This window comes from Bidens hawaiensis, unplaced genomic scaffold, assembly GCF_021521415.1.
Source record: "Bidens hawaiensis isolate Kalapana, Puna unplaced genomic scaffold, B.hawaiensis_p1.1 tig00031202_1, whole genome shotgun sequence".
NCBI lineage: Eukaryota > Viridiplantae > Streptophyta > Magnoliopsida > Asterales > Asteraceae > Bidens > Bidens hawaiensis.
This window is the reverse complement of record NW_027495257.1, coordinates 171368-243456: the sequence shown is the minus strand read 5'-3', so window position 1 is coordinate 243456 and position 72089 is coordinate 171368. Positions and strand designations below refer to the sequence as shown.

The 72089-nt window shown below is 36.4% G+C and overlaps 1 protein-coding gene and 2 pseudogenes across 1 annotated transcript; 1 reads left to right on the top strand and 2 right to left on the bottom strand.

The window, feature by feature from the left end:
* Positions 1-23764: 23764 nt before the first annotated feature.
* LOC143581831 (VAMP-like protein YKT61) lies at positions 23765-27639 on the top strand. Its single transcript, XM_077064516.1, has 6 exons — positions 23765-24058; positions 25648-25745; positions 25904-26008; positions 26176-26241; positions 26785-26871; positions 27472-27639. Exons 1-6 carry the CDS (start codon positions 23860-23862, stop codon positions 27520-27522), a joined length of 606 nt encoding a protein of 201 aa, XP_076920631.1. The 5' UTR covers positions 23765-23859; the 3' UTR covers positions 27523-27639.
* Positions 27640-29959: 2320 nt separating this feature from the next.
* On the bottom strand, positions 29960-31311 carry LOC143581830 (akuammiline synthase 1-like; annotated as a pseudogene).
* Positions 31312-35101: 3790 nt separating this feature from the next.
* LOC143581829 (costunolide synthase-like) lies at positions 35102-37522 on the bottom strand (annotated as a pseudogene).
* Positions 37523-72089: the final 34567 nt, after the last annotated feature.

Below are 72089 nucleotides of genomic sequence, written 5' to 3'. Positions count from 1 at the left end.
TGACAAACAAAATAAGCGATTATGGAAGTTTATTGTACGTTTTTGGAAGTTTCTAGTTATGTACTAAACTAATAACTCAAACACAAAACACAAAGTATACAATGAAAGTAAAAAAATTAGGGTAAACAACTACATAACTATGTTATTGAATAAGTGTTACCTTAAATTTAATCTTCAGATTCCAAAGAGTTTAGAAGATCATCAAAATTTGACTCATAGTTCTCACACTCTAACAACCATTTTACCTTCTCACTAACTTCATTTTCCAAATCCAAATGTGTCCTTTCTTTTCTAACATTAGCAAGATTCAAGTGATTCAAATCTCTTAAAAGAAACATATCATTAGATTCTAATATTGATTTAGAATAGTACCCGTGTTACACGCGGTGGAGGATATTTAAAACATAATATATATGTAACATCATATAAATTTAATGAAATGCAAATGTTGTACTTATAAATAAATGATACTTTTACATTAATTATAAGACATCATAACTTATTTGAATCAAGTACAAAAACATACAAAGACTAACAAAGATAAATGAAAAGTTAAAATATTTTATAACTTATACCATACGTACAATAATAAGCAAACAAAGGAAATTAGTCTCCTAATCAATAAAACAATTCCACAATGTTGATTCAACAAAACTTCTATCTCAATGTTGATTCAAAAGATAAACTCTATCTAAGACATTTATTAGACATCAATAATCGTAATGTTTATTACTCTAAGATAATACTCGTGTTTATTTACACATCAATTTTAAACATTTATTACACATCAATGTTAAAAGATAAACAATATATAAGACATTTCTTTTTATAAGTATATTATAAAATTATGTCACAAAACAAACTGTTATGACAATCAAAAACCTAAATTTAGTCTTTCATAATACTATAATTAATTGATCATTAAAATAAAGTCTTAATCTATATTCAATAACATGTTAATGCTCATTCAAGTGTGTTTGACATATAGTTCATTCCTATGATGTATCATTCAGGAATTAGCCAAAGCTTTCTCATCCATTTTTTATAACTTTTTTTGTGGATAAATTATGTTAAATAATTATTGAATACATATATATAATAACATATTCGAGAAAACAAATATTAACATTAGGTTGGCCTAACCAAAATATTAAAGAGTAAGATTGTCTACATAAAAACTTAATAGTTACACAAACTTGTCTATATTAGCAAAGTCATGAAAATGTTTTAATCGTATTATCCCAGCATGAACTTCAAAATTTTCCGTCAAAAAACAAAAGCATTTTGCTTTAAAACCTGAAAAACAAAGCAAACCATGCAACCTGAGTAAGTATGAAACGAAAATGTTAATGTATGTCATAATGAGTTTATGTTAACATTAATATCTAGAGGATTATGTAAAACTAAAAACATAATGTGTGAATGTAACAATTACCATATAAATATACACAATCATAAAATTTCATAAGAAAATATTTTAGAAAATCATAAAATTTAATATAACTTTATAACCACAATCTTAAAAATTATGATGCTTTTTTAAAAAAAAAAAATGCAACAAACTGATCATCAAAATCATAATATTTCTTTACTGTCATATTAAACATAAGTTAGGATAGTACCCGTGTTACACACGGTAGAACATATTTAAAAACATAATATATATGTAACATCATATAAATTTAATGAAATGCAAATGTTGTACTTATAAATAAATGATAATTTTACATGAATTATAAGATATCATAATTTTTCAATATTCATTCCTTAAATAAAAATATTATATTTTTAATAAGCATTACTTAATATTTAAAGTTATTATGATTTTAATGTCACCTTCAACTAAATCTATTAATATATTTATTTTTAAATGTCAAAGATAATATATATATATATATATATATATATATATATATATATATATATAACTAAATATCAAATTCTGATTCTCACCATTTATATGGAATTTACAAAAATATGTTATACAGTTTGACTTTCAGCATTTGTTCAAAAACCGAATTTGAATAAATATACTATTTAATTCTACTAATATGTTACGTTAAAAAAGTTACAAAAATAAAAAATCAAATCGGTTAATTTGAAAACTTAAAAAAAATTATGGAAAGATTTTGAAATTGGTTTAAAATTATGAAAAGTATTAAAACCTTTAAAACTTTGTTGAAAGATTGGTCAAATTCTGAATTTAAAATGGGTTTAAATATGTTATATTTATTAAGCATAATTTAAGGATATTATTTAAAAACGGAAATATATAAATGTACAGTTTCTTATTAATTTTTTTCTAATTAAACATTGAAGTTACATATATTAAATTGAAGGTTATAACTCAAAATTATGAATAATAAAAAAAAATATCAAAACAATAAATTTGTGTTCTATTATTTTTACTAAATAATATAGAGATAATTACAAAGATTAATGACATATCACAAAAATTAAAATCAAATCGATTCTAATTTTACTAATTAATACAACTAATTTGACTAACTAATTTAAAAATAGTTACGAAAATTAAAATCAAATTGGTTAATTTGAAAAAAATTAAAATAGAGATAATTTCTTTTACTAAATAATATAGAGATAATTACAAAAGTTAATGCCAATACTCATTACATTTAATGATATTTTGTCCTTAAATGCCACATTTTGAGAAGTTGTGAATTTCTGACCGAATTATTTAAAAAACTCTTTTTCCTTACGAGAATAATATAAATAAATTAAGAAAACATTTCATGTTCACTATTAGTTATATTACGAAAAAAATTGTATAAAACCAATAACATAAGAACTTGTAAAATATATACTTAATTTTTCCTATGAGAATAAATAATCGTTATTATTGATATCTAGATTCGAGCCGTGTTACACGTGGTTGAAAATATAAAAACAATAGCATAAGAACTTGTAAAATATATACTTATTTTTTTCAAACACGGGTCATAGTTCAATATTGTTCCAAATGATAGTATTTGAACTAACAATATATTTCAAACCCGGGTAATATTTAAAACGAAAGTACGAAATAATTCGTAGTAGTTGTAGAGATTATAATATTGGATTTATAATTGAAATAGATTGGAAGATAATTTTGAATTTCGATTTGTTAATTTTGAAGTCTATAACTTATTTTTGTAAAGTTCATATAAAGGTTGAAAATTATAATCAAATCATTATTCATTATCATTATTATAAAATAAAGTCTAAATCATATACCAAAGATGTATAAAATTACCGGAAAGTTAATTGAATTTGTAATTTATATATATAAATTATTGTATGATGTATACAATTACCAAAGATATTATATATATATATATATATATATATATATAGTGTATGTTGTATATATTGTATATGGTCATTAAGTTATTAACATAAATAAACACAATCAGATTAAGTTGTTTTAATGTAACAGTATAGTCAAAATTTAAATGTATATAAAATAATATATTTTAGTCAAATCATTATTAATAATATGGACCATTAATTAAAAATTAATGGTTAATCATATACCAAAAATGTTTAGAATTACCATATTCAAAACATTGACCTCCATTGACCTTAAATATGTAAGGTGAAATTTGAGTGCGTGATCAATTTTATAACTATATATTACATATACTTATTTATGTAAGATATAATATAAATAGAAACGATAATAAAATTTCAAAATTAGAATATAAATAGTAATCAGATACTTTTTTAAATTATCAAAATTTTATCAAAATAAGGTAATATAACTTATCTTTGAAAATTTTAGTCAACTTATTATTTAAATTATTGATCATTAATTCTAAAATTAAGTTGTTTAAATGTAACAATATAGTCAAAATTTAAATGTATATAAAAAATCTATTTTAGTCAAATCATTATTATTATTATGGACCATTAATTATAAATTAATGGTTAATCATATACCAAAATTGTTTAGAATTACCATATTGAAAGCATTGACCAACATTGACCTTAATATGTAAGGTCAAATTTGAGTGCGTGATCAATTTTATAACTATCCATTTGTAACATCCTACTTTTGGTTTCAATAATAAAATAAATTTCGTCTATTTTATAGTGGGTCGTTACCGGTTTAGATAAATAGATTACGAGTTGAGCTAGTGTTGGGTAAATGGATATGGGTTATGGACTTGGGTTAGGAAAGAAAGAGGGAAAGACCATGGGCTTAAGCCCATGATCCATAAATATATAAACCCCTAATCATCATTTAATTCCATTTCACACATATTCCATACACCACCCAAAACACACACTTAAGATCTCTTTCTAGTTCTCTCCTTGTCTAGCCGAACCAAGAAAGAGGAATCGATCCCGACCCGAGGTAATAATAGCATGATATTGTATGAGCTTAAAACCGTTAGATATAATCGCGAAACGACGAGCCGACACCGTTAAACCGTTTAAGTCACGAGATTCGGGTGGATTCAGATATAAACCGAACCTAATATGAGCTTAGGGGTCACCCTAGCTCAATCTGGATCGAACGGGATGAAAAACGGTGAAAAATGGTGGAGAAACGAAGAAATCTTGTTTTTCCGGCGAGATTTCCGGTTTACCAGCGAAAACGGCGCAGGAAAGGCGGCGCCGGAAAAGTGGTACGAGGTTAAGGAATGTCAGAGAATGTTCTGACATTCCCTGACCTAACCCTAGTTCGCTAAGGAGTAACTAACGAATTAGAAGTAATTCGCTAGCTGATTCGTCCATGGGAAAGTAACGAACTAGCTTCAGTTCGTTAAGGGAAAAGATAGCGAATTACCCTTGATTCGCTATAGTTAAAAGATAACGAATTGGAAGGTCCAATTCGTTACATAGACTGGTTCGCTATGGACTGATTCGTTAAGGGTCCAGTTCGTTAGAGGGTTCAATTCGTTAAAAGAATCAGTTCGTCATGACAAGTCAATTCGTTAAGGATAAGTAACGAACTAGAAGTTTACCAGAATTGTTGAATGGTCCCTGGACTTAAAGAAGAATGATTTAATTACAAAGAAACCCTTGAACTTTTAGGTAGCAAGTTAATTAACGATTCAAAATGTTAACTGAAAATGTGATACGATAGTTAATAGAAATAAAATTTTTCCAGGTCAGCTCTACCCCAGTCAGGGGCTCTGCCCCTTGGCCCCTGCTAGGGGCTGCCGCCCCAAGACCCCGCTGCCAGGGGCGCTGCCCCCGGACCCCCGTTCGTTGTGGGTTATGAATAAACTAGAAACGCGTTATAGATAGTGATAGTTAATTGATATGTGTAATTGTTATACAGTTAGTCGTGCACAGCTCAAGAAAGGAATAACCATTAACAGTGAACGTAACCGACTTCAGGTGAGTTTCTAGCCCCATTCCTTGTTACGTTTTCGGGGTTGTATGCATATTCGATGTGATTAGTTAATACACTTATCTAAAGTGATAAGTGTATGCCATATATGTATTATGTGAAATGTATGAATGGTTTCTTGCCGGTACATGAACGATCTTCGGAATTGCATGTACTGCCAGGAAATGGTTGATGTTATATGTATGTTGTAATTTGAAGAATGAATGATGTATGTATGTGCCAAACTTATGATTATGTATATAGAAAGTATGTTAAGGAGGTATGGAAGAAAGGGTATAGGACCCTAATAATATCCGAGGATGGAGGGTACCGGACCCTAATAATATCCGAGGATGGAGGGTACCGGACCCTAATAATATCCGAGGATGAAGGGTACCGGACCCTAATAGTATCCGAGGATGGAGAGTACCAGACCCTAATAATATCCGAGGTATGTAGGGCGAAAGCTCTTTATAACGTAAGGTTAGTTATGATTGCGTTATGATGATTGATGGACAGGTTAAGTATGTAATGCGTACCCTCGGGCACGTATATGTGTATGTAAAGTAAGTGATGTGATTAACTAGAACTCACTCAGCGTAGCTGACTTTTAGTATGCACGCAGGTTAACAGATTGAGACAGCTAGTTTGAGATGGACACATGGCAGGATTGAAGAGGCTGGCATCCGAAAATTGTCATGATGTTTTGAATGTTATGATTTATGTTATGTTTTGAAAGACAAATTATGGATATATGTAACGAATGATTGATGTTTTATATTATTCCGCGAAAGTTTTAATTAACTCTGATTTGTAGAACTGTGTTTATGAGTAGATCCAACACGAAAGTAGGGCTACCGGTAACGGGGCCTTACACCATTACATATACTTATATATGCTGATCAATTTTATAACGATAATAAACTTTTTAAATTAGAATTTAAATAGAAATCAAATAGTTTTGTAAATTATAAAAATACGGTAATATAAGTTATGTTTTAAAATATAGTCAAAATTTAAATCTATATAAAATAATATATTGTAGTCAAATTATTATTATTATTATTATTATGGACCATTGTTTATAAGGAAAGTCAATATTCAATATTGATGTTAATTAAAGTGTGATAATGGGATAATTAAAGTATTTAAATTACAATATTAATCTTAATTCGGTTATTAAACAAATAAGGAAAGTCAAACTAAATAAATTATATTAATGGGATAATTAAATATGTACATGAATATACATGATTATTCAAAAAATAAATATACATCAATATAAAAAATACATCTTATAAAGTCATCATCAATCCGTGGAATTAGATAATATGAGTGGGACAATAACCTGAAATAATAAAATCAAATATTAATATTCATATTATGGATTATTTTAATTATAATTAATAATCGGAAAATTTTAAAGGTGTTACCGGAAAAACGAAATTGTGAAAATGACCATGGTATCTCGGATTTTTTCGTAGAATTTAAATTGAAATTAGGTTGTATGACTCGTGACATTCACCTGAAATTATAAAATAGATATTAATGTTGATGTTATGGAACATTGGATATTTAATTTATAACTGAAAATTTAAATGTCTTACCAAAAAATAACAAATAATGATAATAACCATGGTATATAAGAAACTAAAATCAAATTTTCCGTAAATCAATCGGGTAAATTACATGAAATAATAAAGTTTTATTATAACATTGATATTATGGAATATTAGAGTTATAATTTATAACCGGATAATTTAAATGTGTTTTACCGGAAAAATGAAATAATGATACTGATGTAAGGCCCTGTTACCGGTGCCCTACATTGGACGTTGGATTTACTCGTAAACACAGTTCTACTAATAAGAGTTAATTAAAACTTTCGCGTAATATAGAAACTTTGCTAAACATTACATAATAATTCATAACTTGTCTTAAGCAAATATCTTGTCTTTCAAAATCAAAACATTAAACATCAAACATCTTGAGTCTTCAGATGTCAGCCTCGTATTCTTCTGTCATGTGTCCCCGCTCAAACCAACTGTCTCATCCTACTCATCTGCGTGCATACTAAAATTCAGCTACGCTGAGTGAGTTTTAGTTAATCACCCATCATACAATATATATACTTACCTTCAATTATGCATCCGAAGATACATAATAATTACTTACTAATTTACTTTCATTACATAATTTCAAACATACGTTCATACTTTATTACTTTCATACTATATATTTACTGTCCTTTCTATCTCAAATATTATTAGGGTCTGATCCCTCCCTTTTCTATCTCAGATATTATTAGGGTCTGATCCCTTTCTTGTCTATCTCAGATATTATTAGGGTCTGATCCCTTTTACTTCTTTATCTCAGATATTATTAGGGTCTGATCCCTTTCTTCTTTATCTCAGATATTATTAGGGTCTGATCCCTTTTACTTCATCTTCGTGCATACCATCTTTACATACCCATAACATGCATATGCTTTGTTTAATCATTCATACATATTCATACGTTGTACATATATCTATCATACACATTCAACTATCATATACATACCTCCCTTGTTAATAAATATCCGAAGATCGTTCATGTACCGACAAGCTTTCATTGACATTCAAGATATACATATATAACATACTAGCCACTTGCCCACACGATGCAGCGGTGTATGCGCAAACGCAACCGGTGTTAGTCCGTTTGTAACCTCGTCAAGGTATGTGTGTAACCCGAAGGTGATATGCATTTCACACGGCTTAGGACGTTTAACCAGTCCCAGTAAGCGCACCACATAATGCCTATACGCGAGAAACCCGATATATATAAAAATATCATCCACGTAACTGATGCTTGAACGCGCGATAACTGGTGGCAACAAGCAAGAAGCAAAGATGAAATGTACAGTAATTTCAAACTCACCGTTTTGACGGACATGTTTCGACTCGAAAATGTTTTAACCCGAAGCCCTTTTTGACATGAACCCTTTCGATATAAACTCATCCCGATATGAACTAAACTAACCCTTTTTGTATTAACATGTTCCAATACCATTAGCCGAACATGTCCGACCCATTGTCAGTAATAAATGATCAAGTAGCTTGTTAGTTTTTTAATAATTAATAAACTATAGCAATACTATACTCAAATAAAAGAGAACAAAATGCTCGTTTTATTGGTGTAATTTTCTAGAAAAAATATTAACGTGTGAAAAAGTTACAGCCGTTAAAAGGTCGTGGGGTAGGTGGTTTATAATTAGGGGGAAATGTGTAACTATTTAATATATTAACAAAACTTGATTGAAGTTGAAGGACCATTATTGTATATTATTTTGGAATAAGCAAAGACTATTTTACCCCTAATTTCTTAAAATTATATGCATTGCAACTTGTACTATATGCAACAAGAATGGTACCTCTTAAAATTTAAGAGGTCTCTCACTCCCATTTAAGGTAAGTGTATTAACTATCACATCGAGTTAGCACACGACCCCGAAAACATAACAAGGAAATGGGGCTAAAAACTCACCTAAATCCTGTTTCGTTCTCTGTTTATTGTTATTCCTTTCCTTAACTGAGCTCGGCTAACTGTACATTAATTATACGCATCAATATATATATATCCTATCCATATCGTTTTTCTGGTTTAGTTATAACCCTCAACGATCGGGGGTCCGGGGGCAGCTCCCCTGGCAGCGGGGTTCTAGGGGCGGCAGCCCCTTGCAGGGTCCAAGGGGCAGAGCCTGATGGTCGGTTAATTTGTATATGTTTTAGTTCGTTTATTATTTAGTTTTAATTGTTTATTCTAGAACTTTTGATACTTCATACGTGTATTATTGATTTCATGTCACAGGCGTTAAAGTACTCAATATGGAACTGTTGTGACACGGAATGAAGACCCGGGATGTCCAGCACGCGAAACGAGACACATTCTGGATTTTTGCTGATGACAAGTCCCATCGCGTACCGCGATGGGTTATTATTATTATGTTGACTTTTTAGTCCATCGCGATACGCGATGGACCAGTTAAGACCCCATCGCGTATCGCGATGGGGTGCTCAGACGGGAAATTTAGGGTTAAATAATAATTTTCATTCAAAACAACCCTAACTCCATTTTGACGAAGCAAAGGCGATTCCAGCAGCTCCAAGAGGCGATTTCCACCACCATAGCTTGTGCCAAGACTTTCCGCATGATCCATATCATCCGTATCGAAGATTTGATGATGTCACGGCTCGGCTAATCTCCTAGAATCGCACCCGGGATGTATAGTTTGTAATCTTTACAGTTTTTCTCATGTGATTAAGAACCATTGTGTATAATTATTGATGATTGATATGTGAATATTGATGTTTGGTATTTCTGTGTGTTCGGTCGGTTTAGGTTTACGTTGGTCTGAACGATCTGCTACCAGTTGCTAGATAATTAATCATATAACTGTTTGGTTAGATTGAATACGATAAAACATACAACTGACCTTAACTGAGTCACACTGGCAAGGACTGTTTGATAACTAGTGTCGTGTTTAAAGTAATTGTTGATGTATAAGGTTTTGTCTGATTGATCAGTTTTCAGTTAATCGTTAATAATTAATCTGTTAGGTTGCATGAGATAACTGTTGGTTGCTTACTTGAATTCCCGGGTGTGATTTGCTTTGTTAACTGCTTATAACTCGTTTACTTGTTCGTTTCTTAGTTCTCTAAATTCAATTTAAATTGCTTATGTGATCAGGAGTAAACACTAGTTACTTCATAATATTAAATTTGTACACTAATTGCATTGACCACATACTCCTTGTGATATGATACCCTACTTGCTCTAACTATTTAAAATAATTAGGTTTTTGATTGACTCAAACGATGGTTATCAAAATGGCGTCGTTTCCGGGGAGTTAGTGCGCTTAGTTTCTTTCTTGTTAATTAATTTTTGTGTTTATTTTATTTTAATTTTTAATTTTATTTATCTGTATTTTACGCGGGTTGTGTTAGTTGTGCAGATTACATGTTTATGCGCACCCGCCATTCGGGCCCACAGTCTCTGTTAATTTACGAGCCCGAAATTGAGAGGTTAGCTCGGCAGAACCGAGCACAAAACAGAAACTCAGAAATGGAAGACCAGAATCAGAACCAGAACCAGAACCCAAACGAAAACCGGAACCAGAGCAATAACCAAAACCAAGACCCACTTCCACAAAATAACGCCTTTCACCCCGAAAACATACCTGGCCCACCAAACTTAAATAACCAAAATCACTGAGCTCGTGCCTCCAGAACCCGAAATCAAAACCAAAACCGAAACCTAAACCGAAACTTAAACCGCAACTTTGACCAAGCCGGACTATCCGCTCCAAATAATAACCCCAACCGCCGAGTTCGGATAAATATCGATGATTTTCAACAGAGTATTCCGACAGAAGATGAATACGAGGGGGGAAATAATAATGGAAACGAAGGTTTGGAGATCGGTAATGAGGTAGACAGATGGGTTAGAGGTAATCGGGCAGTTAAGCTCGAGAACGAGGGTTTTGAGCCGGAAGATGTGGGTGATGATAATGAGGATGAAGAGGTAGAAGAGCCGGTCATTCGGAGACGGGCTGAACCAATTAACGAAAAGGAAGGGGTCGAGAAAGGGTGAATCGGGCGGAACGACTCGTAAGAGTTCGTGGTATTCCTGGGCGGTTTGGCGAACCCCGAGTGGGCAAGGAGGAATTATATTGCCCGGTTCATGGTGTTAACAGTCGGTTCAGACCGGCTATCTCAGACGGAGCATCCCCGTTGGTCCCACGGGAACGAGTGCCGAGACAGCAAACTTTCAAGTCCCGGCCATCTTACATCAACATCGTTCCTCATTTCCACGGGATGGCTTCGGAAGACCCATATTCGCACTTGACCGATTTTTCGGCTATTTGCGGGTCTATTGGTGACGGTACGTTCGATCAGGATGAAGTCCGGTTGCGATTAATCCAGTTTTCCCTAAAAGACAAAGAAAAACTCTGGTTTAATTCGCTACCGATGCACAGTATCAGAAATTGGGCCGAGATGCAGCAAGTTTTTCTGAACGAGTTTTATTCACAATCGAAGACTAGCGAGGCCCGTTCGGAAATTCGCAATTTTTCACTGTTGTCGGGCGAATTGTTTCATGAAGCCTTCACCAGATTTAAATACATGATTAGAAAATACCCACATCACCAGATCGAACTGTGGGAACTGGTAAAGTGTTTCGTTGAAGGTTTGATATACGAGGACCGAAAGCATCTTAAGGCCTCGTGTAATGGTCAGTTGTTGAATTAGCCTGAGGAAGATGACTGGGAATTTTTAAAGTTTATGTGTGAAGATTCCAAGGCAGAAGCAGCAGCTGAGAGACGAAGATGGGGTACTTTATCCAGATCGAACTATGGGAACTGGTAAAGTGTTTTGTTGATGGTTTGATATACGAGGACCGAAAGCATCTTAAGGCCTCGTGTAATGGTCAGTTGTTGAATCAGCCTGAGGAAGATGACTGGGAATTTTTAGAGTTTATGTGTGAAGATTTCAAGGCAGAAGCAGCAGCTGAGAGACGAAGATGAGGTACTTCATCCAGGTCAGTTAAGTCAATCAAGAATGAATCTGAGAGAATTGTTGAATTAGAGCGTGAGCTAGCTGGGTTAAGAAAGGGTAAAAAGAAAGAAGTCGAGAAAGTCGGTGTTAAATTCCCGGTTTGTGATGATTGTGGTGAACTCGGGCATAAGGCAGAAAATTGCCCCGAGTTTTACGATGATGAGGAGGATGATACCGAGGAAGTCAATTATGCTTACGGGGATTCCAAAGGCCAAGGGTTCAATTCAAACACATATCACCCGGGCCTGAGGAACCACCCGAATTTTCATTATGGGAACGCGTCTTCTCAGTTGAACCCGGACTTTCAGGGATCGAGCCAGAACAGATCGCATGGTAACTACCGCCAGAGCGGTTATCAGCAGGGTTTGTATAATCAGAATAGGGGGTACAACAGAGACGGTAACCGGGGTGGAAATTCTTCGGGTAATCAGGAACAACAGAAAGTGTCCTCGGGTAATTCGGATGAGTCGGTACATTCGAAATTGGATGCATTGTTGAAAGTCGTGACTGACCATAAAACCGAAACGAAAAAACAGTTCGAGTTACGGGATAAGTCGTCAGAGGAAATGATGAAACAGATTGGTTAGCTCGCTGCGGATATGGCGAAGTTACAGAAGAACGCGGGCCAACTCCCGAGCGACACCATAGTCAACCCGAACCACTACAGCTCGAGTTCGAAAAAGCACGTCAATCAGGTAAGTATTTTACGTAGTGGTAAGAAATATGATAACAAGGTTGGGGGTCCACCACCATTGGTTGATGGGGTGGTGGAAGAAATTGATGAGACTCTCGTCAGTGATGACGAGCCGGAACCGATTGAATTAAATAAACCAAACAAAAGTGAAATAACAAATCGGTTCCGAAGGATGACAACAACAATTCTAAGGATAAGGAAAAGGTGAAAACTGTTCCATATCCCGATGCTTTGTTGGCGCCATCGAAGGCGAAGATGGCATCAAAACGAGGCCCGCAACAAGAAGAAATGTGGGAAAGGTTTAAACAAGTAAAAATTAATATTCCTCTTTTAGATGCCATAAAACAAATTCACGCCTGTGCTAAGTACTTGAAGGAATTGTGCACACAGAAAAGGAGTCATAAGATTCCTAAACATATTGATTTTACCGATAATGTGAGTGCAATTCTTTCGGGTGCTCTTCCACCCAGGCTACAAGATCCGGGAACGCCCATTATACCATTCAAGTGGGTGATTTTAAAATGACTCGGGCACTTCTAGATCTTGGAGCTAGCTTCAGTATTCTCCCGGGCAGTTTATACGACCAGGTACGATTTTGGCCCGCTTCGTGCGGCTTCCACCACGGTTGTCTTGGCTGACCAGACACCGAAACTGCCCCGAGCAATATTGACTGACGTTATCGTTAAGGTGGAAGAGTTCTACTTTCCAGTTGACTTTTTGGTCCTCGATTATGTTTCGGGTGAAAGGACCAAACAGCCTACAGTTATCCTCGGTAGACCATTTTTGGCTACCGCAAATGCCAACATTAATTGTAGAAATGGTACTGTTGACATGCCATTCGGTAACCTTAAGCTAAGAATTAATGTTTTTACACGTGGAAATAATTCTCCGGTCGATGACGAGTGCTTCATGGCTGATGTCATTGACTAGTGCATCCCGCTATACGACTCTGTCGTCAGCTCGGATGGCACAGCGGAGACGTGTTTTTTTGTTTGACAGGTTACAGGTGGAGACAGACAAGTTGCAGGAAGAGGAGGAAAAACAGATGGAGATCGCAGCTGTGCGTGGAGACCGTCCACCATGGTCAGTTCAGGTGGAACCCCTTCCCGAGAAGATTGATACCGGGTTAAAACCGTCAATGCTGGAAACACCGAAAGTCGAGCTGAAAGAGCTCCCAAAGCATTTAAAATATGATTTTCTTGGTTAGAATAATACATTGCCTGTTATTATAGCTTCTAACTTATCTTTTGAACAGGAAAATGCTTTGATGGCGGTGTTGGTTGTGAATAAAGAAGCAATCGGGTGGACGATAGCGTATTTGAAGGGAATCAGTCCCTCAATTGTGATGCACAAAATCTTAACAGATCCGGTTGTCAAACCCGCGCACGATGCTTAGCGAAGGTTGAACCCGAATATGAGGGAAGTGGTGAAGAAGGAAGTGCTGAAATGGTTAGATGCTGGCATTATCTTTGCCATATCAGACAGCACGTGGGTGAGCCCAACACAAACGATACCGAAAAAGGCGGGCATCCAAGTCGTCAAGGACGACTCAGGTAACGAGGTCGCCACCCGGCCAGTAATCGGGTGGCGTATTTGTATTGATTATCGTAAACTGAACGCGGCAACATCTAAATATCACTTTCCGCTTCCATTTATCGATCAAATTGTTGAAAAGCTATTTAGTCAAAAAATTTATGGCTTTTTAGACGGTATTCCGTATATAACCAGATAGCTATTCATCCTGAAGATCAGGAAAAGACCACGTTTACGTGCCCGTATGGCACATTCGCGTTTAGGCGAATGCCATTTGGGTTATGTAACGCCCCCGCCACCTTTCATAGGTGCATGATGAGTATCTTTTCAGATATGGTGGGGCAGTCTTTGGAAAATTTCATGGATGATTTTTCGAGTTTTGGCACATCTTTCGAGTCATGCTTAAACCAACTAGAAAGATTTTTGAAAAGATGTGTTGAAACGAACTTGGTTCTTAGTTGGGAAAAGAGCCATTTCATGGTCCAAGAGGGAATTGTATTGGGCCATGTTGTTTCGAGTCGTGGGATCGAGGTGGACCGAGCTAAGTTCCAAGTCATTTCTACTCTACCTCATACCACCAATGTCAAAGGCATTAGATCATTTCTGGGGCATGCCGGGTTTTATAGACGGTTTATTAAGGGTTTTAGTGATATTACCAAACCCTTATGTAATTTATTGCTTAAGGATGTCCCGTTTGACTTTAATGATGAATGTGTTAAGGCTTTTGACATTTGGAAATTGAAATTAGTTGAAGCCCCGATCTTGCAATCACCCGATTGGAGTTTACCTTTTGAAATAATGTGTGATGCAAGTGATTATGCAGTCGGGGCTGTTTTGGGTCAACGGGTTGACAAGAAACCCGTTGCTATATATTATGCAAGTAAAACCCTCTCGGATACTCAATTGAATTATACCACAACCGAGAAGGAGTTAATAGCAGTAGTATATGCTCTAGATAAATTCCGTTCTTATATTGGGGTAGTAAATTTATTATATATTCTGACCACTCTGCTGTCAGGTACCTCATGGACAAAAAGGATGCAAAACCGAGGCTTATCAGATGGGTTTTGCTGTTGCAGGAATTTGATCTAGAGATTCGGGACAAGAAAGGAAGTGAAAACGTTGTTGCAGATCACTTGTCCCGAATTAAGGTGGAAAATGGGGACACATGTGGGCCCATTAACGAGTCTTTCCCGGATGAGCATATTCTAGAAGTTTCACAAAATCCCTGGTTTGCTCATATTGTTAATTTTAAAGTTGCAGGTGATTTACCATGGCATTGGCCAAGGATAAAGAAGAAACAGTTGATGTCCCAAGCTAAACGGTACTTTTGGGACGATCCAGATTTGTTTAAAATTGGTGCAGATCAGATGATCAGACGATGGATACCCGAGGAGGATGTCAGATCAGTGTTGGAAAACGCACATTCGTCTGCGTGTGGTGGTCATTTTAGTGGCCAGAAAACCGCTCGAAAATTTTTGACGAGTGGTTTCTTTTGGCCTTCAGTGTTTAAGGATGCTCATGAGTTTGCGACACACTGTTTAAAGTGTCAACAACTCGGGATTATTTCTAAGCGGGACAAGATGCCCTTGAACCCGATCCTAGTTGTTGACATTTTTGATGTCTGGGGGATCGATTTCATGGGCCCGTTTCCAAATTCACACGGTAATTTGTGTATCCTAGTGGTTGTCGATTACGTTTCTAAATGGGTTGAAGCGATGGCCACTAGGGCAAATGATCACATAGTCATTTGCAATTTTGTTCAAAGTAATATTTTTTCGAGATTTGGAGTCCCCCGAACCATCATAAATGATGGGGGATCTCATTTTAAGAATTTTAAATTCGGGAAATTGCTTAAACGATATGGTGTTGATCATAGGATTGCAACTCCTTACCATCCACAAACAAGTGGACAATAGACAAATTAAACAAATTTTACAGAAAACCGTTCTGGCGGACCGAAAGGATTGGTCAACTAAGTTGACCAATGCCCTATGGGCCTACCGAATCGCTTATAAAACGCCAATTGGAACCACTCCTTACAGACTTGTGTATGGAAAGGATTGCCATTTACCGGTTGAAATTGCACAAAGAGCGTTTTGGGCTACTAAACAGGTTAATATGGATTATGATGATGCAGGTAAAGCGAGAAAATTGCCTTTGTGCGAGATCGAGGAGTTGAGAGACGAGGCATACGATTGCGCATCCGCTTACAAGGCAAAGATGAAAAAAGTTCATGATGCTAATATCCGGTTGAAGAATTTTGAAGTTGGTCAACGAGTGTGGTTGTACAACACAAGGATGAAGCTCTTCTCGGGTAAGTTGAAAAGCAAGTGGATGGGCCCGTATTTGATTGTAGGAGTCGGGAATCATGGTCAATACGAGTTTGAAGACTTTGATGATCATTTGTGGCAAGTGGTAAATGGCATACACGAGCTGAATGAGGAATCAGTGAATTTTATTGTGACTTCACCGGTTTATGAATATAACTGAGTTCGAGGCATTGTCGAGCTGTAGACTTTAAATTCAGCGCTTACGGGAGGCAACCCGGGGTTTGTAAGTGTCTGTCCAGTTTGTTTTTATTTTATTGAGTCTTGAATTTATTGTCGTCTCGAGTGTTGTGTAGTAAACGTAAAGTGTGGGGAAGATTGTTGAAGAATGGGAAATTAGAGAAGTTCGGTAAGCATTGGTTTGAGTACACGTTTTTCCAGGTATGTAAAGGTGTTTTAAATATTAGAACGTGTTCAGGGGTGTTGTCGGGATGCCAAAAAGCTGCAGTTTTATAAAAATTTTGATTCTGTAACAGAGCCCATCGCGCTATGCGATGGGCTTGTTATTACCTCCATTGCGTATCGCGATGGAGGAACGGCATACGTCATCTGTGACGTCATCGCGATACGCGATGACGTCACAAATTACCCCATCGCGTATCGCGATGGTGTGCAAACCCTAATTGAACCACAATTGGGTGGCGATATGTGCTGCCACCATATTGACCCATCGCGTATCGCGATGGGTCATGGTTGACTCGAACCCGTTTTCTTTAAATATCTTCTCTTTCTTCTTCATCTTTCTTCTTCTTCTTTCTTCTTTTCCCGTCTTCCCTTCTATTTAATCGGGATGTCGGTTTTTGTTGAATGTGATTTTATGGCGAAAACGGGTTTTAAAGTTCAAAACTTTCAAATCATTATTTTATTATCAAATAAATGATAGTAACGGATTGATATAAAACATTTATTTTTTAACTTCATTTATTAATATTCTATTCATAAAACCCGATTTGTCATATCTTCTTTGTCACCGACATGTTGAGTGTTGTTTCAGCACGTTTCTCTAGACAGTTTATCAGTTTGTGTGTTGGCTAGTTCGAGTCAATAGTTTGTTTTGTGTTTTGTCTTGTTTATTATAGTCCGTTTGTTTATAGCGTCTGTTTGTCAAGTGTCGAGTTGCGTTTGTTTATGAGTTTGTTAATCGATTTTTGGGCATACCTTCCTTGTTTGAAATTAACGAGTTTGAATTGTTATTGATTACCCGCCCGTACTCAATCTCCACTCGGGCGGGTTAATCTGGTTTTTAGAAATATGCATAGGGTGTCCCCGAATTTTTCGTCTTTATTTATTTTTATTTAAATATTTTATTAATGTTTTAATATTATTTTATTATGTGGGACGACCGCGACCGAAATGCTATACGGTCATCGCCACATAGACCGTTGACATATCTAACTTACTTGCTTGATTTCGCAGATATGTTTGACGCGCCTGAGTCTTCACGGCGCAAGAGACAGAGGACTGGACCCTACACCATTCGTTACGATGCTGACGAGGTGCCGATTATTGCGGGAGTAGAGCCGGCGGATATCATGGGCGATGGACGCCAGGTATATGCGTATTCAAGGTATGCAGCTTTTGGATTTACGGACGTTTGATTGGCCTTTATTGTGTACCCTGGACGCGGAGACCGCGCTCCAAGGATTGATGTCAGTTCGGTGGCATCATCTATTTGGGACCCCGTCCACCGATACTTACACAGCATCGTTGCTTACACTATCGATGACCGTCATTCGGGCCGCGATAAGTGTAGCAACTTCGATTTGTTGTGCCTCCTGTCTATCATCACTGGCAGGGAGGCCAACATTGCGATGCTGCTCCTCATATCATTTGGCAGAGGCCGGAGTCTGCAGGGCGCGTCGGCCCAGTTAGCTTTGGGCCCATATATTACTATATATTACGCAGATTGCGAGGAGTCTAGGAGTTTTTGACAGATATCCAGTGGATTACTTCACCCCTGGACCGCCCACGGTGACGTTTGATCTGTTGGATGCTCGGAGAGCCACGATCTGTGAGATGGATGATCCACCTCGGCTCATCCCAGTTCGACAGGGCCCACAGGTACCACCACCAGAGGGTTCCGCTGCAGCTGTGGCCTTGCAGTAGGGGATCCTGACTCATCGTCAGCGCATTCGGATCCCGCACATTGAGCGCCCTCAGCAGCAGCACCCACTACGACAGGCATCATCATCTTCATCAGGACAGCCGCAGCAGCCCGTCACATTGGCTATGATATATCAACGGCAGTTGGAGATACAGCAGGAGCAGAGGGCACAGCGGGCCCGGTATGATGAGTACTTTCGTTTATTATTTGTTGCTTCACATGTACCACTCCCACAGTCATTGATCATTATAGTGGAGCAGCCAGTGGATCCGCAGGACGAGGCAGCTGACGATCCACCAGCACAGTAGTTTTTGGTTACCCTTTTTACTTTATTTTGTTTTTATTATTCTCATGGTCTGTATTATAATATATTATATTATATTATATTATGGGGAATACTGTATGGGTAACTGGTTGGGTGCTTATGTATATATTATCTTTTGATTGCTGTTGTGTTTGATTGATTTGTATATTTTGTTGTAACTGAACTTTGTGGGTGTAGTTCACTATAAACCCTCACGAGACCCCACTCATCCTCCCGGGCTACCGGGGGGTTTACAGGGCTTGTTGCATACGCTAAATGCAATCGTGATTCCTACGAAAGTGAGTTAGGTCTTTTAATGTTTTTAACCAATTTAACAAAATTTATTATGAAACGACTTAACTTGGCTCAGTAAGTGTTTTACTAAAATAAACTAATATTCATTTTCATAACTCTTAAAAGACCTATGTCTTACACTTGTGAGAAGCTTGCTTCTACACATCTTGAGATTTTGCAGGTTCGATTATCAGTTTGGTAATTGGATGACACGAGAGTATACGAGTGTTTATGAGAGTTCACGAGCCGACTGGTCCTTCTCTAGTCCCGTTGATATCAGGTGATTTCAGTTTCATAATTTATTTTGTTTTTATTGCTTTAAACGTTAAAAGTGTAATTGTATAATTGTTAGTTGAACCGCCACATTTGAGCCCCGAATTTTAAAATTTCTTAATAGTTAAAAAGTCAATTTCAACCTCGTCCCTCAAATGTTCATTAATAGTTTTATCTATTTTAACTGTGAGGACAATGTTAAGTATTCTTACATTGAGGACAATGTAAACCTCAAGTCTGGGGATGGGGGAAATTTGAAAAATTTTAGCCCGATAGTACCTCGAAGAGTGTTCAGAAACCAAAGTTGTTAACTATTAATTATTGCCATTAATGCCAAGTCATAGGTTTCTGGTCATGTTTGGTTTGCCAGCTTCTCATTAGTCTTACTCACAAATTTTTTTATAACAAGAAGTTGAAAATGGGGTCGTTTAGGCGGGGATAACGAGTCATGAAGACAGGTACACATGTTTATATCGTCAACCCTATTCCTCCGGTACGTGTGTGAGTTGACCCAAATATATATAATACACATATAATATATAGTACACACATGTCATTTGAGTGCTTTCATTGATGTTCATGGATTACGGGATCGTAGTTGGCAAAATGCAAAAATGATAGAGGCAATTAGGTTAAGCCTCGTCTGGATGAGCGTGATGTGGGTACTGGGGGATTGGGGCCTCATACATTATACATATGAGGATGGTTAATGTGAGGGGCGGGGGGTTGGGTCCCTTAGAAAACAATTCTTTGACTTATTTTCATATGTTTAACCCTGACATTATGTTACGAGACGATCTGGCTTACTAGGTTATTTGTAATTGTATTTGTTTTTGTTTTTGTATTTGTTCCATTATTAAGCATCACATTATTATGCTTAAAAAATGAGAAAAAAAAAGCTAAAAAGATGTCTGTTTATATTCAGTATGTATTCAGTAGTTCGTTAAGTTCGTTTATGTTTAAAAAAATATGAAATCAGCTTGTATGTTAGTTTTCTTATTTAGAAGTGTTATAATAAGTCAGTCAGTTGTATAGTAGTTTTCGTTTATTTAGATGCTTTGTAATAAGTCGGGTCAGATCGTTTGAGCTACTTAAATATTTTCCTTCCATACCCTTACACCTGGCCCCGTTACAACCCTTTTAAGACCTCTTGATTTGCATTTGTGTCAAAGCAGCTTGATGGATGAATATGTGCTTATGAGTGATACTGAGAACAAAGTGATACTGGCACATTTTTTGCTAGTCCATATATTAAACCGAGAGGAGAGATGTTATATTACGAGGGGTATGAGCATGTGTGCCTTAACCGGAAACAAAGTACATTTGTCTGGGCGGCTCTATTGTTTTATTATAGCACTTTACCGTATTTGTGAGATGTCAATCTAAAAACAGTGTCAGTCTGGGAAACTGGGTATGACCTTAAACCTTACTAGTATTAATGGCGATAATCTACATACCTATGATGGAGGTTGATGTTTTCTTTAGAGTTTTGTTGAGGGCAAGCAAAAAAGATAAGTGTGGGGATGTGATGGTCGGTTAATTTGTATATGTTTTAGTTCGTTTATTATTTAGTTTTAATTGTTTATTCTAGAACTTTCGATACTTCATATGTGTATTATTGAATTTCAGGTCACAGGCGTTAAAGTACTCAATATGGACCTGTTGTGACATAGAATGAAGACCCGGGATGTCCAGCACGCGAAACGAGACACATTCTGGATTTTTGCTGATGACAAGTCCCATCGCGATACGAGATGGGCTTGGATGAAGGCCCATCGCGTACCGCGATGGGTTATTATTATTATGTTGACTTTCTGGTCCATCGCGATACGCAATGGACCAGTTAAGACCCCATCGTGTATCGCGATGGGGTGCTCAGACGGGAAAATTAGGGTTAAATAATATTTTTCATTCTAAACAACCCTAACTCCGTTTTGACGAAGCAAAGACGATTCCAGCAGCTCCAAGAGGCGATTTCCACCACCATAGCTTGTGCCAAGACCTTCCGCATGATCCATATCATCCGTATCGAAGATTTGATGATGTCATGGCTCAGCTAATCTCCTAGAATCGCACCCGGGATGTATAGTTTGGAATCTTTACAATTTTTCTCATGTAATTAAGAACACTTATGTATAATTATTGATGATTAATATGTGATTATTGATGTTTGGTATTTCTGTGTGTTCGGTCGGTTTAGGTTTACGTTGGTCTGAACGATCTGCTACCAGTTGCTAGATAATTAATCATATAACTGTTTGGTTAGATTGAATACGATAAAACATAAAATTTCCCTTAACTGAGTCACACTGGCAAGGACTGTTTGATATCCAGTGTCGTGTGTAAAGTAATTGTTGATGTCTAAGGTTTTGTCTGATTGATCAGTTTTCAGTTAATCGTTAATAATTAATCTGTTAGGTTGCATGAGATAACTGTTGGTTGCTTACTTGAATTACCGGGTGTGATTTGCTTTGTTAACTGCTTACAACTCGTTTGTTTGTCCGTTGCTTAGTTCTCTAAATTCAATTTAAATTGCTTGTGTGATCAGCACTAAACACTAGTTACTTCATAATATTAAATTTGTACACGAATTGCATTGACCACATACTCCTTGTGATATGATACCCTACTTGCTCTAACTATTTAGAATAATTAGGTTTCTATTGACTCAAACGACGGTTATCAGAGTCCCTGGCTGGGGTCGAGCTGATTTTAAATTGTTGTCTAATTCGCTAACTCATTTGCCATGACGAATTAAGCATGATTCGTTATCATATTCGTCATTTATCACAACTTGATTCGTTATCTGGTCCGTTATCTTATCATAACGAATCGTGAGTAACATATGACCTAATTCGTTATCCAAGTTCGTTATCTTAATTCGTTATCTTGACGTGACCTGATTCGTTTCCCTAATCTAACGAATGGATAGATAACGAATTAAAGGTTCATCCGTTATCAAGTCACACGAATGAGTCCCATTCGTTATGACCACGTAATGAATGATCAATCATAACGAATTATCAACAGTGCTTATCCAAAAGTTGACTCAGGGGTCAAAGTCAAAATCGTCAAGAACACGAAATGGTCAACATAAGCCAGATCTGCAATTAAACCTTCGATTCTTAACGAAACAACAATAATTTGGTACCATTGAACTCCTATTCTCAGCGCCAACAAACCCCAATCCATCAACCATCCAAATATTAGGTTTTACATGGTGCGGTTTACACCTATATACATACGGCTCATTAACCAATCGATTAACCCTTCAAATATTAATGAGTTTCAGTGAGGTTTGTTGCGTTGGATATCTTTTTTACCATTTAAACATAGATCTAAGATTGTTAAACGAAACCGAACCTAAATGAACAAATTTCCATTATAAACATACCTTAAACGAGCCGGTTTATGAACACGGTCTAGTCTTGATGTTGTTTTGGGTTCGTCACAACGTTCTAGCACCAACGGGTTTGAGTTTTCACCTTCGGATCTTGGCTTGGGTTATAGGATGGTGTTTGTGTGTGTTTTTGATGGTGTAGGCTATGGTGTAGATATGGATAAAAATGAAAAGGATTAGGGTTTAAGGTGTATTTATACTCCCTTAAACCCATGGACCTAAGGCCCACACTCTCTCTTATTCCATCTTTTAATATCCTAGCCCACCCTCTTATAGTTTATTATCTAACCGATACACGACACATTATTTGAATAAACGAAATTTCCTTTATTATTATAATCGAAAGTAGGATGTTACAACTGAACATCGATGAAGCTGATTTATATTTAGAACTTAGAAGAAAAACATGTATAACCAAAAAACAGGAAAAATATTAAACTTCAAATAAATATAAAACACCCATTGTTATAGGTATAGCACATAACGGAAAACTTACCGGAAAAACATAAATACGTACAAATATCAGATTCATCGCACCTTTTGATTTAGAACCTAAACTGATTTTAAAAAATCAGTTAACAATTAAAATAAAGATAGAAATGTTAGATCTACAATAACCGGAAGAAAATATGATGTTGCCGGAAATACATATATCAACGTGTGAAAGACAATTGATGACATGACATTGAGATGGAGGAGCTAGAATGTTGACAAGTGAAAACTACATTTTAATAGTATAGTATGTATAGATTTATTTATATTTACTTTGTCACGTTTTTATGTAACTATGACAGCTGGCTTATTTATAACGTACGGAATAAAAAATAATAATAAAAATAAAGTTAACACCACATTTTCAAATTCGATCCCATTCCAAAAACCGACACCGAATCATTCATTCCTTCGTAACAACAACGCAGTTCCCAAATTCATACAACAAAAATAATATCTTTTACTCAAAACCCATTACAGATTCGATTTAATTAGAGGATGAAGATCACGGCGTTGCTAGTATTAAAGTCCGATTCGAGATCAGACGGGTCGGATCCTGTAATACTAGCAAACGCCACGGATGTGACTCATTTTGGCTACTTTCAGAGGGTTACGGTGAAGCAGTTTATTGTGTTTGTCGGTCGGACTGTGGCCAAACGGACGCCTCCGGACCAACGGCAGTCGGTTCAACACGAAGGTTTCTTGTTTAATTGTTTTTATATTAATTGTTGTATTATTTCGTATTTAGTTTGATTGAATTGTATTGCCATGTTCGTGTTTGTCCGTTTTAACTTTAACTGAACAAACATTCGAGCACGGAAAATTAAACGAATGGGGTTTTATTGGTTGTGTGCGTTCGTTAAAAAAGTAAACACTTTCGGGCTCGGTTTACAAATGTAAGTATACAAACATAAACGAGTAGACCTAAAGGATTATTAAAACTAGACTGAATTATAATGGGCCTAACAAATTTTAATAAATATATTAACAAAAGTAAATGAACGAACATTAATGAGTTTAAATAAATGATGGTTCAAGGATATAAATGATGAACAAGACGTATGTTCATGTGTGTTCCTTTAACTAAATGAACAAAAAAAATTGTTCATGTTAGTTCGTTTGTTAAATAAGCTAATGTAAACGAACTTTCAGATGAATGGTTCATGAACAGTTCACTGAACGTTCGGTTTTTTTACAGGACGAATAATGTAAACCGTAAGGGGGCTTTTGGTTAGAAGAATGTTTTACAAGGAATTAGAATGTTACAATGCGATTGGAATTAATTCCTTTCAAAGTTATGAAGATGTTTGGTTGAAATAATTTTAAACGGAAAAACATGTAGAAAGACAATTGCCCAAAAAAACCACCATCAATTGGAGTTATTCCTAAAAACGTGACAGTCAATCTCCATTCTCATTTTGTCTTTCGCGTTCAGTCGGGTGTTCATCAATTTCTTGAGAAGTTAGATTTCTCTAACTCAAGAATCCGAAATAAAAGAAGAGAAATTGATGAACTCTAGTTGAATGTGGAAGATGAAATGCGGAGGGAGATCTATTGTTAGGTTTTGGGGAATAACTTCAATTGATGGTTATTTTTTTTTTTTGGGCAATTTTGTTTGTCTATGTTTTTACATTCCATTCCTTTATAAAAATTTCAACCAAACATCTTCATAATTTTGAAAGGAATTAATTCTAATTCCTTCAAATTCCAATTCCATTTTAACATTCCAATTTCTTTTGAAACATGCTTCGAACAAAACGCCCCCTAAGTTATCGTGTATTATTAATCAACCAAAGATATATTGAAAACCTGATCAAATCATAACTTCTAGTTATGAAAGATAAATACATTGAACCCTCAACTAATATATTATATTTAATATATAGGATATAATACATTAAATTTTAACTAATGTATTCTATCAATGTAAGAGATAATACAATAAGTCCTAACTAATATGTTATGTTATATCTATATTATATTTATTGCTAACAGTATGCTTCTGATAATTTTGTGTTAAAAGTATTTTGTGAAAGTATGAACTTTGCAGGATGATCATATGTTTTGGTAACTGGCGATTTTGGAAATTATCTAACTAAATGTGTGATTGGTAAATAATATATGAATAAACTTGGGAAACAAGTTTGATCTTGTTGTAGCTTTGAGTGCTATTAAAACTCAAATTATGCAAAAGGATAGACTCGATTTATGGATTGTATCAATATCAGTTGTGATTAACGAGTACTTGATTCTCTGATCTAATTGCAGTTGTTTAATTTGTGATAGAGTATAAGGTGCATTCGTATAACAGAAATGGTCTGTGTGTGGTGGGCTTCATGGATGATCACTATCCTGTTAGAAGTGCATTCTATGTACTGAACACGGTAAGCTTATTTACCGATTTACTTCAATTGATATTACTTGATTCATTTATGGAACCATAATCTTTAAGTGAATCGTTACTAGAGTCCAGACTTTGGAGGATATTGTGTGATTAAGTTATGGATGTTACTAACTTATGTAAAACGTAAATATTTATCAGTTGATGGATGAGTATCAAAAATGTTTTGGTGATTCATGGAGGACTATACAGGCGGATAGTACTCAGCCATGGCCTTATCTTAATGATGCTTTAACTAAGTTTCAGGTAATTTTTATTTTTAATTTTTATATTTATTTTTAGTCTATAAGGTCATAAGGATACACAAATTATACCATTTTTAACTGGTACTAAGTTTTAAGGCTCATAGAGTATGGTGAGTATGTTCAGGTCTCTTAGATCTTGTCATCATAATTGTTTATCCATTTTTTCAGGATCCCGCGGAGGCAGATAAACTGTTGAAAATCCAGAGGGAGCTGGATGAAACCAAAATTATCCTTGTAAGCATTCATTTTTTATTCTTTCTTGTTTTATCATACATATCGATCTGCAATATTGTTATAAGAGATAATGTGACATGGGGTCAATGGATACTTTTAGCATTTTTCATTATTTGTCAAGATAGTTTGGTCATGAGTGACGTATAATTTTTTTTTTGCCACAACTCGAACAATTAAAAAGGCTAGCTTTAAAATCTATAATCACTTTATAATGTTTTGTACTGTTATGTTATCTTGGTAACATAAGTTTTAAGAACGAGAAAAACAGTTGCAGTAAGATAAAAATTAGGGTAAAAAACCTGTTGGAAGTTGCCGAAAGTGTATTAAATTATCATCGAAATAATTTATTTTTACCTGGCACTAATTATTTATAAAAAATTTGAACAAGTGTTTTGGGTCAAGTTAACTTGAACTTGACACATCAGAACTTATCTATTTTGACCCCGTTATCCAATTCGCTGATCAGCAACGTCGTCACATTTACTTCTCAACAATTTAGTTGGTTAATTTATCTTGTCTAATATATTGTTACATCTGCGACAGCATAAAACCATTGACAGTGTTCTTGAAAGAGGTGAAAAACTCGACAGTTTGGTTGAGAAGAGTTCAGATCTCAGTGCAGCTTCACAGGTGCATTTTTTAACCAAAAATCTTGCTATTCAGTTTCTGTTTATATGGGCTTTGTTTATATTCTGTAGCATATTTTAGTTACTGTAGTTGCTGACAACTTGCAATATAAATATTAAAGTTAAGGATTAAAGTTAAGGATTTTTAGAGAGAATTGAATACCTTAGGGCTTAGTCTTAACTTATTTAGGTCACATACCATAATGGTATTTCCCTTACATATATTATTATTATTATTATAATTATTATTAGCTTTTATATAGCTGTTAAACTGTGATCTTATTATTAATATTATTATAATTAGTAGTAGTTTTTATATAACTGTTAAACTTTGATTTCCTTTATTTTGCTTCATACACATGTACTTAGAGCCGAGGGTCTCTCTGGAAGCCACCTCTTTATTCCTTTGGATAGAGGTACGGTGTGCCTACATCCCACCCTCCCCACACCCTACTTATAGCTTTGCTGTCGGTGGGATTTTACTGGGCATGATTGATTGATTGATTGTTTATTTTCAGTATATCGTTCGACTTTTATGCGTTTTAATTGTCTCCAACTGGTAGAAAACTAACAATAATCATTTGGTTGATTGTGGACAAAACAGATGTTCTACAAACAGGCAAAGAAGACGAATCAATGCTGCACAATATTATGAGAAGTTTCCATATGCTTTTAAGTAATACTTTTGATATTCATGTGTTAACCATCTGATGAAGGAAAACATTGTAAACACAATATTAATGCTGCTATGCTTTGCTTTGCTTTGCTTTGTGTTGTTACCATCATGTATCATAATATTCATGTTTATGTTATGTTCGTTCATGTTAAATTTCCATATGTTATCACTACGACACTACATATATTTATTATGTTAAAATAACTTGCATTTCAAGGCTAGAATGTGTCATATGGATCTACAACTTCATGTACACATCGCAGCGACAAACCATTTAAACAATAGAAATTGGTTCGCGTCACTTTGAGATTTAATTTGTTCACGATTAAAAGGTTACACGGTTCTTTGGGGTACGGATTCAGATTCAAATTAGCGATTAGGAGAAGTTGCCAAGTGTTATGACATGTTGGGAGAGAAATTGCTGCTACTTAACTAACGCTGCTAACAAAATAACGGTTTAATCAACGTTTTAGAACTTGTAAGATTGTTTACCGTTATATTTATCATTTTTTTTCTTTATATTTTGAATACACGATAATACATGATGACCGTATATAATTTATGAAGACCGAGTCTTTTTACCATTTTTATAAATTTCCAACGAACTTATAACTCTAATGTTGATGACAAATTGGTTCAAACCTCCAGGTTAAATTAAACCATTTTATTGTCATCAAAACAAGTATATCATTTTGTAGTTCATCATTTCGGATCAAGCTTCGGTTCGCAGCATCATTCAAGATGGCATGAGTTTCCGCACCTTTTCCAATCCAAAACTATTCCGACCCAAAACTTGTTCCGAATAGAAACCCGTTACGACCAAACCCGTCCCCACCCTGGAACCCAATCCAAACTATAACCCGACGCTAACTGAGCCTATTATGATCTAAAAACCGTCCTGAGACAAAATCCATCCATTCCAAACCTAATTGTGTTATGATCTGAAACCAATTACAAATTAAAACTCGTTCCGACCGGAAATTCCGACCCTGAAACTTGGTCTGGCACAAACTCGTCTCAACCGAAAAACTCGTTCCAAACCTAACCCGTTCTGACCGATAGAATACTAGCAAAATAACCAACCCGTTTCGACCTAAACCCCATTTTAATGCAAACCTGTTTTGCCCCTAACCCGTTTGGACCTGGATCCAATCAAACCAGGACTTGTAAAACAACACCTTTTTTATTTGACCTGTTTCAACCCTAACAGATTCCGACCCTAACCCGTTATGACTTGCAACACGTTTGTACTCAGCCCGACCCGTTTGCCGATCCTAATACAAACCAAGCCAGCATTCAATTTAGTTTAGATTGATGTAAAAACTTGATTTAAAAACATTAAAACTTAAGTTCAATCCAAACAACCTTCTTAAAAATCTTATTATTTTATCTAAAAAGAGAAGACTCAGATTCGCCTTTATTCAGACATTAACCAACAATACCACCAGTCACGGCTGCGAATCGACCGCCGGAGAAAACGAATATTCCGTCACCGGACAGCCTGATTTCGCCACCCTGTGACCACCGGCACCGCCGCGTCTGAGTTAAACATGAATCAATCATCACAGTCTCCGTAAAACAAGCACACAATTAGAGATTAAAGTTCATCGGCCGGAGAAACTGACGGGAATTGGGTTAATCTGTGTGCGTGTTTTTGGCTCTCCGGCCTCGTACTTAAACTAATGAGATTTAGTTTGGGGGTTAAGGTTGGTGGTGGTATTTTATAGGTTGCCTGGTGGTTGGATTAGACCTAATGGTTAATGGGCCTTGTTGGATAAAGAGGCCAGTGTATGATCAAATTGGACCAGAAATAAACTCGAATAGAGATGGGCATAAAACCTGGTTTTGGACCCGTTGTTATAAACCAGGTTTCGGTTTTTCAGAGAAACTATACCCGGATCAAATGGAATCGATTCCACCTCCATCCCGTCAAAAACAAGACACGACCAAACCAAGCCAAAACGCTACAAACCAGGTCTAAACCCCGCCCATACATGGAACCTTTTTCTACCAGACCTGGTTCTTGAATTTTGTTGACAAAACTCAAACCAGTTTCTACCCAGCTTAAAAAACTCAAAAGATAAAAATTTGTTGCTCATTTGCCTTCTGTCTTAAACTCTTAATGTAAACAATATATTTTGTTATGAAACCATCAAAACTATGTGAAACACAGTCTTTTATTTGTATTTGTATTGTATTATTTTTCTAGTTTTTTTTTGGGTTGATGTTAATGTTTTTTATTATTTATATTTTTAAACAAATTAGATTTTCGTTTTGTGATTTTGGATCCTATATATGTAATTTTCAACAAATTCCAAATAAGCATAAGTGCGGATCAAACCAATAACACTTAATAATTTTTGTACCATAAAATGTATTAAAAATGAAAATTATTGGGCTTCAACAAAAAGAGAAATTAGCAGAAAGCAAGCAGCTCAGGATCCCTTTGAACAATATCCATCTCTTGTTTCTCCAAACACACAAGTACTTCAACACCCTCCTTGTTGGGAGCATCCATCAGAACAAAACTATTCTTCCTTAGATTTCCAGCCAAAGTCGCTTTTACCGGGTTTCCCCAGCCAAAATCGATCCCAAACACCCGATACCCACGTAGACTCGAACAAATATAAGCGTTCTCAATTATTGTTTCGCGCTCTTGTAAATTTAAACTTGATAATATATTCCGAAAAAAACTAAAAAAAATGCACAATATCTTTAAAGCCTTGGATTCCCATGTTCTGCTTCCTCAGTTCACTTATTAACAACCCGGGCTTCAATTCGGTTTCATTCGTTGTTTCAACCTCCATCCACATGATAAAGTTTCCTATGTAGTTCTTTGGCATTTCTCCATTACTTTGTCTCTTATGTTAGTCGAAAGACCAACACTCGAGGGCTTAAAACAGCCTAAGTTATTTTTGGTAGCAGCCACGGAACATTTATAAAGTAACCAAGTCAAAACTTCAACACGAGTCGGGTTGGTGATGTGTTGTTCAGATCCCGCGGTCATAGCTTTGACTTTTTGCTTAAGCGCATTTAACTTTGCATTGGGGAATATGAAACTCTTTGTAACACAATCTTTTGTTACCTCAAGCGAAATTTCGGGTAAAAGTAATAAAGTGTGTTCAAAAGAAATGAAGTGTGGCTCAATAGGGACATCTTCATGTGTCTAATTTTTTGAATAAAGTCGTGTCAGTTTCGCCCAATCTTCCAAAAAATGGATCAAGCTACACGCATCTGCGATCTTGTGGGATAACGACACTGCCAGTGCTACTCCTCCACATATAAAACGGTTAAATTAACGGCTAGTGGGATCATACTGTCATTATTTTGATGATCATATCTATATATTCGGCCATCTGGAAAGAATTGATCAAGATCTTCATGCTTTGAGTATTTTAGGAAGTCTGAGAGCGTAATATCAACGGATGCTTCAACAAACTCTGCTCCATGATCGTTGCAACCCGCGTAGGTTGGGATAATTCGGTCATACCTACCAGCAAAAGGGTAATATTTTGTTAGTGTTCGAGATAAGGAGTTCTTGAGGTTACGAATTTGATCACGGGGACTATGATTAATGTTTGTGTTCGTGTAGAACGTAACAAATGGGATAAACACGCTTGGAACGAACTGATCAGCCGGTGAAAGATGGTATGTTTTGAGGTGAGAAGGGGTCGGTAAAGATGGTTTGATGATTTCGGTTGAGACAATTGTGTGAAGTTGTCTTCTACCAAATTTTATTAAGCTAGTTATTGTCATCTAGACAATAAAGGAAAGCTGGTCTTTTGTGATATTAGCCTTGTAAATCTTGTTATCTTATATAGCTGTTATATGTTTCTTAAGTTGGATTTTAAATTTTTGCAGCCGCTCATTAATAGATCCCTTTTGGTTAAAAATATTACATATCTTAATCAAAGTGGATTATATTTAATACCAAGTTTTGTATGAGAATGATATCAACTTTATGCTAATAAATTTATTCAGTTTATGAAACTGTGACAATTAATGGAGTGTGATAGCCTCATAATTAATGATTTTGTTAAGAGGTACCTTTGAATCAGTCAGAAGATGTAGGTTATACTTGGTCTATTTGATCGATGTCGAAAGGTCAATCAAAAACATTTGTAAAATACCTTTATTAGCTAGGGCAAGTAAGGTGTTGAATCTACATGAAATTAGTGGAAAGTGCAAGTTTGACTCATGACTTTAACTAATTAACTAGGCGGACAGTCGATGTCAAGCAGTTTAGAAATATGGTTTGAATGCAACACGATTACCTTTTAAAGTTGTAAACAATTATGAGAAAAGTGATTCACTTCGAATTCAGGTAACGCGATGACCAACTAATCACATATTCAGATAAATTGATTGCGCAGTAATTACTAGACCTAATAATAGGGTTGTGATGATAAACGATGCCTTAACCGACCTGTTGACAACTGAACCCGGTCTACCCAATTATCAGTTTTATATTATGAAAATCAATTAGGTTGCAATGATTAGCGGTTATTAGTTCAATGACACAAGAACCTAGTCCTAAATGTTGATGAACCCAACCATATAAGTGATGCAAAATTCAATAATCAAGAATACAAACTGTTTAAACAATCAATTGACAAAGTAAACAAGATTAAATAACAAAACTCAATCAAGTTCATAATCAATTAAGCATAAAGAATCTAATCATAGTCAATTACACAAAACCCTACACCTGAAGTGGTCACAAGTGGTTTAGCCTTGCATCTTGATCTTGAATAGCTTCATTTATTGTTGCAAGGATGATAACATGGATGATTATGATGATCGGAAGGTGTTATGATGGTGGAAAATGGCCCCAAAATTGCCCAAGGATGTCAGGGTATGAAGCATAATCGATTTAGGGTTTAATTGGATTTAAATATGAAAGAAAAACAAGAAAAAACGATTTTTCATCAGACCTGGCCGTAGCTTACGGCCTGGGCGTAGCCTACGGCCTCTGGTCACTGTCTTACGGCGGCTACAGCACCATAACACCGTTTTCTTCATAAAATCTTCATTTCAACTCCGTTTTCCTCCCCGTTTGCGGCCACGTCTTCGTATTTCAATTCTCTATCATATCATATATCATTACTTTCATTTCCACTCCATCATGAATGCTCCAAATTCGCTCCTTTAAGCTTTTTTAAGCTCCAATCACCTGTAAACATAAAACCAATCAAAGTACTTGTGTTCGATACATATAAACAAGTAAAACACACAATATAAAACACTTAAAGCACGTTATTTCACCTTACATCACTATTTGAAAGACATTTCTTAATGGTTCATGAAGTCTCTTGAGTAAGTTTTCGATACATGTTACCGATTCGAAGACTCCGTGTTAATGGATCAGGCATCTTAATGGCTCAGCATAGGGTTGCCAAACAGTTCCTTTCTATAAAATTTCAAAAGTCAAATCTAATTCATTATATCCTAAGAGATTTTGGATCGTGTTGATTTTTTTGGCGTTGCATAGAAATTTACATGAAAAATGTAAGATATATTCTAATTACTTTTTCACGGGTCATTGGATATAAAGAGAACAGAGAGGCAGATAGGGAATTTAGCCAATGTACACAACTTCTCCCCCAAAAGTTGATGAGTTTGACAAAAAGTTTTTGAGTTAATTAGGAATTGATGGGATGGGTTTAACCAATGTACACAAATTCGCCCCTAAAAGGTGATGAGTTTGACAAATATATTTTGAGTTAACTACATATATACATTCCCTCAAAGGGTGTTTTAGTTAATTTAGGGCGATCTAATAAAAAGTTTAATCGCACTTTAGTCTAAGCATGTTACATGACCAACATCACAACCCAAACTAACCACTTTTAAAACTTAGACCTCAAAGGTGTGACTATGAAATTAATTATATAAAGAATGAAAATGGAAGAATTTACTATATTGAGACGAAGATCAATATAAGAGTGAATAGAAACATAATTGTAAAATACAATATTATTATTTTTTATATATACACTAGGTGATTTTAGCTTGTTAAAACCCTTGTCAAAAAACCTAGTGTAATAAAACTAGGGGTGTTAATTCTTTCACTTTGTTTCTATGGAACCTGAAATGGTTGCGAGTCACGTCATAATTACATGAAGAACTTGCAGACTGGAAAAGTTGTTGACAAGGCAAATGATCAATATTGTGGTCTTGACACAACACAATGACATATGGATATGGGTTCTTGATCATGTGAAAATTGGTTTCTCGAACATAGGCATTATGTTGAGGGGGGTTTCTATTTTGATTGGAATAATTGGTTGTCTATCAAAACCGACATTTTCAATTGGAGAACGGTGCAAGAAAGAATTCTCACCTTTATTACTCTTTTCGAAAGGAAAAATTCATGTTAACATATCATACCCACTATGTTGATCACATGAAGAATTTGTGGAGCACTTGTTGATGTCCTATGGTACTACAAACTCGATTTGGGCCATGTTGGGTCAATAGTCAATCATCATCGCATTTTCAACCGGCGACGCCGTGGAATATCACCAATTTCATTTCTAGAAGTAAAGGAAGAAAAAAAATGTCATTAATACTTTACTTTGAATTACGTGTTAATGTATTTAAAAGTCCCTCTCAACTCAAGGAATTGTTGAAGAAAACAAAACTTTGGACCACATCTGGGTCTGGGTGAAGAGCATGTCCAAAAACATCTCTATTAATAGAAAAAAAATGTAGATTCAGAAACATGCTTGTATTATTGTTTGGGTTTTAGCTTGTTTGCTTGTGAGAAAATGATTACTAAAACAGTATAAAGGATAGAAAGAAAAAGACTAATCTAGCGTAAATTAGCGTCGTCAACCCTTAATTATTACTAATCTTAGATTTTCATTTTCAAGAACATGTGGCGTATATTGATTGTATATAATCTAGTCAAACTGTTCAAAAACTTAATAATAATAATAATAATAATAATCTAGTCAAACTATTTTATTTTTAATTTTAGTCAAATGATTATTTAGATAGGATCCATAGTTGAAAATTTCAAATAAAGACTAGCGGGTGTATACTTTCAAGTTTCAAATAAAAGAATCACTAAAAAAATATAGTAAAATACTCCAATTCACGGAATATATTCACGATTATAAAAAGATAAAAAAAATTCCAACTACCCTTTAAAGGATGGATGTGATATATTTAACATCGGTATTATTAGTTGGAAATGCGTAGAAAATTATCTCCAGTGATAATTTTTTAACAAAATTAATCGAAAAATATGTCGTAGGAAAATTTTTCTGACAAATATTCCAGTTTTACTTATTTTGGTTAAGAGAAAGATTGGAATCTTCCAATGCATTTGAGTTCTTTCTATTGCTGTCAATCGGTAGATTGTCGCCAAATTAGTGTTTTGTACCGCTATTGACATTGGAATTGAGTAGGAATTGCTGACGTTTTTGTTTCCGTTAGCAATTCCTTCTCTCTTCTCCAGTAGAAATAAATATGTATAGCCCAAAACTATCAGATGTAAATAATAACTAAAATCCATTATATGTGTTAAAATTATTCATAATACAAGATTACATATGTTAACAAACCTGATTACAACCACTTATTAATTTGGACTTAATATTCGCATACGTGAAAACTGCATTACAATGCGTCACTAGCAATTTGACCTAACAAATTAGCTTTACCATTTTTATGTTTTTATGTTTCTAACGACGCGATGATAGGGACGACCTCTATTGGATGCTTAGGTAACGACGAAAGCACAGTAGCTTCTGTAAAGTCAAGCTCGTGTGGTTTTAACCCATGTGGTAGCTCCCAATCAAAATGATATAACAAAGTAGCGAGTGCATTTTCAATTATACCAACTCCGAAATTAATACCTGGACAGACTCTGCGGCCCGATCCAAATGGAATGAACTCAAAGTCTGTACCCGAGTAATTGATGTATCTGGTTTCAAATCTCTCTGGGATGAAGCTCTCAGGATCTTCCCAACTGTCGGGATCTGTAGCGCACGCCAAAGCATTTACAAGTATCCTTGTCTTTGCTGGAATATCGTATCCATCAACGACGCAATCTCTTCTACTTATTCTAGGAATCAAGAAAGGGGGACCATGTAACCTTAGGGTTTCTTTTACTATCATCTTCAAATAATGCATATTTTGTATGTCAGCATCCGTAATCGTGTTTCCATTCACTGTTTCTCTTATTTCTTCTTGTGCTTTCTTCATGATAGATGGATTCCTCATTAGTTCGCCCATCGCCCATTCAAGCATAATCGCAGAATCACTTGTTCCAGCTACTAGCATATCCTAGACACCGATAAGGTTTAGTTTAGAAAACTTGTCACTACAACAAATACTTGAATTTTATCCTCTTTTTCTTCGGGATTTAAGAAGTGTGCAAATCAAAATTTTGATACATACACTTATGAATGTGTGTAAAATGGTTTTGTTAGTAAGAAAAATGGTCAAATTCTAAAAATTAAACAACTTTAATATTCGTTTATAGTAAAGAAAAAACTTATTCCTCGTGTAATCACTTACAAGTAACTTCTCCTTCTATACTTGTATATCTAAGGAATAATAAGGAATGACAACGGGTCGACAAGTTTGGACGGGTATAAGTAATCACTATCTTATATTTGATTGTAAATTCATGTCTCATACTAGGCATAACAGCCGTACAGTATTAGCCAGGTATACATGTTAGTTTGTTGAAATTTATCTTTGTGATTTCAAAATACATTTCTTACTATTTTAGTCTTTATATAATTTTATTACCCATGAAAAATCAAAAATATGAAATTAAAGTGTGTAAATCAGTAGATGATTCTATTATCCAATGACAAAACTAATGAAGTTTTGAAAAAGTTTATGGGTATAGTTCGAGTAAATGAAGGGTTACCAGAATGACGGCCTTGACATTATCGTTTGTGATGGGAAGGTCAAGATTAGCAGCCTCTTTGATCCTTAACAAAACACCAACTAGATCTTCTTGATCCTGGCTACCACTTGTTCTATTATTTCGATGTTGCTCCAAGATATCTTCCAAAATATTATCAAATTGTTTCTGGATCTTCAACCACTTAGCTTTCTTCCCGGTAATAACGTTAATGAATCGCATACTAGGGTAATCTGAGGCCACATTGAATTGGATCACACCTTTCAATATTTCAAAGAGTAGTTCTACAAGTTCTGGTTGGTTTTTATGTATATCTCCAATTGTATACCTACAAATCACATCATTGACATATTTCACAAGAATTTCCCTTAGAATTGTTGGCTTTTCGACCGATGATTCAAGGGATTTACGCATATGAGTAAGCTCTTCGTCACGAATAAAGCTATACGATCGGACTCTCTTGGCACTAAAAAGTTCCATGGTAAAAATCTTCCTCATTTGTTTCCAATAACTCCCATAAGGAACCCATACAATATCTTGAGCTTTATAAATAAAAATTCTGATGCTTCGGTTATCGGTCTGTCAGCAAAGATGGAGTCGTATGTCTTCAAAACCTCTTGTGCTAGTCTTGGTGCGGATACAACAACTGTAGGCACTTGTCCAAGTTGTAAATACATGATAGGGCCATATTTTCTGGCCAAGCTTTTAAGAACACGATGCGGTCCTTCTGGACCGCTAAGAAGGTGTATGTTTCCGAGTATAGGGAGTTTTGGTGGCCCTGGTGGCAAGTTTTTTGTGGTCTTGGATTTGATTAATGTCCAACAGGCGGTGACGAAAACGAGTGAAGAAATAATGAAGGAGAAAATGATGAGAGGCTCCATGGCTTTGGGTTTTTCACTTTTTTGTTTAGATGAATGATTTTGTGTTGGTGGGAAATTATAGCTATTTATATGTGTTTCATTGTATGGGATGATGCTTACTTTTCATCGAGTTAATTTATTAATGGTGTGGATAATATTACAAGACCAAGTCTATTTCAAGTTTCAACCAAAGAAATTTTGTGCATGGCGGCATTAAATTAGGATGTAAATTTAAAGAAGGAAGTTTGAATCCAATTAATTAAAACTAGTATTTTACCCGTCTAGTGGACGGGAACATCAATACGGGAATGTGACGAGTACATTTATGTCCGGTGGACAGGTAGTTTAATGCACTATAATAGCGTAAGTATTTTTTCTTTTCTAAAAAAAGTGGTGTTTAAAATAGAAGTACAACTACATCCACTTCATCGTTGCCAAGAACGGTAACTTTTTGTTTCTTTGAATCAATATCAAAACGCCAAATTTTATTCATGGGTGGAAGTGACTGGTTTTCTTCGGTTCCATCATCTCGACATCATATCCACAAGATCACAAAATGAATATGACTGTAAAGCTTGTATAATTACTTCCCATGCCTATACGATTCTTCCATTTCAGCAAAGTGCAATAATTCCATCCTAAAACAAATAAATAAACAAACAAATATACATATAAGAAGTACAGTTCCTAATTCAGTAAACTGCACGCTTCCTGCTTGGTAGTTAGCATTGTTACTCTTTCATCAAACTATGAATCAATTCACAACTCAAATGAATCAGAATTACATAATGTTACAAAGAGAAAAATATGAGGACTAATAAACATTTGTAAGGAGTCTTGTTATTAAAAAAGAAAAAAAGACGAGTTTGGTTTGAACCAGATTCCATCTTTGATGATAAATAATAGTTTCATATATATATGAATCACGAAAGGGTGACCATCTACTTACCAAACCAAAACTTATACTTGTTTGAAGTGACCGAAACTGTTTCTGCTTATTAACCAAAACCAAAGCTGATAAATCTCGTAAATGACCCGAACTCATTTTACATATATCTTGTTTTCACCTGTGCCAAAATTGATACTTTTTTTTTAAAATGAGCCAAACTCATTTTTCTTATAAATTGTTTTGACCCGAACCAAAAGCTTGTAAAAATATAAAAAAACGTAAATAATTAAATGCCCCATGCATGAATATTACAACAGGATTGGGTGCATGCTCATCAAATTCGGTACTATTCGCTATTTTGCTCATTTCATGCCAATATCTAGATTAATTAGTTAAGTTAATAATATATATTATTATTAAAAGTAATATAGGTAAAGAAACAACTTACAGATCTAGACATCTCAATAACAGATAGTTGCATGCCTAAACAAATTCCAAGATACAAGCCTACAAGGGCATATTTGGCAGCTATCATTCCCTTCACACGGCGCTCTCCAAATCCACCGGTAGCAGCTAGTATCATTTCCTTCACACCGAGATCTCCAAATCCCATCACACATGCTGAATTCTGGACATGATTATAATAATTTTCACAAAAGTAGCAACTTATTTTGAAACATCATAATATGCATACCACAACAAATAAACTCAAATATATCAAGTTACCCTTCCAGGCCCTTGCATAAGCTTCGGGTCTCTGCAAAAGAATAATTAGATGAGATGTTAACACTTGAATTACTATGGATTAACATAATATAAGTTTAATAACAATCGGGCACTTTCATCTTCAAGATCAGAGGCTGCAATCCATTCAATTGATGGTTTGATGACAATGCAGTGCAGGCATGAAGAAGGAACTGCATTTCAAAAGCATGAACTTCCATATATGTTAGTTGCCGCAATAAAATATTATGTGGTAAATGATTAATAATGGCAAATATGTAAACTTGTAGCTATGAATCAATCTCAATTAACAATAAGAAAAACATCAAAGAAAAATCCCTAGTTCACGCAAACAACAAACTCTAAACTTGTATTACCTTTTATTATTAAAATAAAAGGCAGAGAACAGAGGGGTGAATTACCATAACTGCCACCGTCCCTCCTCCCGCCACATAACATCAATTAAAGTAAAAATACAAAAGATACCTTGGGAACACGTAAAGGATTTCTACAAAGCCTCCAATCTTCTTATCTTTTAGTTATGTATTGTTTACTATATCACACAAAAACAAAGTGTGTTACATTACACGAAAAAAAAATATGTCTATTTACTTTCCAGATTCATAGGTGTGAAATGTCCTCGTAACAGACAGAGAACTCTTTTTTATAAACACATAGATTCATAGGCGGTAATGGGTTTAGGACGTGGGAGAAAAAAAGGGAGTGCGTGAAAGAGAAGGTGGAACCGCTAAACTGCTCATGTGTAACTGCCGTTTAGGGGATAACGTATGGCCAGGATTCCATCTCATAGAGTTTCAAGGGTTGAGATTTAACGAAAAAGAAGTTATAAACTTGTAATTCATATAATCTATACTATATATAATACACCAAATAAGGGCAAATTAAGACACTCATTTTTAAGTAATTTACAACAATTAAAGCATGAGGTACATTTTTTAGTAAGGGTAAACATGTCTTTTAAACACAATCCATTCAACTTACAAGTTTAGTCCCTCATCTTTAACCATATTATGTTTTTAATCTATATCTATATTATATATAATACACCAAACAAGGGTAAATTAAGACACTCATTTTTAAGTAATTTACAACATTTAAAGCATGAAGTACATGGGTTAGTAAGGGTAAACATGTCTTTTAAACACAATCCATTCAACTTACAAGTTTGGTCCTTCATCTTTAACCATATTATGTTTTTAATTTAACTTATAAACTAACTTTTCACCAATGATTTTTAAACGACTATAGCCTTTTCATACGTTAATATTTTCATAAACAAATTGCACCATAAAAACGAGCATTTTATTTTCTTTAATTTGGATATGATATTGTTGTAATTTTTTTTCATTTTAAATAAATTAATATGTTACGTAGGGGTGTTCAGTGTCGGTTTTGATGGTTTTTAAGTTAAACTTGTGAGTCCAACCGTTAATACTGATTTTTTGTCGTCCAAAGCCAAACTCAACCATTGAAAATTGAAACCGAATCGTTACTAACGGCCTGGTTCCAGTTTGGTTTCAAAGTTTAAATTTTAATAATAAATTTAGTTTAAAATAATTAATAATTTAAATGTACCATTAATTTTAACTAAAAACCAACATAATATGATACTTGAGATGATCATAAATAAAAATTGATAATTTTAGCCACATAAATGGTAAATATTAATGGAAGATCTAGGACGTGAAATAATAACAACAAAGATTACAAAAGGAATCATATGGCAATTAGATTAATTTACAGTCTTTTCTGGTTTCATATGGCCGGTTGCCGATATAAACCGCGAACCAACCGTTCACTACGTTTTGAAAATTTTGAAACCGACCAACAAAGCGAAAGTAAAAAAGAAAAAAGAAAAAAGAAGTCAAACCAATGACCGATTTAAACGATTTCAAGGTTTTAACCGAACCATAAACACTTATATTTGTACGTGATTAACATGTTCAAACACCCACTGCATCGCGCGGACACCCGTCTAGTATATCATTGCTTAGTTTTGACGTTCATTTTAAAAACAATGTAATTTTAAAGTCTCGCATGTAAACTTAAATGCTTGACATCATCATATATGTTTACTTTGCACTTTTAATATCTGGGTTCAATTCCAAAGGGAACTACGAATCCACGATCTTTCATGCACCAGCTCGTAGGAAAATGTTATACAATAATTATACAATAATTTCATATAATCACTACTAGAAAAAAAGCTTTTAATGACTCATCTTACGTGTTATAAATGGGTACAGAAACGCGAGTCACTGATAGCCCAATTATAAATCAATTATGACTCGCACTTGCGTGCCATAACTTATGACTCACATTTTATTGCTCGTCCTTATGACTCACATTTCATGACTCGCATTTATGACTTACACTTTATGACTCTCATTTATGACTGCAATTTACGATACGCAAATTTTCGAGTCATGTTATTATTTAAAAAGAATTTATTTTACTATATTATTATTATTATTTTGAATACTAATATTTAAAATTAATGACACAATTATACAAAATAAACCTTTCATTTCATTTCTTAATTAAACATCCTACATCAAAATGTTACAAAAAAATATTGTTTAGTCAATACAAAAAATCATTCTCGAAAAACTAATTGAACCACATAGCTCGACCATTTTTACGAACCACATCAAGATCCGCATCCGTGTATACCTCTTTGCCTCCACCAACCTAAGAAAAAGAAAAAAAAACGTTACAAACTTGGTCGGGTCAAAACATATGCGATCAAAACAAATCAATACAAACCAATAAGCAAAAGAGTAAATTGCACTTACATTGTTATTGACGAGTATGTCAAGTCCATCACGAACTATCTCCTTCATGAAGTTTAAGATATAATATCCGCACTCTATACTTCCCGGTTGAGTTGGACACTACAGAATAACATATTCAAAGTTACAGATTATAATTGAATGATAATACAAGTTTGTTTTTGTGTGTGTTGAACTGAAGGCAACCTAATAACTAAAAACATCATTTCATAATTCACTAATCAAGTTGACTATAAGTAGAAATAATCACACTTTAGTCACACATGTATGAAACAGATTTTTACAAAGTTGAAAAGAAAGACTTTTATTTTAGTCGTATTCTTTTATTTGCGTTCAGTTCAGCGCGCACAGATCATATTAGCGCGCGCGCGTGCAGATCAGTAGCGTGCAGTTAAAATCAGAATATGAATAACGCGCATATCAGAATAACGCGTGCATATCAGAACAGCCTGCGTGCAGATCAAAATAGAACGCGCTCGGATCAGATCAGCACGTGCGCGTACGGTTCGGATATGCGCGTGCATGCAGATAAGATTAGCGCACGCGTGCAGTTCAATTCCCGTTTTAAGAAATTAAGTACTCACTTTGTTGTTGACCCAGTTGACTTTGATACGCATGTTGGCTTCCATTTTTACAGCGTGCGCTATCATTGCGCTACAATGTAAATTTTGAAATATGTCAAAGAATATATTATATAATGTTTCAATAATTTGTATAACGGACGCATCGATAATTTGCCTCTACTGCGGATTGACATCGATAGGCCTTTAGGAATCCAGATAATAACAAGTAGTAGTTTTAATGTCTAATACAGCCAACACCCATTACAGCCAACACCCATTGGTTTCTAAAAAATTCAAAAACCAAATAAAGTCAAACAACTTAGTTCTACTTTATCTACCAACAAGAATTTAAATGAAAATTCAAACCCGGGATTGTAGAGTACTATGATGATGTCATTGTTGTTTCTTTTAGTTAATTGTTCTGCAATTATTTAACTTGAATCGTTAATATGTTTGGATCTCGATTTACGATCATCTGTCATGGTTGCAGTCGCTGTCACAAAACATATTCCACGATCTGGAATCGGTCCATTCTTGATATGCTCATACAAGTACCTGTAAACATACAACTACAAAATTAATTAAATAAAATTTGTTTCACAAACGATTCTTTATAATATAGTTATTCACTTGCATCATATATGAAATAACAGTAGAACCACTCAGCCAACCCAATGTAAAAACCGCTTCGAAATCTTCGATACTTAGGTACGTGAAACTCTCGTACCCGAAATAGTCATCCTCACTCTAAACTTTTATGGAGCCAACCTTTGCAAGCTATGCATCAGCCACTAGTGCATCCATCATCGATACAAAACTTTTTTTTCGATTCTCACCCTTGTCGTCCATTATGCTCTCGTCTTCCTTTTTCGAAACGTCTTTTTATCTTTTCTTGTCTCCTTTCCCTTACCTTTCGGGTTTTTGTCTTCCTCATGTGGTTTTTCGGTTTTTTCTTTATCAATTTTTATTCCTTTACATGTCTCCTTTTTATTTTCCATTATTTTTTTTTCTTTTTTCTCATCAGGTTCTCATAGCCGTTTATTGGCGTTCTTACTTCCTATTTCTTGTAATGGCTTTGCAAATGGTTTCTTCACCGTTTTTTCCTTCAAAAAAATATAAATAAGTAATTTAAATTAGATCTCATGTACATATGCGTTAAATCTATATGTAAATAATATTACCAAGTCCAAGGATCGAATGAAAAGATGTGTTGGCCAACTTAGTATGTGTCCCACTCCATCTTTGACTATAAAAATGAGCTCCTCTTCTAGCGGAATTGGTAGTAAAGAACCTCCTTTTATATTGCATTCCATCATAACCGTAATGTTCTCACTTGTTTCCATCATTATAGTTCATGTGGCGACTATATTTGTGGCAACCTCAACCGTAAGATAGCACGATTTATCCTACATATACATATATAGGACGTTAGTAATCAAGAACTACAATGGTTTATTACTTACAAATTATAAAGACTTACACATGGTTCTTTAGGTGGTTCGTCTGCAAAGTATTCATCTCCCCAAATTTGACAACTTTCAGCTTCGGAAGCATGGTTCATACCCCTTTTCAATTTCTCTTCCTCATCTTCAAGTTTACCGAACCGTTGATCCATCATCTTTTTCTCCGTGTCCATATAGTACTTAACGGTCTTGGGCAAGAATAAATATTGGCGTGGTGTAACAAATTTACCCATCCCACGTACATGCCTACGTACTTCCTCAGTACCAAGAGCCTGTGTAAGCACATCATAGTTTCCACGTACTTCCTCATTACATCTTGATTGTTGTAATTGGGAATCATGTTTCCAAACTATACTTATTAGGAATCAATAGATAAAAAATATACAATCAATAGAAAAACTTATAATTCTATCAACAATCACTTGGACATTAGAGTCGAAACCTCCTGTTTTAAGTTCTCTTGCTTTTTTCCACAACAATGACCTATCAATCTCCTCTTCCTCCTTTCCGATTTCTTGAATCTAAACAACAGTGAATCATGTTGCAAAGAGTCAGCGCGCGCGTGCAGTTTTTTTGCGGAAAATGTACATGATGTGGTTTAACAAAGCAATAGAAGCACATGTGCATAAGCAAGAACTTCTTGTGGAAAATCTAATAAAACTTAATTTGAAATCCAGTCCTTAGATAAATGGGTGTGAGGTCTTTTTGTTGTACGCATAAAGTTTTAAAAGGTTAGGAAGGAGATATCATGTATGCCTATTAAACTCTATTGCCCTTTAGGATAACCCTAGTAGTAGATACATCATATGCTTGTAAAAAGAATGCAAAAAATATATATTATATAGGGAAAATTCCCAAAATAGCCCTTCTGAGGAGTGAGAATTCCCAAAATGGCCCGTGAGATTTCAAATTCCCAAAATAGCTTTTCAAATCCAACTTCCACGTGATATTGGGAAATTCCCCGTGACTTTTCAAGGACCAATCATAATATGCCACTTGTCATTGCTTCCCACCTACCACACGACTTTTCAGGTCAAACCCGTCTTACATGTTGAATTTCACATCAAATCTTACCTGGTGAAAACCATCTTTAACGTAATTTTTCAAATGGTTTCCGTCTTCCATGTGAGTTTTCAAAATTGTGGTTTTTTGGGTTTTTTTGAAATTCATCTCCAAAGATGAATTCAAATGAATTTCGTCTTTATGAAAAAATCATATTCATTATCTTCTTCATCTTCTTCATCAAACTCCCACCATTTCCTCCGCCACCTAATGCTACCAAACATGTAACAACTCGGTTTATTTGATTTATTTATCAATGTCTAATGCCCAACCCGGTTTCGTTTCCGGTTAATGTTAATCAATAAGATATCTAAATTATTTAATTATGTATTTTCTTTTTCTTTATTATAATATTTATATACATATTCTATTAATATTTTTATAACTTAGCGTTATATATAATATACACCCTCAAAGTTTAGTTTTAACCTCATTTGTATCCATATCTAAAGTATAAGGACCAGTTAGCAAATCTACAAAAAAAATTATATTATGTTGTTATCAAACCAGGACCCATAAGCCATATCCAAACCCGTATTTGACCCGTAACCGTAATCCGTTTGTTCAACTTGTACCATAGTCTTCGTATTATATACGAAATTGACTCTTGCAGATCATTATATACCATAAACGACGCTCACTGACGCTTTGAATTAGGAAAACGAGATAAATGTTATACGTATTAATCGGTTAAACAAATCGTCCTTAACTAAAACTAGTATATATCTATTATGTTCATTATAATCCAATTAAATCAGCAGCCATCATCTCCTTCCCATCGCCAAACTTAACCCATAATTGATTTGATTATTGTAACCTGCAATTACCTTGTTCGTTTTCGTTTCTGTTTCTGGCCGATAGGACGGGATCAATCTAACCCTCTTCCAATCATCGTTATAGGTAATTAATTATACCTCTGTGTTCGTCGTCATTCAATCTTCAATAGCCCTAATATCAATCGGTCAATCAATTAACGATCTGTCCGATTGATGAGCTAGGGTTCATAATACTCTTTGTGTTTGCAACTGTCTGGTTATATAGTTTCTGTTGCTGGATTTTTATCAAAGGATCACCAAGATCAGTTGGTTTATGCATGGGGTGTTGACAGCGGGGTTGGAGGCGCGGGTTCAAATCCCCTCCAGCCAGTTTTTGTAGTATTTTTATTCTTTTAATGTTTTTAACTTCATTAATTATTTTATTTATATGATTAATATATTAATTTATATTATAAGTATATTAATTAATCAGTATTTTGTTCAAACCAACACATTAACTAGTCTTTTCCAAACTTTGGTTAAAGTCATATATATATATATATATATACACATGTATAATAGAAGGGTGCCCGCGCGATGCAGCGGTGTTTGTACCTGTTAATCACGTAACAAGTATAAGTGTTTATGGTTCGGTTAAAACCTTGAAATCGTTTAAACTGGTCATTGTTTTAACTTCTTTTTTCTTTTTCTTTTTTTACTTTCGGTTTGTTGGTCGGTTTCAAAACTTTCAAAACGTAGTAAACGGTTGGTTCGCGGTTTATACTGGCAACCAGTCATATTAAACCATACCAGACTGTAAATGTTGAATGCATTTTAATGTTTTTATTATTAATTATTAGATATGTTTTGTAATATATATTAGATATAGTTAAAATTTAATTGAACATAATCTTTTTATTACAAATAACTTGGCTATACAACTTCAAATTAACCTAATTGCAGTATGATTCATTTTGTGATCTTTGTTCTTATTATTTCACGTCCTAGATCTTCCATTAATATTTAACATTTATGTGGCTAAAATTATCATTTTTTAATTTATGATCCACTCAAGTATCATATTATTTTGGTGCTTAGTTAAAATTGATGGTACATTTAAATTAATAATTATTTTAAACTAAATTTATTATTAAAGTTTAAAATGTGAAACCAAACTGGAACCAGGCCATTAGTAACGATTCGGTTTCAACTTTTGTTAGTAACAATGGTTGAGTTTGGTTTTGGACGACAAAAAAATCATTATTAACAGTTGGACTCGCAAGTTTAACATAAAAATAATCAAAACTGACACTGAACACCCCTACGTAACATATTAATTTATTTAAAATGAAAAAAATTACAACAATATCATATCCAAATTAAAGAGAATAAAATGCTCGTTTTTATGGTGTAATTTGTTTATAAAAATATTAACGTATGAAAAGGCTATAATCGTTTAAAAATCATGGGTGGGAAGTTAGTTTACAAGTTAAATTAAAAACATAATATGGTTAAAGATGAGGGACCAAACTTGTAAGTTGAATGAATTGTGTTTGAAAGACATGTTTACCCTTACGAACCCATGTACCTCATGCTTTAAGTGTTGTAAAATACTTAAAAATGGGTGTCTTAATTTGCTCTTGTTTGATGTATTATATATATTATAGATATGTTTATAAATAATTATTAAATTTGATTAAAGGTTTTAGTATTAAATAATTATAAAGGACTTTAATTTAATTAAAATTTATCACGTTAAGTTACGTATTAAAATGTGGATCATATTTTATAGAAATATTACTATTTATTGTTTATGATCTATTATTTACGATAATAATAATAATATTACAAAAATAATAACAATAGAAATCCATCGATCAATTAATAAACATTCTAATCCCAAACTTAACTTAATCACATCGAAATCTTACTTCATCAAATCATGATATATCTCTTATAATTAATTTAATATTATATTATTTAACCAGGAATACTTGACGGTATTTTCCGAATGGTTCATCTTTCTCACATCATCACTTGTCTTTTGTTCCTCAAAGCAGGTGAGTAATCACTCCCCTGTTTACTTATTTTAAACTCTTTTGGGGACATATGCGTATTTACAATATTTATATATTATCTAGTATTCAAAATCACAGCTGTTTAATCCTTGTGTGTATATCAGTTTATGCCTAACTTGCTATTTGCTTACTTGCTTTATTTGAATCGCATTTGGAGAGGTTCAACATATTCTCAGTCTAGTATGATCATACGACAGTCGTAGTGGCCGGCGTCCGACACATTGACAATGGTTTCACCGACATCTCATTTTTTGGTAACTAATGCCCATTCGCATGGCAACGGTTTAGCCCTTTGTTTATGGTTTTGTTGATTGTTTATATGCTATGGTTTAACTGTTTATTCTCACGGGAACAATCTGCATATTTCTTTATTTATTATATATTATTACTATTGTGTCTTAAACCGGTGTTTTACTCACTCAACATGTGTTGTTGACAAATATATATTTTGTACACATTTGCAGCTTATAGATTGGATTGCTTATTGAATTGAAGCTCACGTAGAGATGACTTTAGGATAATAAACATATACAAGAATAGTGGGTTTTATATTTGTAATTTTCTTTATTTTGTTGTATTTAAATTTTGTTTGATAATAAATAAATTAATTAGATATTGTCACTTTATAATTTCATGATAGTGCCTTGAGAGCTGTGGCAATCAGCTCACGCCCTGGCATTTCCGCCATAGGTTGGGGGTGACAGATTGGTATCAGAGCCGAAGGTTTTAGATAGGTCATTAGTGGTGCCTTAGTAACATGCTTAGGAACCCCATACGCGCTTATTTGTTTACCTGATGTGTTCTATTTGATTGTTTACAACTTACATAATTTCCTTGCTAGATTAGGTACTTATTTAACTGCTTAGTTAATTGTTTAATTTATTGTCATGCACACACAACTCTGAAGCTATGCTTCACTCTCAAAATATTTTATTACTCCGAGACTATGTCTCATTCTCAAAATATTTTTATAACTCTGAGGCCACGCCTCAATCTTAAAAGACTTCCATTTAATTTTATTAGATTGTCTTTTATTGTCAGAAATTCCCTTGAGAATTTTCTAGCTTTGTTTTTGCTCTTTTCACTTAAAATTAGGGAGTGTGACAAGATTCCCCGCCATAGTGGAAATGTAGGTTCCTAGCCGGATCTACACAGGAGTATCTCGTAACACGAGGGTGAGGAATCCCCACGTATACGATTCGAGTGTTGAGACGATTAACACGTTGAATATATGCAAACACACAAGAACATAAGATAAAACTTGATATATTGCTGACACGTGATTCAGGGAATCACAAAACCAATCGATCAAAACTTAACCAACTCAGCCGAAGTTATGGGTTTATAATACTTGACAACTTCGCCTAACACACTAGGCGAAGTTTTCATAACTTTGTTGTCCTTCAAGTTCGCCCAACACATGGCGAACATATAACAAACACTATTAAACACAAAACAAACAAACTAAACGATTACAGACACAAACAAACACAAGATACTGAACTACTGACATCATGCACCAATATACTCCCCCTTGGCAGTAGCTTCATATCTCTATCTTCTTTCTCGTGTCTTGTAATCCAAAAATCTCGTACCACTCGTCTTCAAGCATGAACACCCTGTCTTACGCAGACAGAGACCACCCTCTGGTACTTCTTAGCTTCCTCTTTCCACGCAGGAATGTAGAAAATCTTCTTGTCATGGAGTACCTGCAAATCAGCTTGAGACAAATTAACCAAGTGCATGGGATCATACACTCTCAGAATCTCCTGTTCGTCCTCATTTTCTATAACAGCTTCAGCAGTCTGGCAGTCAACATACCACCACTTGAGATCTTTTAACACATCATTGGGCATCATCTTCATCGGCACCTCTTTCAAACAACGAATCGGCTTATACTTCATCACCATCCAGGGCTTGCCGTCAGCCCGCATTCCCCATTCCTTATCTTTAACCAACTTTCCTTTCTGAGGCTTTAGAAGTTCAAACTTTTTCTCCTTAATAGCTTCCTTCCATACTATCTTTCCAATTTTTCTAGCCATATTGTCATCACTCCTATTAATCAATCTCAAGCGAGCCAAATCTTTCACCTCACACTCAGGCAAAGTGTTAAGCGATCTCAAAGCCTTCTTAAAGTACTGAATCCCATCATAACGCTTTATCACAAACAACTTCAACTACTCGTCATACAACCAACAATTGATAACTTTCTTTGACTCATCGTAGCCCTTGATATTGTAACTCTTCTTGAACATTGTTGGTACCGCATGCTTCTTTGTCTTGAAGAACCACTGAGCACAGCTTTCTTTCCGTCTCGACAGTTCTTCCCACTCAGACTCATCTGGTACATTTGCATCTTGACTCAAGTTCACCTTATCAACATTTGGAATATCATGCTCTACACCATCATCAACAATTTCCCCTTCTTCTAACTCACTGTCAATCTCTATCTGTTCCCCAATCTTTTCAATCTCATCAACCGTTAACACATCATCAATTAACTCATCATCATCATTTCCCAACACTTCCTCATCATCTACAACCACCACATTCTCACCACCTGTACCGCCTGACGGACCAGCAGACTCCCCTTGAGATGTGGAAGTCCCAAGAGTTTGCTCAGTTCTTGGCAACTCACCACCTGCATCTTTCGATGCATTGGGATCATTGTCTTTGTCTTGCCTCTTCTTAGTTCTCAATTCATCACCCTTGCAGCTCATCTCCCCCTGAGATGCTAAGAACTGTTTAAGAGCATCAAAAAGTTCACCGTGTTCAACGAGGAATGAGGATTGTATCTGATTTTCTGCCACCAGTCGCTAAATATCTTGTGTCTGGATGAGGTTGATACGTGATTGTTCTGCAACTACCCGTTCAAGAGCCGCAATTCTCTCGGAGTCAGACAAAGTGGCATCAAAATCAAACCGCATATGGGAAATATCTTGAGCATACGGCGGTGGAATTCTCAAAGTGGCTGGAATGTCTGAGGTAGGGTGAAAAGTAACCATGGGTGCTATTGTGACAGGTAACCCAGCAGTTGCTACCACAGTGATTCAACAAACCTAGCAACCACCTCTGAAGCAGTAAGTGTCGGAGGCGGTAATGAAACAATCTCTGGAGCTGTAAACTGAAACGTTGTTGGAGAAACACCAAAAGATGACGACGTGGTTACCAAAGGAACACTTGAGGTTATCGGCAGTGTGACGGTTGAAGCAACAGGTAACATAGTCATACCAGATAACGATGGTGGGGAAAAACGAACAACCCTTGAACTTTCACCAACTCTAGAGCTTTCACCAACCCTTCCCTTCTTTGATCATCATACCAGACGATATAGATCCTCCTCATAATCTGATTCACTGTCATCTGAGTCTTTCTTTCGCTTGCCATGAATCCTCTCTTGTCTGGCAAGGATTTGTTGTGCTTCAATGATATCGTCAGTTCTTTCAGAATCCGCCAAAGAGGTAGCGACCATGGATATATTCACACCTAACACCTCAACCACTGAGGCTTGAACTTCAGCAGCTGGATCAATCTATTCCATATCAAAGAACCCTTGTCCTCCAAAGGCAGCTTCAAGATCAACCTGTTCTTCTGGAGCTGCAACCGGATTAGTGCTTGCTGTACCACGGGTGGTGGTTGAACCACAGGAGGTGGTTGAGGGATATTAGCCTGTTGCAGTGGAGGATCCATAAACTCATCTTCCGGAGGAGCAACATATGCCGGGTTCACTAAAAAACCAAACAAGGCAGTATGCCTCGGACGAAGGTCAGGGTTGCTACGAGCACTTGATGACTTAAATTGCGCAAAGATTCTCTTAGACACACTTTCCACATACGAAATAGGACGACGTTGTGGCAGATTAGGAGCTACATGATTCAAAATCATCTGAAGAAATATTGGATACATCAAAAATTTTTCCCGTGAAACAGCACGTCTCTGACGATCAATCTCATAAAAAATCATCTGGCTAAAACTATAAGGCTTGTTGTAGGTTAAAGCAGTCATAGCCGATTGCATCGTCGCCCCCATTCCATCTGTACCAGCTTTGCGACCAGACATGCACACTATCATCACATGCATCAGAAACCTCCACTGATCTAACAGAAACCCCTTTCGTCTCTGAGAATTCTAAAGGACCTGAGTACCCCATACGAACAAAAGCACCATTTTGGAAAGTGGCCGAAAATTCAGTAGGATCGTCAGTGGTTTCAACCCCAAACTGTAAGGCTACCCTTATTTGATCGGCCGAGAACTGTACCACTTGATTGTTAACTGTAGCACGCATAACCGAAGGATCAACCCTACAGTCATATTCAACGGTTCTCCAAAAGTCTTCAATATTTGGTAGTGAAATGGGAAGGGTAGTAGTGATGGCATGAAAAATACGTGAGCGAACGAGAAATGAAATGATCTCATGATAGTCGTCTATTCCACGGGCATCCGGATCCAAAGTGATATACATGTTGTGTCCCGGAAAAAACTGTCTGTTATTATCTCCACCTTCATCACGACCAGCTCCACCAGCACCTGCCACAACAGCCATATATGAAAAACAAACGAGCCAGATTAGTTCATAATGACAACAGTTGACAACTTCGCCCGGCATGAAATAGGCGAAGTTGTAATGTTAGCGATGTTAAGGGACATGCGAACTTGACAACTTCGCTCAAACCCTAACTTCGCCATATGAACGGCGCATACTCAACAACCAGGTAAGGCTAATAATGTCCGATCAAAGAGTATTAATACGGAAAGAGGAATGCGATTAAAGTGTCGAATCACTAATTATCACTAATAGAGCCTTCAACTCGGACCGACATAGTGTGACGAGGGTTTGGTACATGAACGGACTCAAAACATATCATTGTGGATCAGATTACCAGTTGATAAGAAAGAATTATGTAACACATTAACATGACAAACCTTTTAACACAGACGAAAACAGATTTTAACAAGTTTGATTCAGAGGATTAAGTTCGCCGAGGGTTTGAGTTTGAAGAAATTGACCAAGTTTGACCATGGATCCACTTTTATAGGTTAGAGAAACCCAGGTGGCGAAGTTAGTTTAACTTCGCCCCACATTTAACATCGCTCATCATTTAACTTCGCCATTAAGATAACTTCGCCCATTATATAACATATAAATAAAACACTTAAAGTTGACAAAAGGTCATGTCACACCCTCAAAATCCACTAACGGAGTTTTACAGTCAGAGGGTGTGAACTGGCAGGATCGGAATCATTAGTTATAACCAAACCAAAGAAAAACGTTTAAATGAAAGTAAGTGCGGAAGCGTAAAACCTTAATTCAAAAGTTGCGTCACGCAGGACGACTTAAAACCAAATGTAACTGTTAAAATTAAGTTTGCAGAATAAAAGTGTTTTCATTAATGCATGCTCCTAAACCGCGCGCCCGCCTCGGCTACCTGAGAATAACATACTAAAAGTGTCAACACAAGGTTGGTGAGTTCACAAGTAAAATAAGATAAATCGTTTAGCGTTTTGTGTAACCTCGTTACGACGTTTAAATGTTGCGTAACCCCGTTACGACGTTTGAGTGTGTAACCACGTTACAGCGTTTGAGTGTGTAACCACGTTACAGCGTTTAAGTGTGTAACCACGTTACAGCGTTTAAGTGTTTTGCATTACCAGATAGTGTTATGTCAAATTATATATCGATAGGTAGCTAATCTATACAACAAGTATCGCTAAGTGGTTCGCGACCGAAGCTGACTGTTTATCAAGTGCCCGTCACCAGGTCCTCCAGACCATGGTAAGTGTTAGCCAAAATTTACACCCACTCAACCTCCAGTTGAGCTTAGCGTCGGGTGGGGTTTGTCAAACCCAGTAGTACTACCCAAAAGTGACTCGCTATTCCAAATATTAACCGGTCCGATGTGTGGGACTTCAAATGTTACGTATGCCGCTTAGCCTTTACAAGTGATATATAATTTATAACAAAATCTTTCATATGCGTTTATCTCAGAAAATATGTTTATCGGAGTATGTTATCTCCCCCAAGTGAAAAACGTTTGAAAACAGTTTAAGAGTGGGGTAAGTGAACTCACTGTTTGCGAAGAATATCCGATCTAGATCACCGAGTGATGCGCGTCGTAGAAAACTCTCTAGCGTTCTAAAATAATAAAGAGATTTTCTAAGTATCGGAATGTTTAACGAGTCTCTAGACTCGGCACATAATACCTATGCACGTAACATGTTTCGTGTTTCGTTTGTGAATCGTGTGTGACTTAAACAAGTAAAATTGTGATACGATACATGAGTGAGCAATTACTTTCGTGTCACGTATTAATAACATACTTATTAGCAATTATTCCCGTAGGGGCATTTTGGTCAACAAACAAAGACTAACTAACCATTATTCCCCATAAGGGAAATTTGGTCAATTCATGGCAATCAACTAGCAACTATTCCCCGCAAGGGTATTTTGGTCAAAATACAACAATTATATAAAAACTATCATATTTCATGCATTCCTATACAACTCAGCAGCTAGTTTCGTTATGACAGAATTTCTACTTGAAAGATTGCACTAGTTTACCGATTATAACGTCTCAATTAATTCACCAAAAATTACCACAGGAGCATACATATCTTAGGTTTCCAGAACATCTTTTATCTTATTTTTATTCCATATAGATTGTTCATAATGATCAAAACATTACAGCTAACTTATATCAGTCAGATTCATGCACATCAGAATGTTATTTATAATTCCCGTTAAACGAAAAATCCAATAAATGCAAGACCACTTGGGTTTGGTTCCTAACTCAGTGAGTCAACCTCCAGAAGTGGAACCAACCCAATTGGTCTCGTAGTTCATGAGATATAACATTTACAACATAACCTAACAGCAGGTCTAACAGCTCAGCTTTGCATCACGTTTTTGTAAAATCATAAAAGTATACTTCCACTTATCCAAAAATTACGAATTTATACTTCATAGAAACTAGACTCAACCTAGTTTACTGCAGTACCCACAATCTCAATCAATTTTCACGTTTACACTTCGTTACAGTCAGTTAAACATCGTATATACGTTCTGTCCAGAATCTGTTCACATCAAAACTCATCATAATAACAATCTATGAACTATCATGCATCCATATAACCCTCTAGACACTATAACTACTATCCATGCATATCAATCACACCATACATACAAGATTAGGGTTTGTGTTTTAATTCAAATCAAGAACAACAATCAATCATGTATCAATATCAATCTAGTTATCAATCTATTATCCAACTAACAAGAATCATAACAATCACATACATACAAGATCGGCCGATTTAGGGTTTTCACACAACCCATCAAACATCAAAATTAAACAACAAAGAGGTAAGAGATGATCAAGTATACCTTCCTAGCACCTAGTTCTTGGATTAATCTCTTGATTTGATGTGTATATGTGTGTGATGGTGGACGGCAGCCGTGGGTCAAGAGAGGGAGAGAGAGCCGATCGGTGGTGTTGTAGGTTTAGAATAATAGGTTAGGGTTTGTTTATTAGTGATATATTTATAAACAAACAAGTTACACTCTAGTCCTTCTACTTTCAAGTGTTGTTTTTCTAGAACATTCTATCCTAACTTGCACATAATCATGACAATAATATAACACATAATCCTAACACATAGTTATCACATCATTAGTGTTTTAGTGTGCTTCGTTTATTCCTCAATCGTTTGCGTTTCGGTGCAAATCCCGAAAGACTACTACACATGTAGTAAGTGTTAAGCGTCATTTAAACCCTAGTTTAAATGTAATGAAGTATGCGTTATAGATTCAACGATCTTAAAGTTTGAATTAACGGAGTTGAGTTAACGAGGTTAACCTGAAATTGACGATTGTCACATCATTCCCATGTTAAAGAATTTTCGTCCCGAAAATTTGAGTCAAGTCGTGATGAGAGCCTGAAAAAGTAAGAAAGATTTTCAGTTTGTCATATCATCCCCTAGTAGAAAGAAATTTCGTCCCGAAATTTAGTTCATACCTCCGGTGATGTTTGACGGTTTGCCGGGTTTCGCGGTTTTCGGTGTTTGGTTAGCCCTTCAAAAAGGTGAGGATACTTTTTCATCATGTGATCCTCGCGTTCCCATGTGAACTCCGGTCCACGTCTCGAGTTCCAACGAACCTTAACAATTGGAATTTTGCTGTGTTTGAGCGTTTTGGTTTCCCAATCCAAAACCTCGACTGGTTCCTCAATGAACCGTAACTGTTCATCAACTTGTAGTTCCTCCAAAGGGACTACTTGGGTTTCATCAGATAGGCATTTCTTCAAATTTGATACGTGGAATACATCGTGTACGCCACTGAGTTCTGTTGGTAGGTCCAGTCGGTACGCCACCGGACCAATGCGCTCAGTTATCCGGTACGGACCAACATATCGTGGGTTGAGTTTGTTTCGCTTACCAAAGCGAACCACACCTTTCCAGGGTGAGACTTTGAGTAACACTCGATCGTTTACTTGAAATTCGAGAGGTTTTCGGCGCTTGTCGGCGTAACTCTTTTGGCGATCTCGTGCTGCTGCCATGCGATTTCGGATTTGAACAATCTTTTCCGAGGTTTCGAGTACCAGTTCCGGACCAGTGATTTGGCTATCACCCACCTCTGCCCAGCAGAGTGGTGATCGACACTTCCGTCCGTACAGCGCTTCAAACGGCGCTACCTTAATACTTGCGTGGTAGCTGTTATTATACGAAAACTCTACCAAGGGTAAGTGGGGTTCCCAACTTTTTCCGAAATCTAAGACGCATGCACGCAACATATCCTCCAGGGTCTGAATAGTCCGTTCACTTTGCCCATCCGTCTGAGGATGGTATGCGGTACTCATATCGAGACGTGTGCCCAGTGCGCTTTGCAGCGACTTCCAAAAGTGTGAGGTAAAACGAGAATCTCGATCGGAAATGATCGAGACAGGCACTCCGTGTCTCGACACTACTTCCTTCATGTAGACACGAGTCAGTCTTTCCATTTTGTCTGTTTCCTTAATCGCTAGGAAGTGCGCCGATTTAGTCAACCGGTCAACGATCACCCAGATGGTATCGCATCCCGTCGGTGTTTTAGGCAAACCCGTAATAAAGTCCATTGAGATGTGTTCCCATTTCCACATTGGGAGTTCCGGTTGTTGCAGTAGACCAGATGGTTTCTGGTATTCTATCTTGACTCTGGCACAAGTCAAGCATTTGCTCACGTAGGTGGCAATGTCGGCTTTCATGTTCGGCCACCAGTAAAGTTCCTTTAAATCATGATACATTTTATCTGAGCCAGGGTGGATAGAATATCGGGACTTGTGAGCTTCGTCCATCACTAGAGTTCTCAATTCTCCGTATCGTGGAACCCAAATCCGGTTCTCAAAATATCGGACCCCGTCCGATCTGGTTTCAAGTTGCTTGCTCATGCCCCGCATGAGTTCCGATGGAAGATTATCATCTTTCAACGCTTCCAGTTGCGCATCGCGAATCTGATCGGGTAAGCTGGCATGAATCGTAAGTTGCAATGCTCTCACCCGTCTGGGTTTATCTGTTTCTTTTCTGCTGAGGGCGTCGGCCACCACATTGGCCTTGCCAGGGTGGTACTTGATGGCACAATCGTAATCTTTAAGCAGCTCGACCCAACGACGCTGTCGCATGTTCAGCTCCTTCTGATCGTATATATGTTGGAGACTCTTGTGGTCGGTGTAAATGGTAAACTTGGTACCGTACAAGTAATGCCTCCATATCTTAAGAGCAAACACTACAGCTCCGAGTTCCAAATCGTGGGTCGTGTAGTTCTTCTCGTGAACCCGTAGTTGTCTAGAGGCGTAGGCTATAACCTTTTCGAGTTGCATCAGCACACAACCGAGACCTTGTATAGATGCGTCACAGTGTACCTCAAAGTTTTCCGTTCCCTCGGGGAGAGCTAAAATAGGGGCGCTACAAAGCTTGGTTTTCAACAGTTGAAAAGCGGATTCTTGCGCGTCACCCCAGTTGTACTTAGTGCCCTTGTGAGTCAAAGCGGTGAGGGGTTGAGCAATCTTTGAAAATCCCTCGAAGAAACGCCGATAGTAGCCGGCCAGTCCTAGGAATTGTCGCACCTCAGTCGGAGTCTTAGGTGCTTCCCAGTTTTTGATGGCCTCTACCTTACCGGGATCGACATGGATACCATTCTCGTTGATCACATGTCCTAAAAAGTGAACCTCGCGAAGCCAAAATTCACATTTCGAGAGTTTAGCATACAGTTGTTCCTTCTTCAGTAGTTCCAGAATTATCCTTAAGTGCTCTTCGTGGTCAGTCTCGTTCTTGGAATAGACGAGAATATCATCGATGAAAACAATCACGAACTTGTCGAGGTACGCCTTGCATACTCGATTCATGAGATCCATAAATACGGCTGGTGCGTTGGTTAGGCCAAAAGGCATAACCGAAAACTCGTAGTGACCATACCGTGTTCTGAAAGCCGTTTTTGAAATATCTTCTTCGCGCACTCTCAGCTGGTGATAACCGGATCGTAGATCGATCTTCGAGTAGTAACTCGATCCCTGAAGCTGGTCAAACAAATCATCAATTCGGGGTAAAGGATAACGGTTCTTGACCGTCATCTTGTTCAACTCCCGGTAGTCGATGCACATTCGGAAAGTCCCGTCTTTCTTTCGGACAAACAAGACAGGGGCTCCCCATGGCGATGAGCTAGGTCGGATAAAACCTTTATCCAACAAATCTTGCAACTGGGTGGACAACTCCTGAAGTTCCGCCGGTGAGAGCCGATACGGGGCTCGTGCTATGGGTGCTGCACCGGGTGTCAACTCGATCTGAAATTCGACTTGACGAATAGGAGGGAGTCCAGGTAAATCCTCCGGGAAAACTTCCGGGAAGTCTCGCACAACCGGTATGTCTTCAATTCGTTTCTCCTCCGCGGGTTTCTCAACAATCTGCGCCAAAATTGCCGGATGACCCTTTCGTAAATACTTCTGTGCCTTCATAAGGGTAATGACGCTGGTGGTCATGCCGCTTCTCTCGCCTCGGACCGAAATGATCTCGCCAGAAGGGGTGGTAATATGGACTATCTTATCATGGCATATAATCTCCGCTCGGTTCTCGGATAACCAGTCCATGCCGACAACGACATCGAAACTACTAAGCGTAAAAGGAATAAGGTCGATGTCAAAGACATGACCTGACAGTTTCAACTTACATCCCGCAAGTATATGAGTTGTTATTACAGTTTTACCGTTAGCTAATTCAACAGGAAACTTAGCGTCTAACGGGGTTGGAGTAAGGTTTAAAAGTTGGCTAAAGGCCTTTGACACAAAACTCCTATCAGCTCCAGTGTCAAACAAAACAGAAGCAAAACAATCGTTTACAGGGAACTTACCAGACACCACATGCGGATCTCTGCGGGCTTGACCTGATCCAATCACAAACGCTTTTCCTTTGCCATTTCCTCCACCATTACTGCCACTTCCATTGCCCCCATTGTTGTCATTATGTTTCAGCTTGAGGCAATCCTTCCGGAAATGACCTTCCTGTCCACATTCAAAACATCCCTTAGTCGTCATCGGTGGCTTAGGAGCACCCTTCGCCGCAAGGTCTCCTCTACATTCCTTCGCTTGATGACCTATCTTTCCGCATCTTTGACACTTGACACGGTCACATTGACCAACATGATGAAAGTTGCACCTGTTGCACTTTGGATATTTCCCAACATATCCGCTCGAAACCTGCCCGCTACCGTTGTTGTTGTTGTTGTTGTGATTCTGAGTGTTGAAACTCCGAGTAAATTCGGGCTTACGGTAGTGGTGTTGCGGTGGGAGGTTTGAGGATGAAGATCTGGTGTTGTCAAACTTTCTCTTCCCGCTGTTCGGGTTGCTGTTGTTGTTACTGTTGCTGACGTGGTCATTACTCGGGTTGTCACGGGCTTTAACAGTCGAACCCCTCGGTGGTAACGCACCCTGGGTCACAGCCTGATCCGTCAGTTTGTGAGCCAAACGGATCGCTTGTTGGATCGTGGCTGGTCTGGAAGACGTCACCATACCCTGAATCTGTGGTGCTAACCCATCAATGTACATCTCTATTCTCTTGCTCGGCGGATCCACCATCCGCGGACACATCACTGCCAACTCGTGCGAACGAGTAGTGTAGCTTTCAATCTCTGAACCCACCATTTTCAACGACCAAAACTCCGACTCTAACTTCGAAATTTCTTCCCTCGGACAGTACTCCTCTCGCATCATGTTTTTGAACTCCTCCCAGTTCATCGCGTTAGCCAGTTCCAATCCAAGGATCTGGACGTTCGAATTCCACCAAGTGAGGGCGGAATCCTCAAGTGTCCCAGCAGCGAATTTGACCCTACTGGCAGGGGGACAATTACACATCTCAAAGGCCGACTCGGCCTTCTCAGCCCAACGCAGGAAGCCTATAGCTCCCTCAGTGCCCTTAAACGTACTGGGCTTGCAGTCTAAGTAGTTCTTGAAGGTACATGCTCCATTCGGACCTCCTGTTTGATTTTGAACGTGTGCAGCTAAAGCGGCAGCAACATGGTCATTCAGCAGGGTTTGGAGTTCAGCTGCAGTCATGCTGATGTTACCACGTCCTCGTCCAGCGTTTCTTCCGGCCATTTCCTAGAATCATAGTATAAAACGTGAATTTTTCTTTCATATACAACACACCATACATGTAATAAAATATAGGTAAGAAAAAAAAGAAACAACATCACATCACAACCACTTATTAGTCTAATTAAAAATTCATGATTAAAACCATTGTATTCGCTACAAAGTATTTCCAATCAATCCTTAAAATCATAGAAAAATAATAGTTCGGATGGAGACAACCCCTTCATCTAAGTGTCATCCTCACTAGATGTCGTCATCTGAGGACACCTCTGAATGTGCCTCCTCCTCAGCCGGTTCCTCCTCCGGTTCTTCTTCAGGTTCCTCCTCGGGCTCCTCTTCGGGATCTTCCTCGGGATCCTCCTCAGGCTCCTCTTCGGGATCTTCTTCAGGTTCTACATCAGGCTCTGCCTCGGGCTCTGCCTCAGGTTCTGCTACGTTCTGGGCAAGTTGCATTTGTAGGATATCGCAACGTTCTAATGCTATTTCGGTTCGGGTCCTTGCTTCTTGGAGTTGCTCTTGCAAGTCTATCATCTCGGCTTGCATCTTCATCATAACCTTGGTTTGTTGCTCACTAGTCTCTTGCATTTCTTTCATTGCCGCTGCCATGCGGGCAATCTCCTCCTGAGTCTCGGTTCCATCTTTAAACAGTCTGGCAACATTTTCTCTAGTGTAGCGCATGTAACCCACATCACGCTCCAAACAAGAAACGACAGCTGCGAGAACTCGCTCTACAGGTTCGGTTATAGGTGGTAGAGTGTTAGGGTAAGCAGGGTGGTTCGGGTGAGGCAATGGGGGAACTTGTTCACGGTAGACCATACGTCTGATCATGTTGGGGTACCATTCCTAGCTAACGTTGTTGTCATACAAGCCTCCGGATAGGCGGTACCTCTTTGGTGCAGGAGCTTCGAGTTCCGGGACTACACGGGGTGGCGAGGCAGTAGGTAACTGCGGTTCCTTCCCGTGAGCATGCGTCATCGAATCGGATGATGATGAGGGTGGCGTCGACATTCCTACAGGTAAGCCGGGTATATGCGCGCGTATGAGTGAAGGAGATAAGGAAATAAGATTTCAAGACTACACAAACCTATGCAGTGCGTATCATTATAACTAATGGGTCGTCGCGGTTATAGTCTAGTATGCATGCAGTTTCTAGTTCGCTATAACCAATGGCTCTGATACCAATCTGTCACACCCTCAAAATCCACTAACGGAGTTTTACCGTCAGAGGGTGTGAACTGGCAGGATCGGAATCATTAGTTATAACCAAACCAAAGAAAAACGTTTAAATGAAAGTAAGTGCGGAAGCGTAAAACCTTAATTCAAAAGTTGCGTCACGCAGGACGACTTAAAACCAAATGTAACTGTTAAAATTAAGTTTGCAGAATAAAAGTGTTTTCATTAATGCATGCTCCTAAACCGCGCGCCCGCCTCGGCTACCTGAGAATAACATACTAAAAGTGTCAACACAAGGTTGGTGAGTTCACAAGTAAAATAAGATAAATCGTTTAGCGTTTTGCGTAACCTCGTTACGACGTTTAAATGTTGCGTAACCCCGTTACGACGTTTGAGTGTGTAACCACGTTACAGCGTTTGAGTGTGTAACCACGTTACAGCGTTTAAGTGTGTAACCACGTTACAGCGTTTAAGTGTTTTGCATTACCAGATAGTGTTATGTCAAATTATATATCGATAGGTAGCTAATCTATACAACAAGTATCGCTAAGTGGTTCGCGACCGAAGCTGACTGTTTATCAAGTGCCCGTCACCAGGTCCTCCAGACCATGGTAAGTGTTAGCCAAAATTTACACCCACTCAACCTCCAGTTGAGCTTAGCGTCGGGTGGGGTTTGTCAAACCCAGTAGTACTACCCAAAAGTGACTCGCTATTCCAAATATTAACCGGTCCGATGTGTGGGACTTCAAATGTTACGTATGCCGCTTAGCCTTTACAAGTGATATATAATTTATAACAAAATCTTTCATATGCGTTTATCTCAGAAAATATGTTTATCGAAGTATGTTATCTCCCCCAAGTGAAAAACGTTTGAAAACAGTTTAAGAGTGGGGTAAGTGAACTCACTGTTTGCGAAGAATATCCGATCTAGATCACCGAGTGATGCGCGTCGTAGAAAACTCTCTAGCGTTCTAAAATAACAAAGAGATTTTCTAAGTATCGGAATGTTTAACGAGTCTCTAGACTCGGCACATAATACCTATGCACGTAACATGTTTCGTGTTTCGTTTGTGAATCGTGTGTGACTTAAACAAGTAAAATTGTGATACGATACATGAGTGAGCAATTACTTTCATGTCACGTATTAATAACATACTTATTAGCAATTATTCCCGTAGGGGCATTTTGGTCAACAAACAAAGACTAACTAACCATTATTCCCCATAAGGGAAATTTGGTCAATTCATGGCAATCAACTAGCAACTATTCCCCGCAAGGGTATTTTGGTCAAAATACAACAATTATATAAAAACTATCATATTTCATGCATTCCTATACAACTCAGCAGCTAGTTTCGTTATGACAGAATTTCTACTTGAAAGATTGCACTAGTTTACCGATTATAACGTCTCAATTAATTCACCAAAAATTACCACAGGAGCATACATATCTTAGGTTTCCAGAACATCTTTTATCTTATTTTTATTCCATATAGATTGTTCATAATGATCAAAACATTACAGCTAACTTATATCAGTCAGATTCATGCACATCAGAATGTTATTTACAATTCCCGTTAAACGAAAAATCCAATAAATGCAAGACCACTTGGGTTTGGTTCCTAACTCAGTGAGTCAACCTCCAGAAGTGGAACCAACCCAATTGGTCTCGTAGTTCATGAGATATAACATTTACAACATAACCTAACAGCAGGTCTAACAGCTCAGCTTTGCATCACGTTTTTGTAAAATCATAAAAGTATACTTCCACTTATCCAAAAATTACGAATTTATACTTCATAGAAACTAGACTCAACCTAGTTTACTGCAGTACCCACAATCTCAATCAATTTTCACGTTTACACTTCGTTACAGTCAGTTAAACATCGTATATACGTTCTGTCCAGAATCTGTTCACATCAAAACTCATCATAATAACAATCTATGAACTATCATGCATCCATATAACCCTCTAGACACTATAACTACTATCCATGCATATCAATCACACCATACATACAAGATTAGGGTTTGTGTTTTAATTCAAATCAAGAACAACAATCAATCATGTATCAATATCAATCTAGTTATCAATCTATTATCCAACTAACAAGAATCATAACAATCACATACATACAAGATCGGCCGATTTAGGGTTTTCACACAACCCATCAAACATCAAAATTAAACAACAAAGAGGTAAGAGATGATCAAGTATACCTTCCTAGCACCTAGTTCTTGGATTAATCTCTTGATTTGATGTGTATATGTGTGTGATGGTGGACGGCAGCCGTGGGTCAAGAGAGGGAGAGAGAGCCGATCGGTGGTGTTGTAGGTTTAGAATAATAGGTTAGGGTTTGTTTATTAGTGATATATTTATAAACAAACAAGTTACACTCTAGTCCTTCTACTTTCAAGTGTTGTTTTTCTAGAACATTCTATCCTAACTTGCACATAATCATGACAATAATATAACACATAATCCTAACACATAGTTATCACATCATTAGTGTTTTAGTGTGCTTCGTTTATTCCTCAATCGTTTGCGTTTCGGTGCAAATCCCGAAAGACTACTACACATGTAGTAAGTGTTAAGCGTCATTTAAACCCTAGTTTAAATGTAATGAAGTATGCGTTATAGATTCAACGATCTTAAAGTTTGAATTAACGGAGTTGAGTTAACGAGGTTAACCTGAAATTGACGATTGTCACATCATTCCCATGTTAAAGAATTTTCGTCCCGAAAATTTGAGTCAAGTCGTGATGAGAGCCTGAAAAAGTAAGAAAGATTTTCAGTTTGTCATAGGTCAACTTCGCCTTTAACTTCTCCAAAAAAAAAAAAATTAAGCTTAACGATCAAAGAACCAAGTAACCAAAAGTTTAGAGATTTAAACCATAATGCGAAATACATAACGAAAATTTGAATATTAGAATAAACGGGATCAAATTTCAGTCTTGACGAGAACCTGCATGTTTTAGAAAAGATCCGAACAGGAATCATACTGATTAAGTGGCTGTTACTCATATCCATGTTCAACGGTATTATGACATAAAGAAGCAGGTTGTAGGCAGGTATAAAACTTAGTATGGTTTTCATCGCTTCTGTGATACGGATTAGGTTCAATTAAGCTCAAAATTTAGATGGACATCACCTGAGAGATTGTGATGCCTCCTATCTATTCTCAAAGCGTATTTGGCTTTCCCCAAGTCACCCCGAGTTGACTTCGACCCGTAGTGTCTGATTAATCAATGATCACACTTCGATCTTCTGAGTCGTCTTCCCAATCTTTCTTATACTTTTAACTATTCTATCTTGCCTCTTTCAAGATATTTGTAACAGAATTAGCTTCATAAGGCTTATCAATAATAACTAGAGTTTTTTTTTTTTTTTTTTTTTTTAGGACAATAATACATTTGCAAATCTAAGACAACTGCAAGTCCCGAATCTGGATGACTGTAGATTACTTAACACTATCTTCACGGGAATCAGAACACTCACGGGCTCGTGTATGACTGGGTAATCACTTTTCTGCCTATCATTCGGAAAGATGTATGTGGAGACATGCTCAACTCAGAATGACTCTCCACAGTAAATCGAGAAGATTTAGTTTGTATCACTTCTACTTTTACGCACCATAGAAAGCTACCATAACACACAATGACTGTTCTAGAGTCTTTTAGGCCTAATAACTTCACCAGTTAAGCACACAAAATCAGTTTATCTATCACTGTCCAAGGTTGGATCAATTTTCTTTTAAACACCGTATTGAAACTTCTTACGAAGTTATAGACTTGAAAAATTAAATCATCTCCCAAAAAAAAATTAAATTCTAGCGCCCCGATCAAGTCAAAGTCTTTAGGTAAACGGCTATCCTGAAGATCCAATGGATCATCCGGACCGACCACATACGAGTATATGTGTCCCTCTGACTAAGTATGAACGACTAATTTTAAGCGAAAGAATGAAAATCATCATAAACCGCCCCGATCACTTTCAGTCATCTGGTTAATGGCTATCCTTATAATCTACACGTAGAAGTAAATACCAAACATATCCTTGAATATGTCCTTCAAACTTGAGCAACCAACATAATTTTAAGCGATAGTGATGTTTTTTTTAGAACATAAAGAAAACAAGGTTACTCGGCATTGATCATCCCATTAAGCTCAATAAGATTTTGAAAACGAGATCGGTCAAATGCTTTAGTAAAAAGATCGGCAAAATTATCCAGTGAATCAACCTTTTCAAGCAAAATTAATTTCTTCTCAGCACAATCCCGTATAAAATGATAACGAATGTCAATATGTTTAGTTTTACTGTGTTTAACGGGATTGTTAGTTACTGAGATAGCAGCAGTGTTATCAATGCAAATAGGAGTTTGAGTGAAATTCAGACCATAATCGCGCATTTGTTGTTGTATCCATAAAACCTGGGAGCAGCAGTTCGATGCTGCCATGTATTCTGCTTCGCAGGTGGAAATGGCTACAGAGGTCTACTTCTTGCACTGCCACGACACCAATCTTCCTCCGAGAAACTGACATCTACCGGTGGTTGACTTCCTGTTCTGATTGCAAACTCCATAGTCAGAATCGGTGTAAGCTACCAAATCCAGTTCTCCACCTTTCGAGTACCATAGTCCCAACTTAGGCTTTCCTTTGAGATACCGCAAGATTCTATTCACTCCTTTCATGTGTGATTCCTTCGGGTTTGCCTGAAAACGAGCACAAAGACAAACGAGCTCTGATACCAATTGTAGGTTCCTAGCCGGATCTACACAGGAGTATCTCGTAACACGAGGGTGCGGAATCCCCACGTATATGATTCGAGTGTCAAGACGATTAACACGTTGAATATATGCAAACACACAAGAACATAAGATAAAACTTGATATATTGCTGACACGTGATTTAGGGAATCACAAAACCAATCGTTCAAAACTTAACCAACTCAGCCGAAGTTATGGGTTTATAATACTCGACAACTTCGCCTAACACACTAGGCGAAGTTGTCATAACTTCGTTGTCCTTCAAGTTCGCCCAACACATGGCGAACATATAACAAACACTATTCAACACAAAACAAACAAACTAAACGATTACAGACACAAACAAACACAAGATACTGAACTACTAACATCATGCACCAACAGGAATTTGTCATGCGACCGACACTTTAAGCGTTTAACGTAATCGGCTAAACGGTTACACACTTTATCGTGTTTTATTGTTTTTAAAATGTCTAGTCGGCTGTAAAACCCATGGACGCCATGGACACGCCAACTTTGCATTTGCATAATTCGTTATACTTGCGATATTTTGTTGGAACATTATCATCTGTGGTGATAGACGAGATGTTTCAAATACTTATACTTGAGTTTGTTTATTCGCTACTTAGTTTGGTCAGTTAAATCGTCGTGTAACGCTCATGGGCCGACAAACTCAATTGATTTGTTAATTCGTTAATTAAGTTAGGTCATTCAAATTGCCATGTAGCACTTATGGAAGGCCAACTCACACAATTGTTTTGGTTTTGGTATGCTAATAAGTTGGGGAAACAAAATTCCATGGAAAGCTCTTGGGAAACCCAACACATCGAAGAACACTCATTATTTTTTAATTGTTTGTTTATTTGATGTTATACGAAATGATTTATGATTTGATTTAATTATGCTATTATTCAATTATTAATTTATTCTATTACTCAATTATTCGATTAATTACTTACTAAATCATTTTTGAATCAAGATTTATTTATTCGATCCATTTATACACTCAAAACATTTTTATTCTCTTGATAAGATACAAATTCTTCCTTTATTAAGACTCGGTTCTCACGAGACAATCAAAACAATTTACACTCTATTGGTTTTTACCTATTCATCTTATCACGTTATTATATTATCAAAATATCCAGTAATTTAAATAATATTACTACACAACTTAATAATCGAATGATTTTCTTATACTCATGGAATCATATGTACATAAACTATTAAATATATTTCAATTATTCAACTTCAAATTTTAAATTGTTAAGACATTAAAACTCATTAAGTCATCAAATTAACTCATTGATTTTCAATTTAGATTTTAACTTATCCTTAAGTTACGTATAAACATCAGCATAACATACTTAAGTTTCGTTTTTACACAGTAAGTCATATGATATCTACACAACTATCCAATCTTCTCGTTAATTCACATCTTTATTAATCATAGAATGTTTTCTCAACATCAATCATTTATTCTCTATAACCGCCTCATGACCACATGTTTAGACAAGGAGATAGCTCCTGCGATCTCTCAAATATAAACTCAATTTCGAAAGCAGAAGTGCAATCAACTATTCTTGTTCATTAAACTAATTGTTGGTAATTCTGATTCATTTACCCCTACTCATTCTCATAACAACAACAATAACAAACACAAGTCTAAACATCAACTAAATGCTGTTAATCAAATTAACAATCAATCTCAACAAAATCTTAGCGTCTCAAACATGAAACTTTACGACAAAATTCACGCGTTATGCTTCACTTGCCACTGTCACTATTTAATTCAATCCTCATATCGTTTTGCACCCAATGTAATCATTCAGTTATCTTGTTGATACTTTCCACGTACCACAAGACGTTCCACAACAGTCTATGCCATCTAAATATAAAACCCATGCTGCGACATTTGCTCAAATTTTATACCCTGCTACCCGTAATGGCTACAACAATTGAAAACCTAATCATCTACACGCCATGTGTGTTCTCGATTCAATCATGTTAATGAAGCGCAAAATTTCCAAACTTTTCTATTACACCCTACTTTGTAACCTAATCAAATTATTGCGATTCAATCAACTTCAGTTATTTAAATTTTAGATTTATTTAATCAAATTATTTTAAATTAGTAAAAATAAATCAATCATAACTAAGATTATTAAAGAAGAATTTTTTATCATTTTTATCTAAACAAATTTTATCTTTCTCAATCTTACATTATAACAAATATTTATTTGATTTTTAGAATTAAACAATTATAATAATTATTAATCTTAAGTGATTATGTTCGTACAATAAAATCTATCTTTTCAAAGAAAACTTTTTGCAATACTATCCTTTCAAAAGATGCTTAATTTTAATATTAACATTAAAACAACCCAAAAAAAAAATTAGTTCATTTTGACCGATATTTTACCCAATGACTATATTCTATTTATAAACAAAGCGTATTAAGATTCTTGTTTTTTTTTTCTTATAAAAATCATGTATTCTCAAATATTTTGTAACCCACACGATGGGACGAGTTATGTGGACCATCCGACGATTTAAGTAATTATGGATGCATACGTAGTTACTAAAGTCCTCGCATGAAAATCATAGTACGTACAATTGTGTGTCATAATCTAGAACCGAGGTAGTTTGGAGTAACGGTACAAATGTTGAGATTAAAATAACATGGTGGATACGTCGCTGGTACATCCTATATATAAGTGTCTTTATCGGATTTTCATTTGTAGCGTTGTTTTGGCTATTCAAAGTTCGATGTTATGATAAATTATTAAAAGTTATATTTAAAATGTTCTGTCCCTCAAAAAGTAAATGGTGTTGTTATAGTATTCCTTAATTTCGATATGAATTTCCCTAAAGTAGGGTAGACTGTAACAACTCAGGTTATTCGATTTATTTATCAATGTCTAATCCCCGACCCGGTTTCGTTTCCGGGTAATGTTAATCAATAAGATATCTAAATTATTTTATTATGTATTTTCATTTTCTTTATTATAATATTTAATACATATTCTATTAATATTTTTATAACTTAGCGTTATATACAATATACACCCTCAAAGTTTAGTTTATATACAATTCCTTACTTCTTCGTCTTCGTACATTCTGTCTTTACATACCCGTAACATGCATATACATTCTTTACTCATTCATACATATTCATATGTTGTGCATATATCTATCACACACATCCATTTATTATTTACATACCTCCCTTGTCAACACGTGCAATATCCGAAGATCGTTCACGTACTGACAAGCTTTCGTTCAGATTCATGATATACATAATTAACATATAAATCATACATGGCATACACTTAACATTTAAGGTAAGTGTATTAACTATCACATCGAGTATGCACACAGCCCTGAAAACATAACAAGGAAATGGGGCTAGAAACTCACCTGAACTTGGTTACGTTCAACGTTAATGGTTATTCCCTTCTTGAGCTATGCACGACTAACTGTATAACAATTACACGTATCAATTAACTATCACTACCCATATAGTCTGTCTAGTTTAATTATTACCCTCAACGAACGAGGGCCTGGGGGCAGCGCCCCTCGCAGCGGGGTTCTTGGGGCGGCAACCCTGGTTGGGGTTAAGGTTGGAAAAATTTTATTTTCATTGACTGTCTTAACACATTTTTCATTAGGATTTTAAATTATTATTTTATTCCCTAACTCATTCGTTATAACGAATTAAGCCTAATTCGTTATCAAAACACAGCCTAATTCGTTATCTACACATGATCTGATTTGTTATCCTGCTTCGTTGTCTTAACATAATGAACGGGTGAACTGATTCGTTATTTGGACATAACGAATTGGTTAACTGATTCGTTATCTCAACAGAACGAATGGGTGAGCTAATTCGTTATCTTGCCATAAAGAATTGGTGAACTGATTCGTTATCTTGTCATAACGAATTGGGTTAATTAATTCGTTACCTTATCTTAACGAATTACATCAGTCTTATATGAATATTTGACTCAAGGGTCAAAGTCAAAATCGTCAAGAACATACGTAGTAAACATCAACGTATTTAGCAATCTGACCTCAAATCTCAACCAAATGACACGAATTTGGTATCAACAGACTCGTAATACCAGCGCCAACAAACCCTAACTGTTTGTCCGCCCCAAAATTCGTGTTTATATGGTGCGATTACTCAATACACGAACCCGGTTGTTTATGTTAACAATTAACCCATCAAATGTTAATCAATTTCAGTAATTTTTGTTTTGTTGGGTTTGTTTTTACCTCATAAACTCATATCTAGGATTATTATCCGAACCTAAATGAACAAGATCCCATTATAAACGTACCTTAAATGAGTCGGTTTACGAACACGGTCTAGTCTTGATGTCTGTTAGTGCATGTTTTGTAACAGATGATCTTTCGTGTTTGTCAGAATTGCATAGCGACGGTCACAGAATGCACCAACAGTCTCCCCTTTGACCGTTGCTCTCAATTCTAACAAACACGAAAGATCATCTGTTACAAAACATGCACTAACAGACTCCCTCTTAACTGATGATCTTCTGTTTTGTTCATCAACCAGCTGTGTCTGAATCTGTCCTGTAGCTTCACAAATCTACCAATCACCCAGCGTCTTCCATATCAGATCTCCCCTTCAGTGTAAGCTTCTCCGACTATAACGATTGAGGTCTTTGAAATGCATGCATCCTCGTGCCAATAGATCATCTCAACCAATCACGTGAGTCCATCTGACTTCACCAACACATGAAGTTGGGCTTCCTCCACAACTTCACCAACTCGTCGGCATACGATAAGGTTTAATCTTCAACTACTCAACATCAAGTGATCAATTTCATCACAAAACCATCCTGACAGAGTCTAACACACGACCATTAAAAAATCTGAAGCATCTTCAATCACCAGGGATAACGATCAGGAACATAAACACTTTAATTCCCGGTTAAATCCAACTTGTTCCAGAATCTTCACTCTAATAAATAAGCATCACGTTTCAGGATCCAATTCTCGAACGCCTTGAAAATAACATAAAAAATATGCTCTGACCGCAGTCCAGTAATGACGAAAACCTTCAGTTCAATTTGACTTTCTTCGGTTGGTCAACCACGAACAACAACAATTTCATTGCCCACAAACACCCGAATATGTGTCAATATCCAGTTTCAAACAATATCCCATTCACAACCTCAACTCCAAATCCAGAGTTGACACGTATTTGTTCACACGTAAGACCAAGAGATAACAAGATCACTCGTTGACGGAACAACATCTTTGGTCTCACAATAATCGTGTACACCTGGCCATACAGACGAAAACTCCAAACAAATTTTTTTTTTTTTTTTTTTTTTTTTTTTTTTTTTTTAACTTCACCTGGCTGCTAACTTCACCTGGCCATAACTTCGCCTGGCCATAACTTCGCCTGTTCATAACTTCGCCTGTTCATAACTTCGCCTGGCCATAACATCGCCTGTTCATAACTTCGCCTGTTCATAACTTCGCCTGGCCATAACTTCGCCTGGCTGCTAACTTCGCCTAAACCCTAAAATTTAAGCGACAACTTCGCCTGAACCCAATAACTTCGCCTGCGGCGGCTGTTCGGCCGAAAACGCACAGAAACGTGCCAGAAACACCAAAAACGCAGATCTCGAACCATAGCGTAAGAGCCTAAGGCTCTGATACCAATTGTAGGTTCCTGGACGGATCGTACACGGGATATCGCTAACAACGCAGGTGCGGAATCCCTGCGCAGGTAGTTACGAGTGTAGAGATAGAATCACACGAGCAATAATAAAACACGTTACATACCGTAACATAAACAGAAACACGACTGACCCGAGGTGAGCTCTACCTCGGGTCGTCTCACACGACTCTCACTCTCTTGCTCTCTCT

Coding starts and splice junctions, on each gene's coding strand:
- LOC143581831 (XM_077064516.1), top strand. CDS start 23,860: ATGAAGATCACGGCGTTGCTAGTATTAAAGTCCGATTCGAGATCAGAC. Junction 25,746..25,903: donor CATTCTATGTACTGAACACG/GTAAGCTTATTT, acceptor AATATTTATCAG/TTGATGGATGAGTATCAAAA. Junction 26,242..26,784: donor ATGAAACCAAAATTATCCTT/GTAAGCATTCAT, acceptor CATCTGCGACAG/CATAAAACCATTGACAGTGT.